At 34.6% G+C, this 60,948-nt stretch overlaps 7 protein-coding genes across 15 annotated transcripts in view; 4 read left to right on the forward strand and 3 right to left on the reverse strand.

The window, feature by feature from the left end:
- Window positions 1-1,680, forward strand: part of LOC107904814 (SWI/SNF complex component SNF12 homolog) — a 2,752-nt gene extending 1,072 nt beyond the window's left edge. Inside the window, exons 2-3 of the mRNA XM_016831304.2 lie at window positions 1-1,039; window positions 1,302-1,680. The exon at window positions 1-1,039 is cut by the window's left edge and continues 529 nt beyond it. Coding sequence (XP_016686793.1) covers window positions 1-1,039; window positions 1,302-1,374 — 1,112 coding nt within the window. The 3' untranslated portion in view covers window positions 1,375-1,680. The remainder of the gene's footprint in view (window positions 1,040-1,301) is intronic.
- Window positions 1,681-1,833: 153 nt separating this feature from the next.
- On the reverse strand, window positions 1,834-5,132 carry LOC107904815 (sulfite oxidase). 7 transcript variants are annotated; one of them, XM_016831307.2, is made up of 12 exons: window positions 4,776-5,132; window positions 4,262-4,377; window positions 4,105-4,167; window positions 3,971-4,007; window positions 3,798-3,879; window positions 3,466-3,584; window positions 3,259-3,354; window positions 3,003-3,113; window positions 2,816-2,917; window positions 2,635-2,682; window positions 2,266-2,481; window positions 1,834-2,150 (listed from the first exon to the last, which is right to left on the reverse strand). In XM_016831307.2, exons 1-12 carry the CDS (start codon window positions 4,848-4,850, stop codon window positions 2,034-2,036), a joined length of 1,182 nt encoding a protein of 393 aa, XP_016686796.1. In that variant the 5' UTR covers window positions 4,851-5,132; the 3' UTR covers window positions 1,834-2,033. The 7 variants fall into 7 exon arrangements, with proteins under 7 accessions (XP_016686796.1, XP_040954004.1, XP_040954005.1 ...); XM_041098070.1 differs by having other exon boundaries at window positions 4,105-4,113; window positions 4,776-5,097; XM_041098071.1 differs by lacking the exon at window positions 4,776-5,132 and adding an exon at window positions 4,651-4,770 and having other exon boundaries at window positions 4,105-4,113.
- Window positions 5,133-14,573: 9,441 nt separating this feature from the next.
- LOC107904816 (uncharacterized) lies at window positions 14,574-16,081 on the forward strand. The gene is made up of 3 exons (XM_016831312.2): window positions 14,574-14,671; window positions 14,760-15,278; window positions 15,394-16,081. The coding sequence occupies exons 1-3, from the start codon at window positions 14,575-14,577 to the stop codon at window positions 15,975-15,977; spliced, it is 1,200 nt and encodes a 399-aa protein (XP_016686801.1). The 5' UTR covers window position 14,574; the 3' UTR covers window positions 15,978-16,081.
- A 15,849-nt stretch (window positions 16,082-31,930) lies between these two features.
- On the forward strand, window positions 31,931-33,834 carry LOC107904817 (uncharacterized). The gene is made up of 3 exons (XM_016831313.2): window positions 31,931-32,245; window positions 32,334-32,852; window positions 32,954-33,834. The coding sequence occupies exons 1-3, from the start codon at window positions 32,149-32,151 to the stop codon at window positions 33,526-33,528; spliced, it is 1,191 nt and encodes a 396-aa protein (XP_016686802.2). The 5' UTR covers window positions 31,931-32,148; the 3' UTR covers window positions 33,529-33,834.
- Window positions 33,802-36,900, reverse strand: LOC107904818 (protease HtpX). Of its 3 annotated transcripts, none has more exons than XM_016831315.2 (9): window positions 36,548-36,900; window positions 36,415-36,472; window positions 36,047-36,114; window positions 35,768-35,947; window positions 35,421-35,517; window positions 34,829-34,938; window positions 34,604-34,737; window positions 34,354-34,537; window positions 33,802-34,106 (listed from the first exon to the last, which is right to left on the reverse strand). In XM_016831315.2, exons 1-8 carry the CDS (start codon window positions 36,788-36,790, stop codon window positions 34,402-34,404), a joined length of 1,026 nt encoding a protein of 341 aa, XP_016686804.1. In that variant the 5' UTR covers window positions 36,791-36,900; the 3' UTR covers window positions 33,802-34,106; window positions 34,354-34,401. The 3 variants fall into 3 exon arrangements, 2 of the variants coding, with proteins under 2 accessions (XP_016686804.1, XP_016686803.1); XM_016831314.2 differs by having other exon boundaries at window positions 36,047-36,117; window positions 36,548-36,891; XR_005916464.1 differs by lacking the exon at window positions 33,802-34,106 and having other exon boundaries at window positions 34,524-34,537; window positions 34,604-34,739; window positions 36,047-36,117; window positions 36,548-36,894.
- A 144-nt stretch (window positions 36,901-37,044) lies between these two features.
- On the forward strand, window positions 37,045-39,508 carry LOC107904821 (transcription and mRNA export factor ENY2). Its single transcript, XM_016831317.2, has 5 exons — window positions 37,045-37,161; window positions 37,243-37,330; window positions 37,419-37,513; window positions 38,849-38,925; window positions 39,005-39,508. Coding segments are annotated over exons 1-5 (336 nt in total). The 5' UTR covers window positions 37,045-37,159; the 3' UTR covers window positions 39,079-39,508.
- A 224-nt stretch (window positions 39,509-39,732) lies between these two features.
- On the reverse strand, window positions 39,733-42,405 carry LOC107904820 (B2 protein). Its single transcript, XM_016831316.2, has 6 exons — window positions 42,166-42,405; window positions 41,051-41,638; window positions 40,851-40,951; window positions 40,434-40,517; window positions 40,222-40,332; window positions 39,733-40,095 (listed from the first exon to the last, which is right to left on the reverse strand). Exons 2-6 carry the CDS (start codon window positions 41,625-41,627, stop codon window positions 40,051-40,053), a joined length of 918 nt encoding a protein of 305 aa, XP_016686805.1. The 5' UTR covers window positions 41,628-41,638; window positions 42,166-42,405; the 3' UTR covers window positions 39,733-40,050.
- Window positions 42,406-60,948: the final 18,543 nt, after the last annotated feature.

Consider the following 60,948-nt stretch of genomic DNA (forward strand, 5'->3'; position numbering starts at 1 on the left):
TGTATACCCAGCTTCTTGAGTTTGAGGCACGTGTTGATGCTGCATTAGCTAGGAAAAAAGTTGACATCCAGGAAGCACTTAAGAACCCACCTTGTGTTCAGAAAACTCTTCGAATATATGTTTTCAACACTTTTGCTAATCAGATTAAGACAATTCCGCAGAAGCCTAATGCAGAGCCTCCTACGTGGACCCTTAAGATTATTGGGAGAATCCTGGAAGATGGAGTAGATCCAGATCAACCTGGATTTGTTCAAAGAACAAATCTCTTATACCCGAAGTTTTCATCTTTCTTCAAGAGAGTGACAATTTCATTGGACCAAAGACTATATCCAGATAATCATATCATTATATGGGAGCATGCTCGATCACCGACACCTAATGAAGGTTTTGAGGTGAAGAGAAAAGGGGATAAGGAGTTCACTGTGAACATACGGTTGGAAATGAATTATGTACCTGAGAAATTTAAGCTTTCTTCTGCTTTAATGGAAGTCCTTGGTATTGAAGTTGATACGCGCCCCAGAATTATTGCTGCAATTTGGCATTATGTGAAGGCTAGAAAACTTCAGAGCCCAAATGATCCGACTTCCTTTAATTGTGACGCACAACTTCATAAAGTTTTTGGGGAAGAAAAAGTAAAATTTACCATGGTTCCACTGAAGATATCACAGCATTTGTCTCCACCACCACCCATACATTTGGAGCATAAGGTCAAGCTTTCGGGGAATAGTCCTGTTGGGAATGTATGCTATGATGTGTTAGTTGATTTGCCCTTTCCCATACAGAGGGAATTGTCAGCTCTTTTGTCAAATGCAGAGAAGAGCAAAGAGATCGAGACTTGTGATGAAGCAATATGTGCTGCCATAAGGAAAATTCATGAGCACCGTAGAAGGCGTGCCTTCTTTCTAGGTTTCAGTCAATCACCAGTGGAGTTTATTAATGCTTTAATTGAGTCTCAGAGCCTGGATGTGAAACTGGTAGCCGGGGAAGCTAGTCGAAGTTCTGAAAAAGAGCGACGATCAGATTTTTTTAACCAACCATGGTAAGCTCATTTTTCTGTTTATTCTTGTTTAAGATTTAATTGTAAAATATTTGACTGAATTTTTAGTATTTGAGACAAATTTGTTTGCTGCAGTCTGAGTAGCTCAATCTTTTGTATATATTATACATGCTTCGATTGGGTTACATTCACATGGTTTCTCTGAATTAATTTTGTTTAGAAAACCTTTTGATAGCAATGATGGTGGTAATACTTTTGTGAAGGATGAAGATTAATCAAGCTTCTGTTTCGGTGATTCTAACAGGGTTGAAGATGCTGTTATCCGTTATTTGAATCGCAAGCCAGCTGCTGGAAGTGATGCACCAGGAAGCATATGAATCATAATTTTGAAACTTAAGTTGGTGCCTGGTACATTCTTTCATTGATCCGTTCCATTTAATCGAAATAGATGTGCACTGTTGTTGGATGACTATTGAGAGGGATGTAGGAAAGGAAGTAGATTGTTTAGTCATAATTATCATCAAACTTCATTAAAAAAAAGGGGGTAGATTTTAGCAAGATAGTAGTTTTTATTTTGTTCAAAATTGTAATTTATATATGGTAGATTCATGGTTGCTTTCTTGGTTTGACTTTAATGTTTCTTCTTGGTTTATGAATGTAGATTGACCATCGGAAATGCTCAATTTTTGTTATATCTGATTGATTACTCAAGAACAATGTTTCTTTTAATCAAATTTACACTTTGATGCAAATATTTTACTTAGGCATAAGTCAACAATATTGGTTCTGACCACAGCATGAAATTAGCAACACCAGAGGACAATCATAGTCGCATATTACGCGTAATATGAAATCATGCAATATATAAAAGGAACTGTGTTGCAAAGCTTTCAACAACTCTATCTTGTTCCCTCAAAGAACTCACTAAATTAAAGCCAGAGGATACTGTTTTGAACGAAACAAAATGGTAAAAGAGAGTTTGGTTCACATTTCAGGTTGCTAGCCAAGTTATTTAACTGTTCCATTCAGGTTCGTTTTACATGTTTGAGTGGCCAATGCGGACATGAACTCTGTGCCATGAAGTGTTAAGAATCCCTCTTAGGTTCCAAATATCTTGCACCTTTTCAGGTTGCACGTTTGCAGCTGAATCTACCTGTAAACATCAGTGAAAAACTGGTATCAATACAACGAAGGGCAACAGGATGCGACAGTTGCAACCATTGGCTAAAAGACTGAAAATGATTCAGAAAGAGGGATAGGCGGTGTACCGCTTTGGCAATAATCTCAGTGCTCTGTGGGATATCAACTGTGAGCTCAAAAAGCACCCATGCCCATTTGTCATTGCTTATACCATCTGCTATGTAAGGGGTACCAGTTTTCTGAAACCTAGTGGCTTCCCTCCATGTTTTTCCGCCATCAATAGATACATCTACGCGTTCAATTCCACGGCAACCTCCTGATACTGCATATCCACTAATTCTTACCTGCATAACAAGGAAGTTGCTTTTATCAAATTTATCCGAATCAAAATACTCAAGTCTCGCATACAAGTCAACTAAACTTCATGATAAGTGCAATTATAACTGTATTTACATACAGACGACCTTTATAAAGCTATGAATGCAAAGAGAACGAACCTTTCCTGGTTTTATCGACTGCGCATCTTCCAAAGAACAAATCACGGACTGTCAGCCAGCAAAGAAACCAATATTAGAACCAGGGAACTAAATGCAGGTTTGTCGTTGGAAAACTTGAAGCAAATAAACATACAATTTAACATGTAAGAGTAAACTAATCTAAGCAAAATCTAGTAAACACCTGAACTGGGAAATCCATTTGTGGCTTCCTGGTATTCCAACTGATGTTACCCCAATCCACCGATGGTGGAAACATCTTGTAGTCCTTTTGCATGAAAAATCCCTACAAGGTTGTAAATGGAAACTGATCAGAGGGCAATGCGGAAACGATAAATCAAGTTTAACACGAAGCAGAAACATCCTTCAACCTGGCATTCTTCTGCTATTATATTGATAGAATCCAGCCACTTGACGGAACGAGCACCTATAACACCTGGTACAATTACTCTCAACGGGTAACCATGATCCCTGTTGAGAGGCTTTGGCAAAGATAGCAAGATAATAGTTCATTTTTTATATTTTTATAAAAGATGCAACCATTTTAGCATACTTGTTGAGTTCAGTTTGAGTTCTGGTTTTCCCGAGTGTGGGAAAGAATATGATCATAAGAGAGAAGTTGCTTACTTCTCCATTCATCTCATAAGCAAGTAAAACATCTGCTTCAGGGTTTGTGGCCTGACTAAGTGGAATCGATGCCTTGTATGGACCTCCGTTTTCCTCCTACATTTTTTTAAAGAGAAAAATACAAAGTGATGTTCTCGTATCGACAGAAACTGCCATTGAATTGCAGAAAAAAGTTGACAATGAATTCCAAGAGGCCAAAGTTACCACCTCACACTTATCAATGCTCACAAATTCAATGTGTTTTCCTCCACTCTGAGTGCTACTTGTCAACTTCGGAACCCCAATAAGTTCAAGAATATCAGCCAATTTGGCACCACCCCAGACAGCTGAAAGGTCATAAGGACGATAAAAGACCGACTATAATCGAGCATCTATGAAATAACATGAAGTGTGATTATGACTACCAAAATCACAGAACATACAAGAAAACATTCATAGATTTTGGGATAATCTGTATATGCATTTCTCTAGCACAAGCACATACAAATGAAATATAAGATCGACTAACTCATTGCGAGTTCGAGATAGATAAAACACACCGTTTCCAATAGCTGAAACATTCCAGCCAACTCCTTTCACTTTTCTGGTAATGCTCATGGCAGTCCTCCTATTACCTGCACACTGAATAAAAATATTAAAGCCAAATCAGTGAAATAAATGCAACCATCACAGTGCTACATAGACCAACAACAATCTGGGGAGCAAATGGTACCTGTAAAGTGGCAGTGACGTTGTATTTTGGTAGCATCCTGTTAGTGATCAAAATAGTTTCATTTTATTGTTTGAAAATCTGACCTAGTGAATACACAGCATTGATGCAATCAGCAAGCTATCGGTATCACTCACCTGATATCTCTGAAATAAAGCTTTTTCGGAGTTTCAATTAAACCGTTTATATCGACACAATATCTGCTTTTCGAAAACGAATGCTTAAACTTAGTAATAATCCCCAACACAAGTAACCAAACAAGCGGTAGCATGGAGCAAGGGAAAAGTACATAACCTCTCTATGTCATCAACTAGAGGGATTGGTCCATGATTTCTCTTGAAAAACAACTCCACCGGAGTCACATAAGAGGAAACTAAAGCCGAACGCGGTGGCTCAGCATTAAAAGGCTCCTGCACCAAAGATGCCAATGGTTTACTGGAAGAAACTCCAATCAATGAATAACATAACCTACAAAATCATGTTTTCATGTAGCAATGGGAATATAAACAAACATTATAAACATATGATTGGACGTATTCACAAACAATTAAAACTCTGTTCATGAATAATAAACAAGAAACATATTTATTAGATATAAAATAATGCAGCATTTATAATATAAATAAATGAATTGAACATGTCTTATATGTATTCGAGTTTATAGCCTCAAAATCTTCACACACCTTGATAGAAGAAAAAAACAAGATTGATTATATGATTGGATCCTAACATCCCAAGTAAAAATGGAAAATGAAATTGAATGATGTAATGGAAGGAGTGAATTGAACAGCACAAAAGAAAAACTAGCCTTGGCGTTGATATGAAGACAAGGATGGCGGGACGGTTCTTGTGAATAATCAGAAGGACCACTTAATCCAGGCATTTTCACTACCTATGAAGAAGACTTTCTCTCAAAGTGCTTGCTGGCTTTTTATAGTGTAGTTTCCAAAAATGCTTTGGTGATGACGACCAATCATCCACCGGCAATCATCATCAAGTTGGACCCACTTCAACAATGAAGATATAATCTTTGAGCTTTGATTAATAATAAAAAAAAAGGATCAAACCTATACGAATTGTGGTCTTGCTCATGGAATCCATAGAAAGGAAGGAACGCCCCCTGTTTTTGTGAATGCAAATCTTTTGGTTCTTATTATCAACAAGTTGGTTAAAAGACAAGAGATTGTTTTCCATGTTTAAATATGTTGATCATAAATGTGACGATTACAATTGGCAATTATAAGGGAAAAAAGAGGCGTGGGGAATCTTGATACTTCATTCTGGGTAGAAACCACTCTCATTTCATCCATTTTGCATAGATTCAAGATGTGATACGTTGCATATATTTTAATTAACTTATGATATTTTTACTTTTGTTTTGATTTTTCAAATGCTTTAAATTGTTGGATGGGATTTATTTTTTAATTTCTATCTTATACATACTAGTGATTGATCGAAGTAGGCCTATTCATGGGTTAAGTTATTCGTCCAGACTCGAAGGTCCATCCGGTATTTGGGAGGGTTTGAATAAAAATATTAGTCTCGAAAAATAGAGTTGGGCAAAAAAATTAAGCCCATTTAAAATAAGGGTCGGGCTTGAACTTGAACATCTAAAGCTTGAGCTCGGCTTGGCCGTTTTAAGTTTATAATACTTTATATTATTATGTTATTTTTATATATTATGTAATTTAGGACACATTAACAAAAACCTATATTAAATATATAATACTACTTTAATGTAAATTAAAAAATGTTGACTAAATAAAAATTTCCAATAAATAAAAAATATATAAAATTGTTAAATATTAAAATAATATAATATAAATATTTTTTTATAATAAAAAAATAATAAAGATGGGCCTAAAATAAGCTTGGATTAGTGCTTTACAAATATGAGCGGTTTGGGACAAAATTTTGAGAGCTAAATTTTGAGCCGGACTAGACTTGAACAAGTATAAAATATGTTAATATCATACTTAGACTCGACCCGGCTCATTTAAGAAAAAAGAATAAGTGAAAATTATAAATCTGCATAGCATGCTTATGTGTGTTAAATTTATCTTAGATAACTAAAAAAGGTGTTAAGTCACCATTTTGTTAAGAGTTAACACATGACTGACTAAAAAAAAGTAATCTAAAAAAATTAGTGACCAAAATGTCTAACTACATAGACCCTTATTTCAATACAACTGTTTTCCATTTGCATTCCCTTTTTCTTTAGCCAAGTCGACCTTCTTTACTTCGACTGGCGCATGATCTTATTGTTGGAATATTTTCAAATATTTATAGTATCCCAATAACTATAAATGAATGGGTGTAATTAATCAAAAGATAAAACTTTTGGTCATTGGTCAAAAGTTATATCATTTGATTTTTTAAAAAAGAATTATAACTATTCAAAAAATATTATTTGAATAGTTACAAAATTAAATGAATAATTATTATTATTTATTTATTCATAAAGACACCTATTGAAAGATGTCTCTATGAAGAGACATGAAAATTCCTATAAATAGGAATAGGATTTCATTTGGAAATCATATCAACAAATTCTAATATTATTTCTTCTCTTCCTTCATTTTCTAATATTATTAGATTATTCTATAAAGTATTGCTGCAGAAATCCTTTGTAGAAATTGAGTTTTTGTTATACATTACTCAGTGCATAGTGGACTATTCTCGTCAGTGCAAAACGCAAATAGTCATTGGCTTCATTGTATCCTCGAGGTTAATTTGCTTGGAACTCGTTTGCACACTGAAGATAAGTGGGGGCGAATATAACCTTAAAGATAGTGGCTTGATACACGCCTTGGAGCCTGTCCTATTTCTTCTTTTTCTTTTCGAGTTCCGATCGTGTGTTCGAGTTTTTTTCTTATCGGAGTTTTTGTATTAACAATTTTAAGGTTATATTTCATGATGACTACCACAACACATGAAAGTGGAACACTAAGGGAGTTGGCTTCCAACTTTGTTAAACTTGATCGTTTTGATGGTGGCAATTTTCGACGATGGCAGAAAAAGATGCACTTTTTGTTATCAACTTTGAAGATTGCTTATGTTTTGGATACTCCAAGACCTGAAGAGAATGAAAATGAATCTGTTGCTGCAACCCGAGAAAGACAAAAATGGGACAATGCTGATTACATGTGCATGGGCCACATATTGAATGGTTTATCTGATGGTTTGTTCGACACCTACCAAAACGACGTCACCGCTAAAGAATTATGGGACAAATTGGAGGCAAGATACATGACCGAAGATGTTACAAGTAAGAAATTTCTTGTCAGTCGTTTCAATAATTATCAAATGGTTGATGGTCGTTCTGTTATGGAACAATTTCGTGATATTGAAAAGATGCTGAATCAATTTAAGCAATATGATATGAAAATGGATGAAATGATTGTGGTATCCTCCATAATAGACAAACTTCCTTCATCTTGGAAAGACTTTAAAAGAAGTCTAAAATATAAGAAAGAGGAAATATCTCTTGAGGCTTTGGCAAATCATCTTCGTATTGAAGAAGAGTATCGAAAACAAGATCAGAACCTAAATTCTGAAAATGCCAAAGTACATGTTACGGAGGAAGTACAGACTACTAAACCATTCAAGAGAAAGTTCAATCAGACTGATAGAGCACCTAAGTTCAAAAAGAAACAAAAGGGCTCATGCTATCATTGTGGAAAGCCGGGACATTTCAAGAATGAATGTCAATTTTAAAGAAGAAATCATCTTCTAAGGCTGATAATAACGAAAAGTTCGTTGCAATGATATCTGAAATTAATATGGCACAAGATGATAATACATGGTGGATTGATACCGGAGCAACCAAACATATGTGCAAAGATAAAAGCATGTTCACAAAGTTCACACAATGTGAAAATGACAATGTCTTGTACATGGGAAATTCTTCCACCGCAACAATTAAAGGCAAAGGGTCTGTTGAACTACATTTCACTTCTGGAAAGGTTTTAACCTTAAATGATGTATATTATGTACCAGAAGTTAGGAAAAATTTAGTGTCTGGAAGTCTGTTGAATAAGTTTGGTTTCAAACTTGTTTTTGAGGCAGATAAGTTTATTTTGTCTAAGGGAGGAATTTTTGTGGGAAAAGGGTATATGTATGAAAGCATGTTCAAACTTAATATTATTAATAAGAATAAAAATACTATTTCTGCTTATATGGTTGAATCATTTTGTTTGTGGCATTATAGATTAGGTCATTTGAATTATAGAAAATTGAATGACATGTATAAATTAGATTTAATTCCTGTTTTTAATAATAATATTGAAAAATGCAATACCTGTATGTTGACTAAAATTACAAGAAATCCTTTCCCTAAGGTTAAAAGGAAAACAAAATTGCTTGATTTGATACATAGTGATTTATGTGACTTGCATAATACTCCTACATTAGGTGGAAAGAAATATTTTGTTACTTTTATTGATGATTGTTCTAGATATTGTTATGTATATTTATTGCATTCAAAAGATGAAGCGCTTGATAAATTTAAAGTTTATAAATCTGAAGTTGAACTTCAGTGTGAATCATTTATCAAGTGCTTAAGATCGGATAGAGGTGGAGAATACTATAATCCAAGTTATTTTGAACTCACTGGAATTGTCCATCAAGTTTCAGCCCCTTACACACCACAACAAAATGGTGTAGCTGAAAGGAAAAATAGAGTCTTGATTGAAATGGTAAATTCAATGTTATCATATTCAGGTCTTGGACAGGGTTTTTGGGGAGAAGCTATTCTAACAGCTTGTCATATATTGAATAGAGTTCCTAATAAGGAAACTAAAATAACCCCCTATGAACAATGGAAGAAAAGGAAACCAAACCTTAATTATTTAAAGGTTTGGGGTTGTAGAGCTATTGTAAAAGTTCCAACACCTAAACGTAAAAAGTTAGGTGAAAGAGGAATTGAATGCATATTTATAGGTTATGCACATAATAGCAAGGCATATAGGTTCATAGTAATTGAACCAAATGATTCAATTTCAAATAATACGGTTATTGAATCAAGAGATGCTATTTTTGATGAAAATAGATTTAATTCTATATCAAGACAATTACAACCACAACAATTGATTCATTCTTCAAATGAGAATGAGATTCCATTGAAACAAATTGATAATAATGATGAATCTTGTCAAGAATTAAGAAGAAGTAAGAGGATTAAAAAGGTCAAAGATTTTGGACCAGATTTCATTATGTTTCTTGTAGAAGGAAAAGGTGAAAGTATATGCAATAAGATACCTTATTGTTATAATACCGAATCTGATCCTATTACATTTGAAGAAGCAGTGAAATCTCAAGACTCTGCTTTTTGGAAAGAAGCAATAAATGATGAAATGGATTCAATAATGGGAAATCAAACTTGGATCTTAGTTGATCTTCCACCAGGTTCCAAACCAATAGGTTGTAAATGGATCTTCAAAAAGAAAATGAAGGTCGATGGAACCATTGATAAATTTAAAGCAAGGTTGGTAGCAAAAGGTTTTACACAAAGACAAGGTATTGATTACTTTGATACCTATGCTCCAATAGCAAGAATTGCTACAATTAGACTATTAATATCACTTACCTCTATATATAATTTGGTTGTTCACCAAATGGATGTTAAAACTGCATTTTTAAATGGTGAATTGGAAGAGGAAGTGTACATGGAGCAACCGGAAGGATTTGTTGTTCCAGGACAAGAGCATAAGGTATGTAAGCTTGTTAAATCTTTATATGGGCTTAAACAAGCACCAAAATAATGGCACCAAAAGTTTGACAAGGTTGTTTTAGCTAATGGCTATAAAATAAATGAATCCTATAAGTGCATATATAGTAAATTTGATAATGGAAAGGGTGTTATAATTTGCTTATATGTAGATGACATGCTCATTTTTGGCACGGATTTGGAACAAATAGAAAACACAAAGAAATTCTTGTCAAACAACTTTGCTATGAAGGATATGGGTGTAGCAGATGTTATTCTTAGGATTAAAATAACCCGAGATGAAAGCACTATAGCTTTATCACAATCACATTACATTGAAAATGTGCTTAAAAAGTTTGATCTTTTCAACTGTATACCAGCATCTACACCCATGGATCTTCAATTAAAATTAGTATCTAATGCTGGTAGGAAAATTGATCAATTGAAATATGCAAGTCTAATTGGTTGTCTTATGTACATAATGACTTGTACAAGACCAGATATTGCATATGCTATTGGAAAATTGAGTAGATACACAAGTAATCCAAGTAGTTTGCATTGGCAAGCTTTAAATAGAGTACTTAGGTACTTAAAGAAAACTATTAACTATGGATTGTGTTATAATGGATATCCTCCAGTTTTAGAAGGGTATTCGGATGCTAGTTGGATTACAAGTTTGGAAGATCATGCATCTACTAGTGGGTGGATCTTCATTCTTGGTGGAGGAGTCATTTCTTGGGGTTCCAAGAAACAAAAATGTATTACTGATTCCACTATGGCAGCAGAATTTATTGCATTAGCCGCTGCATCTAAAGAAGCAGAATGGTTAAGAAATTTGCTTTATGATGTACCTTTATGGCTTAAGCCAATTTCACCTATTTCTATCCGTTGTGATAGTGAGGCTACTCTAGCAAAGGCATATAGCCAAGTATATAATGGAAAGTCTAGACACATTGGATTAAGACATAGTTATGTCCGACAATTAATCTCTGATGGAGTGATCACTATTAATTATGTGAGGTCAAGTGAAAATTTGGCAGATCCTTTGACAAAAAGTCTTGCTAGAGATGCAGTAAAAAGGACCTCAAAAGGGATGGGACTCAAGCCTATTAATTAGAGTCACCCATGATGGAAACTCGACTCAACGCTTGGTATAACGTCAAGTCTTGAGTTCAATGAGACAAAGTACATCATTAGTATGTGACTGTTAGCACTATAAATAAATCCATCCTAAGATTAAAGTGTTAGGTACCCGTAATGATAAGGGAAGGATGAGTAATGTACTCTTAATGGACCCATAACATAAATATGTTAGAGTGTTATAATTACGGGAACACTTTTGATGGGATCTACCTATGTGAGTGGAAGTGTGGCCGCTTCTAGGAGCTTAAGGGCTTGGCTCTGACAGCACTCATGAAAAGAGGACATAGACACATGGCTATAATAGTGTCCCTAGATACTATGCATTGACTGATGTTGAAATCATTGTGTGAGATGTGTTCAGTTAATCAAATGGAATAGTTGGTTCAAAGCTTAGTCTACCATACAATTTCGATTAACTTTAACATGTTTTCACTAAGTGAAGGTTCAATCGTAAGACACCTTTATTTATGCAAATTGATTTCCAAGAATATCAAAATCTAAATATTTTGAAAATGGGGGGAGATTGTTGGAATATTTTCAAATATTTATAGTATCCCAATAACTATAAATGAATGGGTGTAATTAATCAAAAGATAAAACTTTTGGTCATTGGTCAAAAGTTATATCATTTGATTTTTTAAAAAAGAATTATAACTATTCAAAAAATATTATTTGAATAGTTACAAAATTAAATGAATAATTATTATTATTTATTTATTCATAAAGACACCTATTGAAAGATGTCTCTATGAAGAGACATGAAAATTCCTATAAATATGAATAGGATTTCATTTGGAAATCACATCAACAAATTCTAATATTATTTCTTCTCTTCCTTCATTTTCTAATATTATTAGATTATTCTATAAAGTATTGCTGCAGAAATCCTTTGTAGAAATTGAGTTTTTGTTATACATTACTCAGTGCATAGTGGACTATTCTCGTCAGTGCAAAACGCAAATAGTCATTGGCTTCATTGTATCCTCGAGATTAATTTGCTTGGAACTCGTTTGCACACTGAAGATAAGTGGGGGCGAATATAACCTTAAAGATAGTGGCTTGATACACGCCTTGGAGCCTGTCCTATTTCTTCTTTTTCTTTTCGAGTTCCGATCGTGTGTTCGAGTTTTTTCCTTACCGGAGTTTTTGTATTAACACTTATATAGCTGGTCGAGTCTGGTTGGTTGTGCATTTGCCATTTGCCAACACATACCTCAAAAGCTTGTGTCTTACGTCTTACGCCTGAGATTTATTCTTGGACTGTTCATTCATCATTCAGCTCCTTAACTTCCAATGTTGTCGTATGGGAAACGTCTAATATACTCTCGCAGCGTCTCTTCCTGATAATGGGTAATTGACATTAGGCTTGCCGAGGTTCTTGAGGTGACTTTGCAGCTAAATGCGCCATGCAATTTTTGCTCAACTAGTCAAAATTCACGATTGATCCTGGTGCCAGCAAATACCAACATTGTCTAGCAGGACCTTTGAGTGTAGTTGGGAAGATACAACAGTGGATGGGATCAAGAACATTCTTGAGATTGTGAAAAGCTTTGAAATGGTTCAAATGGTCAGCATGATCAATAAAGCCATCATAAACTTCTGATGGTAGTTTGACATTAGTCGGCACCGGGATTTGTCGAATAACAAGGGATAGCGAGTTATGAGTATTGTCCAACCACTCAAAGTCATTTCTAGTTGGCTATTTCAAATTCTTCAACTCCTACTTCAATGCCACAACCTAGTCTGAAAGATCAATTGCATTATGTTGGTAACATTTTCTTCTACACTCTGACAAAGGATGAAACGCGCTTTGGGTTGATTACTTGTATGGAGGCTCTATGGTTGAAGCCAAGCTTTCATCAGGACGTGTAATGGTTCTTTATTGGTCCTTGTGGATCTGAAGAAGTTGTTCTAGTTGCCTTTGTGTTCTGTCTAGAGCCTTTTATTGTGCTTTGAATGCATTAGACAAGAACTGAAACTGTGACGTGCACCGGGAATGAGGATCGGGCTGCTGTGAACCAAAGGGTGTAGCACTAGTCGTTGAAGACTGCAAAAATATCCGCCGTAGGCTGTTGATGTCCAGCGATCTGGATGTGACTAATAGAGTGCTCAATCTGGGGATCACATGATTAGTTGTAGCTTAAGAAGGTCGTTCAACATTAGTCTGCGCATTAGTCATGATTGGCGAATGGATTTGGTGATGAGGATTGGCGGTTATGGTGCTATATTCGTTGCTAGGTCATATCTAACTAGTGAAGAAGATCGTCGGAATTCTTGAGCAGACGTATGTGGCGAGGGATGTGTGGCTGAGGTCATTCTGGCATTTCCAATAATTGTTAGCTTGGGAGGAGGATTGGTAGTCAAGATAATCACGAGTGATTGAAAAACAACTGAAAAAAAAATTGTCTGAAGTGATGACCTCAACTCAAGTTTTTTTGTGTATTGGTGTTGGTTTGGCTAAGTTGTTTAGCAAGAGAATCGATGGCTTCTGTTCAGGTTCCTACAATACCAATTGTTTGTCAATTTTTGAGGACTAGGTTGAGATGATGGTAAGCTATGGCAATAAGCAAAAAGGAGAACAAGTTAAATGGGTATGGGAGTTTTATCTCTACAGCACCTTCCAATACTTAAGTCATCATGGTTATAAGTAATAGAGAGTGTGCTTTATTGAAAATTTGCAATTCGGGCAAGTAATGTTGAGCTGGAAATGGATAGCCTAGCCGCGCGAGTCTGATTATGCTTATAGCGCCTTAGCAAGGGCCATTAGGAGGCTGCTGCAACTGGAATGGGAAGTAACAGTGGCTGGTCCAGAAATACAATTTATGAGGCAGGGGTGAATTTAAAAAAAAATGGAGTTAAAATTAAATTATATATTTTTATGATAATTTTTTTTATTTTAATAGTCTATATTTTTATAATTTTTAGAGGATTAAATAAAATTTTTATTATTTTAGGGAGTCAAAGTCTAATTTTACTATTACTAATTTAAAATTTTATAAATTATAAAAGAGCTAAATGAAAAAAAATTCATTTTAGGGAGTCCTGACTTCTACCCCTGGAAGTAAGAGTTCGGCATCTTTACAGGGAGGGTAACAGGGCGCTGGCGAGTATTGCTTTCTCAAGACTGATGGGAATTCACGTTTTCTCGAGGCCACAGGATGAGGTTCTCCCTATGCTCCATGCAGATCTTAACGGTGTTAGTACTTTAAGAATAGTTATGTATTAACTGTTTGTAGTCTCATCTTTTACTATAAAAAATTCGATATACTAATCGATAAAGACGTCATACACTAAAAATCGCTGTACAGTCCATAACATTAATTCTCAGACCAAGAGAGAAGAGCAAGTTATTGCAATTTTGATTTACTTGGAAAAATACCCCAATTTTTCATTTACAAAGGGTCACTACAATGTAGTTTTCCTCATAAATTTAGAAAATAAATAACTATCAATTATAAATACCAATTGCCATGGGATCCATTGACTTTGAACTTGCTCTCATGGAGGACCCCATCCATGAAAGAAGGGTTCTATCGTGCATAGAATTTGACTATCTTTGTCTTTAAAATATCAGCAATGTTAGAAAATATAACATGCCACAATTCCTTTTTATGTTTGACTTTCTTAAATGTGAACAGGCCAGCTCGACGTCGACTAATGACTACATGGATCCACCATTGCAGCAACTCGTAGGACTTTTAATTTGATAATCAATTAAACTCCAAGTCAACTCCTTCACATATATATACTCAGCTTAATGACTTCCTCTTCTTCTATCTCAATCCAAAACATGCAGCACCCTCTATTGCTTTCCATTTTCTTCCTCTTTTTCTTCCTTGGATTTGCATCTGCAGGTAAACAAAGCTCCATTTTCTTTATTTTTCCCCTTCTTTGGCTTTGCATATAATTGTTACACGTGTAAGACATTCACTTTATTCACAGATTATCTTCAGAATTCCGACTTTGAGTCGCCACCAAAGAACTTGACCGGAAACAGCAGTGTCCCGTTTGTGTTGCTGAATGAAAACAACACGATCCCAGGATGGACATTCCAAGGGACAGTTCAGTATGTAACAGCTGGTCGAATCATGGCGTTGCCAGATAATGGACATGCCATACAATTGGGTCAAGATGCCAAAATCAACCAGACTTTCCAAGCCAACGGCGATTACATGGAATATATACTTACATTTACTTTAGCTCCAGGTGGTCAGAATTGTTCAGCCAATGCTAATATAACAGTGTCAGGACCAGACAACCAGGGGATCTTCTCTTTCAAGCAGAATTACGGGAAGCAAGCATGGCAGAGCTATGGCCTGTACCTAGGCCTTAGCGGTCAGGACGAAACTGTTAACCTCCTCTTTGAAAGCCAATCAGTTGAATCTGATGATAACTCCACATGTTGGCCGGTCATCGACTCATTACTTGTCAAAGCAGTAGAAAATCTGGTTCAAGGCAAAGGTACTAACAATTGCTCGTAATATTCAGATGGAATCCGGAATATGATAGCCAGGGTATGTCGAAGATTTTTTCCAATATCTTCCCTAACAGCTTTGTATATTTTTATTGGACACAGATAACCTGCTGCTGAATGGAGGATTCGAATTTGGCCCAGATTTCTTAAGCAACTCCACCGAAGGGATTCTACTTGATTCCGCATCAAGTCCAGTTCAATCGCCATTAAGTCAATGGGCTGTGGTTGGGACAATCAAATATATAGACTCCGAGCACTTTTTTGTGCCCCATGGCAATGCTGCAGTGGAGATTGTATCAGGTGTTTCAGCTGGCATACATACTGAAGTAACACTTGCAAAAGGTTCTGCATATAATCTGGAGTTCATACTAGGAGATGCTAACAATGCCTGTGAAGGAGATTTTATCGTAGAAGTTCGAGCCGGATCAGTAGCTCAGAATTTTACAATAAGAAGTAATGGGACAGGATCAGCAGAGAAATCTTCAATCAAGTTCGAGGTAGATCCAAATGCTACAACTCCAATAAGTTTTTCAAGCTTCACAACAAGTCAGACAAAAGACGGTATTTTTTGCGGTCCAGTGGTTGACGATGTAGTCTTGCTCTCGCTCTCTTCCAATAGCCTGAGAATCGTAATCAACCCCAACATTTTGATTTCTCTGTTATTGCTCATAGTGATTCTATGGTAATGCGCTCTAGTATATGCAATTCTTCAGCTACGTAGTTGAGCAAGGCTTTTTTGTTGACATCAAAATTCTGTTTATTCAAGTGGATTAGAAACCCTTTGATTTTTTGGAAGTGATTTATATTTGGATTTTTATCTTATAGATTAGAACATTAAAGTAAATGGGGTTGGAATGGATTGAAGAGTAATTATTGGTGCAAACGCACCATTTGAAGATTAAGTGAATACTATAAATCCGCATGCATATTTTGGTCAGCTAAAAAGGTGTCACTGTACTATTTCATTAACAATTAACTGACGAGTGACTAAAAAAATAATTTTAAAAACCGTTCAAAACGAAAACTTATCCGTACCCAACAATATAGTTTACCCTTACTTCATTAGAAATCTTTTCCATTATATTCCCTTTTCCTTTAGCCAATTCGACCTCCTCTGCTTCGACTTGCGCATACCCTTCTCGTATACTTGGTAGAGTCTACTTGGTTGTGCATCTGTCAGCGCATACCTCAAGGGCCTCTATCTTACGCATGAGATAAACACTTGGATCGCCCATTCATTGTTCAGCTCCTTAACTTCCAACGTTGTTGTATGAAAACATCAGATATACTCCTGTAGCATCTCTTCCTGATTTTGGGTAATCAACATCAAGCTTTGCTAAGGTTCTTAAGGTGTCTTTGTAGCTGTCGAAATGCACCACGAAATTTTTGCTCAACTGGTCAAAATTCATGATCAATCCTAGTGCCAGCGAATAGCACCATTGTCTAGTAGGTCCTTTGAGTGTAGTTGGGAAGATAAGACACTGGATGGATCATGAACATTCCTGAGATAATGAAAAGCCTTGAAATGGTTCAAATGGTCCAGAGGATTGATGGAGCCATCATAAACTTCTGGCGATAGTTTGACTTTAGTAGGCACTGAGAGTTGTCGAATAACAAGGGATAATGGGTTATGAGCACGCTAACCACTAAAAGTCATTCTGAGTTGGCTATTTTATATTCTTTAACTCCTACTTCAAGGCTACGGCCGGCTCTACAAGATCTACTGCCTTGGGTTGGTAACTTTTTGTTTTACGCTTTGATGGAGGTTGAAGCGCGCTTTGGCTTGATTACTTGTATGGGGGCTCTATGGCTAAAGTCGAGCTTTCATCAGGCACAACAGGTTTTGAAGGACATGTAGTGGTTCTTTGTTGGTCTTTGTGGATTTTAAGGAACTGTTCTAGTTGTCTTTGTGTTCTGTCTAGAGCCTTTTGCTGTGCTTCGAATGCATTAGACAAGAATCAAAATTGTGACGTGCACTGGGAATGAGGATTGGGCTGCTGTGAACCCAAGGGTATAGCATTAGCCATTGACGATTATGAAAATATTTGCTATAGGTTGTTGACGTCCGGCGGTCTGGATGTGACTAATAGAGTGTTTAATCTAGGGTGTTGACACCTTTTTTTTTATAAAACGGGGTCGACTTAGATTTTAAAAATGAAAACGAATATAGGAGTCGCCACCAATCTTTTTTTGATAAGGTGTGATCGGGCCACCTTGAAAAGTGGTTGTTTTTAATAAACAATTTAATTTTATTAAAACAATAATTTTGGTCCACAAAATTTAGAAAAATAGGTTCGGGAGTCAGTTACGTACGAGGAAGGATTAGCACCCTCGTAACGCCCAAAATTGGTACCTACTTGATTAATTAATGTCTTAATGTAGAAGATTGAAAACTTTAAAGAGATTTAAACTACGATCCTTAAAAAAACTCGAATGACATGGATTGAGATTTAAGAGGATATTTGGCTATTTAGTCAAATGAGAAATTGAAACCCAGCATGTTAGGGCACGTTTTCTCGAATTTCCAAACGCAAAATATTGCCTTACTTTGAATTTTTAATAGGATATTTGGCTATTTGGTTGAACGAAAAAATCGAAACCCAGCACATTAGGGCACATTTTCTCGAATTTCCAAAATTAAAATATTGTCCTACTTTGAAATTTTAGAAGGATATTTGGCTATTTGGTCGAACGAGAAATTGAAACCCAGCACATTAGGACACGTTTTCTCGAATTTCCAAACGCAAAATATTGTCTTATTTAGAAAAAAAAAATTCTTTTTGAAGTATGATGTTAATATGCATAATGGAACAATAAATATGATAATGTAAACAAAAATAATATGAGAAAAAACAAAAAATAATAAAGAACAAATCAATCATGTATATACAATAACAAGTAAAAAAAACTAAAACATTTAAAAAAATTATGGACATATAAATAAATAAATGAACATCAAGTAAAACAATAATAAAAATAAAGAAAATAGATAAAAAAATTATAAAATATATAAAAATATATATGTACATATAAGAAAAATATATATGTATGTGAATTATAAAAATAAAAAATAAAAAATAAATATAAAATATACATATTTTAAAATGTAATATATATATAAGTGTGTATATAAATTTATGAAACATAGAAAATATATAAAAGTATGTGTATATATATATTTATAAAAATTAAAAAATATGTTCGTACATGTATATATAATTAGATCTGAAATTAAAAAGTATAAATGGGCAACCAATAATAATACTAATAACAATAATAATAATCATAATAAAACCTAATTTGCTTACAAAATAACTAAAATAATAAAACAAGCAGGCTAAATCGAATTAAGGAACAAAATTCGGGGTTGAAACGCAAATAAACAAAAAAAGGGATCCCCAGGGACCAAAACATAACATGCCCAAAGAACGGAGGGCTGATTGAGCGAATATTCCTATCGCTATGCGTAGCGTTTTGGCGCGGGCTAAAATGAAAAGCGCAGAAAATTATGTGGCCAAATTAAAAACAAAAAGGACCCCATTGCACGACGGCGCGAAAGCAAAGGGATCTTACACGCAAATGTCCCAAAAGTCCAAAATGCGCGATCTTCACGGTCGGGTCGGGTCGGGTCGCGCTTGGGTGCCCTATACGGCGTCGTTTTGAAGCCACTGGAGCAAGCCTCAAACGACGTCGTTTCGCGTCTGTTATAAAAGCAAACATTTTTTTTAAAGATCATTCTTCCATTCTGTTTTAACAAAAACAAAAAGGAAAACTCTCATTCTCTCAACTCTCTCTTTCCCCGGTCAAGCTCCGGCCAAGTGCTCTGGCACACCTCCGCCATAGCTCTACCGCAAGCGGCGGCTGGAGGTGCAAAATCGATCCTTTTTAGTCCCTTTTTGAGTCTGGTGGCCTCTAGAGCATGAATCCAGCATCGAATCTCGTGAAAGGTGAGCCCAAACCCGAAAAAACAAGGAGAAACCGTTCGACTTCTCCTATTCCGGCACGGTGCAAGTGAGTCTTTCTTTTCCCTTTTCTTTTGTTTTTATTTTACTTATAAATGTTTTAAAGAATACTTGTAAAAAATAAAAAATAAAAAAATAAATGAAAGAAAAAGAGAACGAAGAGGAAACAACACGGCTCCACCTTTTGAAGTTTCTGCTTTTCTTTTTTTATTTTCCATGTTTGTCAAAAAAAGAACCCTTTTTACAGAGACGATACTCGGCTTTTATAACCAATTTTACAGGTTATTTTAGTTTTCTTTTTCTTTTTCTCTGTTTGCTACTATTCTTTGCCTGTTTTTCTTTTTTGTAGGGAGTCAGAGGCAAGTGCGGATGGGACGTAAGATGGTGGCAGCAAGAGGGTCAGAAGGTGCGGCGGTGGCAGAGCAAGTGGCGCGGACCTAGGTGCAGCGCCTAGGGTTTTTTGTTTCCTGCTAGGTTTTTTTTGGGTTTTGGGCTGAGGTATTGGTTTTTTAGGTTTGGGCCACACCAGGCCTAGCATGTAATTGGGGTTTGGGTTTGGTTCATTTTGTGCGGGGCTTGGGTTTGGGTTTAGATTAGGTTTGTGGTGTATTGGGTTTTTGGGCCCCAAGTAAATTTGGGCTTGTAAAGCTGTCTCTCTTTACTCGTTGTCGTGTAACGAGAACAGAGCAAAGACCAAGAAAGACCAAATTTGCTCGGTCTCACGAAGTCTTGACTTCTTTGAGTGATTCTCTTCTTCAAGTAGCTTCATTCTAGTCTACCGTGTCTTGTTTCTTCTATCCACTCCACTGCACTTCAGAGAGATCTGACTTGTAGCTTCAATCCTCTTTGCAGCAACTTTAGGGGGACGAGATTAGTGGTTTTAGTCTGCTCCACTACAACATCAGGGAGATAAGACTTATCATGGTGGATGTAATCCAACTTACTACAACTTCAGAGGTATAGGATTTATCGTTTTAATCCGCTCCACTACAACTTCAGGGAGACAAGATTAATAGCTTCAATCAGCTCCACTGCAACTTCAGGGAGATAAGATTGGTATCTTCAACCTGCTCCACTACAACTTTAGGGAGATAAGGCTTATCTTCAGTCTGCTCCACTTCAACTCTAGGGAGATAAGACTTATTATGGTGCGATCTGCTCTACTGCAACTTCAGAGAGATAAGATTCATCATTTTAATCCGCTCCATTGCAACTTCAGTGAGATAGGATTAATAGCTTCAATTTGCTCCACTATAACTTCAGGGAGATAAGACTAGATGCGATCTGCTCTACTGCAACTTCAGAGAGATAATATCTGTAGTTTTAACCCGCTCCACTGTAACTTTTGTAGAGATAGGATTGGCTTCTTCTGTCTGCTCCACTGCAACTTCAAGGAGATAAGATTGGATGCGATCTGCTCTACTGCAACTTCAGAGAGATAAGATCTGTGATTTTAATCTGTTTTACTACAATCTCAGGGAGATAGGATTTGTGGCTTAAATATGTTTCCCTACTACCTTGGAAAGATAAGATTCGTCGTCTTCGATCTGCTCCACTACTGCTTAGGGAGATAGGATCTGCAATCTTCAACCTACTCCACTGCTGCTCAGGGGGATAGGACTAATGGCTTAAATTAGCTTCCCTACTACCTTGAGAAGATAAGATTCATCGTCTTCGATCTACTCCACTACTGCTTAGGGAGATAGGATCTACAATCTTCGACCTACTCCACTGCTGCTCAGAGAGATAAGGCTGGTGGCTTAAATCTGTTTCCCTACTACATTGGGAAGATAAGACCCACCGTCTTCGATTTGCTCCACTACTGCTTAGGGAGACAAGATCTACAATCTTCGACCTACTCCACTGCTGCTCAAGAAGATAAGGCTGATAGCTTAAATCTGCTTCCCTACTACCTTGGGAAGATAAGATTCACCGTCTTCAATCTGCTCCACTACTGCTTAGGGAGACAGGATTAGGGGTGAGCATTCGATCGAATCGAATCGAATCGAATCGAAAATTTTCGAGTTAATCGAGTTTTCGAATCTCATTTTATCATCCTAACTTTATTTGAAGTTTTCTCGAATCGAGTCGAGTGAGATGGAATTCGAATCGAATATATTTGTTCGAGTTAAATTTAAAAAAATAATTTTGGGTCCTTGTAACCATTGTTACCCATCGTAATAAAATTTGTCCACATTAATCAAATTTTTATTAACTTTCATCACTTCATAATTTATTTATTAATTTTTTATATATTGGTTAGCTTCTTTGCTTGCTTAGTTGTTTCAATTATCTTCAGATTCTTGTCACTATGTATTTTAGAATTAAAAAATATATTAAATGTAAAAATATGATTTTTAATAAAAGTTATTTTAAAAATAAAATGTGAAATTAATACCAATATAAATTTTAACACGAATATTTTATGGTATAATTAATAATTCAATTTTAATATAAATATTCAATATGACTAAAAAATTCAATAATATAAATAATATAAAATGTGAAATTTAATTTAATAATATAAATAGTAGATATAAATAAAATTATTACTGTTTATGTTTAGTAATTTTTTTTGGATAATTTTGATTTTTTATTTGAGAGTAAAGGGTGAGAAGTAAAATTTTAGGGGAAAAATAAGAAGTTTTGGGGAATAAAAGTTTGAGGGAAAGTAAATAAGGGGAGTAAAATTTTGGAGGGAAAATATTAAAAAAAATTGGAGGGGGGATGGTTTGGGATAAATGGGAGGTGGGATGGGAAGGGAATAAATGTTTTAGGGAAAAAGTGGGAGGGAGTAAAAATTTGGGGGGAAAATAAAAGGTTTTGAGGGTTTTTGGGAGTAAAATTTTGAGAAAAAATAAATGGGAGAGTAAAATTTTGGTGGGAAATGGATTTTGGGTAGATTGGGGGGTTGGGAGGGGAGGGGAGTAAAAGTTTTGGGGGAAAGTGGGAAGGAGTAAAAGTTTAGAGGGACAAGTAAAAAGTTTTGGGAGTTTGGGGTAAAAATGTAAAATATTATAGTTTGATATTCGAATTATTCGAGTTATTCGAATTCGAAAACTCAACTCGATTCGAACTCGAAATTCGAAAAAAAAATTCGAGTTGATTCGAATAACTCGATTAACTCGAATAACTCGATTCGTTTAACTCGAAATTCGAATTTTTTTTCGATTTTTTCGAGTCGAATCGAGTTTTGCTCACCCCTAGACAGGATCTACAATCTTCAACCTACTCCACTGCGTCGTACCAAATGTTTATGTACAATTGTAAAATTTTCTTCTCCGAGAAAACCTCTTCTTATCACTCGGTGATCATTGCTTGTTTGTTCGTTGCAGCTTTGTCACCAACACGACATCTTGTCATTTTGTTCAATCCAAGTTTGGACAGTAAAATCTGAAAGGATAGTCTTAATTTAGACTTTTCCTTCTTAGACATTTCAACCTTTTAACTTGGTGTGTTCTAAACAATAGTCATGTTTCAGGTTCCTATATTATTTAGAAACTTCTAGAGTAATATGTAAAACTCCTTTTGCTTGAATATTCTGTCCATTAATAGTTATTTCAATGAAAAATATTATCACAATGGACAAGATAAAATTTTATTGAGAATAAAGCTCGAAATGAATAAATTAACCAAAATAGCAAATTTTGCTAAGACGAACTGAATAAGATGAAAAAGATTATCACAATGGACAACATGAAATTTTATTAAGAGCAAAGCTCGAAATGAATAAATTAATCAAAATAGCAAATTTTGCTAAGACGAACTGAATAAGATGAAAAAGATTATCACAATGGACAAGATGGAATTTTATTGAGAGCAAAGCTCGAAATGAATAAATTAATCAAAATAGAAAATTTTGCTAAGATCCGAAATGAATAAGATGAAAACAAGTACCCAGATATCGTAGCATGAGCTTCTCCGCACAAACTTCTTGAGGACCCTTTTGAACTTGATATGTGTTTTGAGGATTCAGAATGCTTTGTTGATCCCCAAGATGTAACATCCTTCCTTCTTGCTAATTCAGGTATAGTAAGACTACCGCATGCCCCACATTCGATCAAAATTTTGAATTGCCCTTTTTCTTGGGTTTTTAATTCAAAACCCCATTTTGTCTCAATGCGCCCTTTGCAAGTTTTCACCTTAGCCTCTCCTTTTCCTTTTTCTTTTCTCTTTTTTGTTTTTCTTTTCTTTTTTTCGTCTTTTTTTAAAGTATTTCTTATTTGAATCAAAATTCACAAGATTAGGCGGGTTCTTACCATCCATCTTGGTCAATATCGATGTTTTTCCTAATAATGCCTCCCACATATGGCCTTCCTAATTTGACGTCTACTTTCTTCTGAAGTCCTTTTTGTACGGGAATGATTTTCTTCAATACCAGGTCCCTCTTATGGAATTCTCTAGGGCGAACTCTTTTTGTGAGCTCGCACCCTTTGCTTTTCGCACATTTGACCATGACGGATAACTTTAAATATTCCTCTTCAATTGAGATTAGATCCACAAAAACTCAAAGAGAAAAATTTCGACTTCAATGGGTAAAAACTGCAATAAGCCAAAGAGAAATATGTTGCCCCAATAGAGGTTTTTTTTTTGTCTCCACTACACTGTTTACTTTGGGGTGACATAATGTTAATCTAGAACAGACTGCAAATTTTTGATAGTGTCCTGTTGTTCAAATTTAGTGCATTGTCAGATATAATTCTTTTTGGCATTCTATACCGACGTATGATTTTTTTCAAAAATTTGCTAACTGTCGACTTTATGACATTGGCATATGAAGCGGCTTCTACCCACGAAGATAAATCGATGACCGTCAAAATTTTTTAGCGAGATCGACCCAATGCCCTTCATGCCCCACATAGGGAGAAGTCATGCATTCCATTGATTCTTTGTAAGGTAGGATATGTTTCTTATCTTGTTCTACCATCTTTAACAAATCAGGAGATAAGCTACAGTCTTGGTCATCTTCAAAGTCCTGAGGTTCCTCTAGAAACATATCTTGCTCAAAAGGAGGTTCTGAGTCAATAGCAGTGTCGCTCATACCATTGATATCTGGATACCTATTATAAGGACGAAGGCAGATCCAAAGAATAAAAGAAATTAAGAATATTTATATGTACAGTATGATTATGAATGAAATGGAAACAATGAAAGAATGTTTGCTTGAAGTGAGAAACAAAGATGCATTTTTATTGAAATAAGGATTCTGGACATAAGCTAATTTCACAAAAGGATTCTTATTGCTCCTAGGCTTAGAGCAATAAGCCTGTTTTAGACATTACTCTAAATTAGGTCTAAAAAATTTAAGGATCTCTTCCACAGTCCCATTGTTTAAACACTCCTAGGTGTGTAAGGGTAAATGCCTGATAAATTTTTTCTCTGATTCCCTCATTGGATATGGCATTAGCGTTCAAATTTCCAAACATTCCTTCCGAGCCTTTGACTTCTTCAAAGAATTGCAACTCTTTATTATCCATTAAGCTCTGCACCAAAGCTTTGAATTCAGCGTACTCTTAAATTTCATGACCTTCTTCAGCGTGGAACTCACAGTAGCTCATCGTCCCTTTTGGCCTCTTCTTCGAATTCTGAGTGATTAATCTCACGTCTATCATTTGTTACAAAACCCATTTCAGTGAGTTTTTTACTTCTGCAATATTGGTTTTGATTTTCTTTCCTCCACTCTCAATTATCGCGTTTACCTCCGGGTCTGGATGTCTGGGTAACGGATTTCCTTCCACTTTAGGTCTTGAGGGATCGTCAAACTTTACGATGCCCATCTTAATGTACCTTTCAACTAACTTTTTAAATGTGGTGCAGTTTTCAATTGAATGTCCTGTTATTCCCGTGTGGTATTCGCATTGTGCATTCGCATCATACCATTTCGGGAATAGAGATTGCATGGGTTTCACATAGAACGGGGATACTACATGTGCATCAAACAAATTCTGATACAACTCTCTATATGTCATCTGGATGGGTGTGAACTGGAGCTTTTTTATGTTTGGCCTCGAGTTGAATTCTTGCCTTGAGGCACTTTAATAGCCAGTGGTTACGACCCTCGACTGGTCTATAATGATCGATTTGAAATACCCTTTACTATGCATGCTCAGGTTATTCACTTCATTTTCCCTGTTATTTAGTGTTGATCTTTTGACTCTTAATCCCATATCTATCTTCCCACTCCTTATTGCGTTTTTGATCATTTCGCCAGATATTACTATATCTGAAAAGCTCATGGTAGCGCTTCCCAGCATATGGTTAATGAATGGGGCTTTCAGAGTATTGATGAAAAGCATCATGATTTCCTTCTCTAAAAGAGGTGGCTGGACTTGTGTCGTTACTTTCCTCCATCTTTAGGCGTATTGGCTGAAGCTCTCACTTTGCTTCTTTTCCATATTTTGCAATGTAATTCTGTCAAGTGTCATGTCTGTTACATGGTTGTATTGCTTCATGAAAGCCTGTGCCAAGTCCTTCTATGAGTGTATTTCGGCACGGCTTAAATGGTTGTACCATTTGGCAGCCGACCCTATAAGACTATCTTGGAAGCAATGAATTAACAATTTATCGTTATTAGCGTAGCCTGTCATTCTTCGGCAAAACATCGTGATGTGAGCTTTAGGACAACTAGTCCCATTATACTTTTCAAATTCTGGAGTCTTGAATTTTGGCGGGAGTATTAAATCTGGGACCAAACTCAGATCCCTAGCGTCAACCCCGTGAAGATAATCAATATTTTCCATTGCTCAGAGTTTTTCCTCCAACTAGTTGTACCGATCTTCGAACTGTTTTGGCAGCTCTACTATTTCTTTTTCCATTTTTTTCCATTTCATCTAGATCAGGAACTACAGGATTGGTTGGATTGTCCCCTGGATTGGAACCTGAGCCTATTTGGTAATTCACCAGAGCCAAGGCGCCTGGCTGATATTGTTGGGGTCTGATAGTAACGGGTGCCCCTTGTGGATATGCCTCCGGTTGCGTCTGGGTATTAGTCGGGGTGAAACCCAGTGGATATGTAGGGTCTTCATGATCATCCCCAAGATTGATTACAGGGCCCATCCCTTTATCATGCCTTCTTGCCATTAGTTGCGTCAATTGACTTATCGTACTTCTTTGAGATTCTTCTATTTGTTCCCTTATATCTTGTTGAATTTTAGTCAATCGTTCTTCCATCTGGTCTTGCATATCTTTTTGAAGCTGTTCCAGCCTTTCCAATCTTTGGTCTATTACTTTGGTTTTGGTGCGGGTACCATAGCGATATTTAGTGGATGAATTCTCACTAGTTTCTAGGGTAATTGTGACAATTTTGATTAATCAGGATCCTTTTGTGAAATTTAATGCATGCAATGAAATGTAATGCAAATGCATGGAATAAATGCAAAAGAAAAGAGAGGCATTGATTCTGAATTCAATTCCATTAAAACAACTTTTCTAGAAGACAAATTTCTTTACATAAAACGGATTACATATGTGGCTTTGCCCTCATATTCTAGGCGAAAACATTAATCTTTTTCTTCATTTCTGGATGCTAGGATCAAACCTTGTGAATTTCCCAAAATCTGTCTCTACTATCTCTTTTTTGTTAGATCCAAGCCACGACCCATTGCTCACCCCGCGATGCTCTTTAGTTTCCTTTGAGACATGGCAACTCTCGAATAATCTTTGTCGGTTTGAATCCTCAGGCAGCGAAGCATAGTTGTATATTCCTCCACGAATTTCCAGCCTTCTCTCGTTGTGTTTAATCAGTCCATATTCAGGCAGTCACATTATATTCCACTTTATCAAGAAATTCATTTTCCATGACAAGCTTTTCTATTTAGCAATCAAATTTGAATCAACACCTCTTTTCAATGATGAAAATGCAAAGCAATCATAATCAAAACAAAGGAAAATAGGTTAGTACAAAATAAAAGCAAGCAAGAAAGAAATAAATAGAGCACCTATTCGGGTGACCACTAGGGGTTTGGCGTAGTTCTACCTAGGGTAAGTTCCTAAGGTTCACTATATGTGGTTTGGCTTCTAGGGCAAGGTACTCGAACTAGCAGATTCCTCGATCCTCACCTATTATAGGCTTATACGGACCAAGTTTGGTTCAGGGGAATACATTTCCCGATGGCTGCATGAAGATGAAAATCTCACGAAGACATAAGTACAGATGTATCCCGGAAGCGATCCACTATCCTGCACGGAGGTGAAAACCTTTCGAAGGAGTAGCTTCTCATTCCTACTTAAAAGGGTGTGTGACCCACGGTCATGTAATGCAATGTGCATAAAGATACCAAAATTTAAACCAACACAACAATTATAAACCACAACGATAAAAATTGTAATAAACATGAATGAAATACAATGAAAGGATCGTATATTTAAATCAAGTTTTCAATTTTCAACAAAAAGACAAAAAGTAATCAACTCGTGGCTCGACTCACTTATGTTGGGTCCCCAATGGAGTCGCCAAGCTGTTGACATCTTTTTTTTGATAAAACGGGGTCGACTTGGATTTTAAAAATGAAAACGAATATGGGAGTCGCCACCAATCTTTTTTTGATAAGGTGTGATATGACCACCTTGAAAAGTGGTTTTTTTAATAAACAATTTAATTTTATTAAAACAACGATTTTGGTACACAAAATTCAGAAAAATGGGTTTGGAAGTCAGTTGCGTACGAGGAAGGATTAGCACCCTCGTAACGCCCAAAATTGGTACCTACTTGATTAATTAATGTCTTAATGTAGAAGATTGAAAACTTTAAAGAGATTTAAAGTACGATCCTTAAAAAAACTCGAATAACATGGATTGAGATTTAAGAGGATATTTGGTTATTTGGTCAAACGAGAAATCGAAACCCAACACGTTAGGGCATGTTTTCTCGAATTTCCAGACGCAAAATATTGCCTTACTTTGAAATTTTAATAGGATATTTGGCTATTTGGTTGAACGAAAAAATCGAAACCCAACACATTAGGGCACGTTTTCTCGAATTTCTAAACGCAAAATATTGCTTTATTTTTAAATTTTAGAAGGATATTTGGCTATTTGGTCGAACGAGAAATTGAAACCCAGCACATTAGGACACGTTTTCTCGAATTTTCAAACTCAAAATATTGTCTTACTTTGAAATTTTAGAAGGATATTTGGCTATTTGGTCGAACGAGAAATCGAAACCCAGTAAAAAAATAATATGAGCAAAAAACGAAAAATAATAAAGAACAAATCAATCATGTATATACAATAACAAGTAAAAAAAAAACTAAAACATAAAAAAAATTATGGACATATAAATAAATAAATAAATAAATAAATGAACATAAAGTAAAACAATAATAAAAATAAAGAAAATAGATAAAAAATTATAAAATATATAAAAATATATATATGTACATATAAGAAAAATATATATGTATGTGAATTACAAAAATAAAAAATAATATATATAATTATGAAACATAAAAAAATATATAAAAGTATGTGTATATATATTTATAAAAATTAAAAAAATATGTTCGTACATGTATATATAATTAGATCTGAAATTAAAAACTATAAATGGGCAACCAATAATAATAACAATAATAATAACCATAATAAAACCTAATTTGCTTACAAAATAACTAAAATAATAAAACAAACAGGCTAAATAGAATTAAGGAACAGAATTCGGGGTTGAAACGTAAATAAACAAAAAAAAGGGATCCCCAGGGACCAAAACATAACATGCCCAAAGAACGGAGGGTTGATTGAGCAAATATTCCTATCGTTATGTGCAGCGTTTTGGTGCGGGCTAAAATGAAATGCGCAGAAAATTACGTGGCCAAATTTTTTTTTAAAAAAGGACCCCATTGCACGACGACGCGAAAGCTAAGGGACCTTATGCGTAAATGTTCCAAAAGCCCAAAATGTGTGGATCCTCACGGTCGAGTAGGGTCGAGTCGCGCTTGGGTGCCCTATACGGCGTCATTTTGAGGCCACTAGGCAGGCCTCAAACGACGCCGTTTCGCGTCTGTTATAAAAGCAAACATTTTTTTTAAAGATCATTCTTCCATTCTGTTTTAACAAAAAGAAAAAGAAAAAGAAAAACTCTCATTCTCTCAACTCTCTCTTTCCCTGGTCAAGCTCCGGCCAAGTGCTCCGGCGCACCTCCGCCGTAGTTCCGCTGCAAGCGGCGCCGGAGGTGCAAAATCGAGCCTTTCTGGTCCCTTTTTGAGTCCGGTGGCCTCTAGAGCATGGATCCAACGTCGAATCTCGTGAAAGGTGAGCCCAAACCCGGAAAAATAAGGAGAAACCGTTTGGCTTCTCCTCTTCCGGCAAGGCGTAAGTGATTCTTTCTTTTCCCTTTTCTTTTACTTATAAATGTTTTAAAATATGCTTGTAAAAAATAAAAAAAATAAATGAAAGAAAAAAGAGAACGAAGAGGAAACAACACGGCTCCACATTTTGAAGTTTCTGCTTTTCTTTTTTTATTTTCTACTCTTATCAAAAAAAAGAACCCTTTTTACAGAGACGATACTCGGCTTTTATAGCCAATTTTACAGGTTATTTTAGTTTTCTTTTTCTTTTTCTCTGTTTGCTTCTATTCTTTGCGTGTTTTTCTTCTTTGTAGGGAGTCAGAGGCAGGTGCGGATAGGACGTGAGGCTGTGGCAGCAAGAGGGTCAGAAGGTGCGACGGTGGCAGAGCAAGTGGCGCGGACCTAGGTGCAGCGCCTAGGGTTTTTTTGTTTCCTGCTAGGTTTTTTTGTTTTGGGTTTTGGGCTGAGGTATTGGGTTTTTTTGGTTTGGGCCACACCAGGCTTAGCATGTAATTGGGGTTTGGGTTTGGTTCATTTGGTGCGGGCCTGGGTTTGAGTTTAGATTAGGTTTGTGGTGTATTGGGTTTTTGGGCCCCGGGCAAATTTGGGCTTGTACATAGGGATCACATGATTATTTGCAAATGAAGATGGTTGTCCAACATTGATCTACACATTAGTCACGATTGATGAATTGGTTTGGTGATGAGGACGGTTATGGTACTATATCCATGGCTAGGTCGTATTTAACTAGTGAAATGCAAGGGATGTGTGCCTGAGGTCATTCTAGCATTTCCAATGATTGTTAGCTTGGGAGGAGGATTGGTAGTCACGATAATCATGAGTGATTGAAAAAAAATTGCCTGAAGTGATGACCTTTGACTCATTGACTAATTAACTCGTCTTGGGGTAAAGACTTCTTTCGCTTACATTTTCTTCCACTTAACTATTGTACATAGGAAATGAGATTCTATTTTTTTGTTTAATTTACTGCGAATTTATAAACTGCTTTCTTTCACTCATATATAACTATCTAATTTAGTTTATCAACTCAACCTATTTTCTAGAAAGAAAAAAATAGGTAAAATAAAAGTTTCTATTTTAACGAATCGCACGTAGAGATATTGATAAAACACATAGAGTTAATGGTATTTCACAACTAATCGATTGAGCAGCAGACCACCTAAAAAGGAATATTTATTATTTGATCCGTATCCTGACATAAGAAGTCTAACGGGAGCAATACTTGAAATGGCTATCCATAAAAAAAATACCGATATTGAGATCGGCAAGGCTTTGTGTACTGGTGTTGGTTTGGATAAGTTGTTTAGTAAGAGAATCCATGGCTGTTGTTCAGGTTCCCACAGATGGTGCCAATTGTTTATGTCAATTTTTGAGGGTTAGGCAGAGATGATGGTTAGTAAGCTGCGACAATCAGCAAAAAGGGGAACAGGTCAAAAGGGTATAAAAAATTTGTCGTTGAAGCACTCTCCAATACTCAAGTCAGTATGATTATAAGCAAGAGAGAGTGTGAAATAAGGTTTGGGATAAAAGGGTGTTGTGTACCTTATTGGTGGTGTGCATGAGCCTTTATAAGCTTTGTGCTCTCTGTTCAAGATTGCCTGGGTAGATGCCCTAAGTTTAACAGTTTTGCGTGTAAGCTTTCTTTGCAAATTCAGGATTACTAGATCCCTTATTCATTTCGTGCCTACAACTTGAGCTAAAGAAAATCTTCAAGAAAATAAAAAGGAGAGAATGCTTCGTGAAAGAGCACTTGTGCTTTGTTAGGGAAAGTCCTTTAAAGCTTTTGAGGCTTGTCTCATTATGTGTGTGTGTCACTAGTCTTAGGTGGGATTTTGTTATTTAGACTAGTTTGCTCATTAATTTGAGTTGTTTGTATTTGTTTGGATCTAAACCCGAGCTTACATTTTTAGGTTTGAACTTGTAAAATATTAGGTAATAACAGGACATATTCCAAATTTAGATATCTAATACTATCAAAATCTTCGCTTTCGAAACGAAGAATATCTTATCATGACTGCAATTCAGTTTCCTTGCATAAACACTGGTACCATTCATGCGAACCTGCTCTAGATATGACCATTCTTCATAAAAGCACAATCTACAAGCATTGACTGGCAACATATAAAAATATCATCTTCCCCTCATTAGATGCCTTTTTCGGAAAAAGTAAAATAAAATAAAATCGTGAGAATGATCTTTACCTTCAAAATAAACAATACCTCATCACCAACAGAGTCCAACAATCCTTACCCAAACATCTTTTAGGCAACAACTCCAAAATGTACAATACCTCATCGAGAATGAATACCAATCGCCGTGGGATCCATTGACTTTGAACTTGCTCTCATGGAGGACCCCATCCATGAAAGAAGGGTTCTATCGTGCATAGAATTTGACTATCTTTGTCTTTAAAATATCAGCAATGTTAGAATATATAACATGCCACAATTCCTTTTTATGTTTGACTTTCTTAAATGTGAACAGGCCACTAATGACTACATGGATCCACCATTGCAGCAACTCGTAGGACTTTTAATTTGATAATCAATTAAACTCCAAGTCAACTCCTTCACATATATATACTCAGCTTAATGACTTCCTCTTCTTCTATCTCAATCCAAAACATGCAGCACCCTCTATTGTTTTCCATTTTCTTCCTCTTTTTCTTCCTTGGATTTGCATCTGCAGGTAAACAAAGCTCCATTTTCTTTATTTTTCCCCTTCTTTGGCTTTGCATATAATTGTTACACGTGTAAGACATTCACTTTATTCACAGATTATCTTCAGAATTCCGACTTTGAGTCGCCACCAAAGAACTTGACCGGAAACAGCAGTGTCCCGTTTGTGTTGCTGAATGAAAACAACACGATCCCAGGATGGACATTCCAAGGGACAGTTCAGTATGTAACAGCTGGTCGAATCATGGCGTTGCCAGATAATGGACATGCCATACAATTGGGTCAAGATGCCAAAATCAACCAGACTTTCCAAGCCAACGGCGATTACATGGAATATATACTTACATTTACTTTAGCTCCAGGTGGTCAGAATTGTTCAGCCAATGCTAATATAATAGTTTCAGGACCAGACAATCAGGGGATCTTCTCTTTCAAGCAGCATTATGGGAAGCAAGCATGGCAGAGCTATGGCCAGTACCTAGGTCTTAGCGGTCAGGATGAAACAGTTAACCTCGTCTTTGAAAGCCAAGCAGTTGAATCTGATGATAACTCCACATGTTGGCCGGTCATCGACTCATTACTTGTCAAAGCAGTAGAAAAACTGGTTCAAAGCAAAGGTACTAACAATTGCTCCTAACATTCAGATGGAATCTGGAATATGTTGAAGATTTTTTCCATTATCCTCCCTAACAGCTTTGCATATTTTTGTTGGACACAGATAACCTGTTGCTGAATGGAGGATTCGAATTTGGCCCGGAATTCTTAAGCAACTCCACTCAGGGGATTCTACTTGATTCTGCATTAAGTCCAGTTCAATCACCGTTAAGACAATGGGCTGTGGTTGGGACAATCAAATATATAAGCTCCAAGCACTTCTTTGTGCCCCATGGCAATGCTGCAGTGGAGATTGTATCAGGTATTTCAGCTGGCATACATACCGAAGTAACACTTGCAGAAGGTTCTGCATATAATCTGGAGTTCACACTAGGAGATGCTAACAATGCCTGTGAAGGAGATTTTATCGTAGAAGTTCAAGCCGGATCAGTAGCTCAGAATTTTACGATAAGAAGTAATGGGACAGGATCAGCAGAGAAATCTTTGATCAAGTTCAAGGCAGGTTCAAGAGCTACTCCAATCATTTTTTCAAGCTTCACAAGAAGTCAGACAAAAGATGGTATCTTTTGCGGTCCTGTGGTTGACAATGTAGTCTTGCTCTCCTCCAATGGCCTGATAATCATAATCAATCCGAACATTTTGATTTCTCTGTTATTGCTCATAGTGATTCTATGGTAATGAGCTCTAGCATATGCAATTCTTTAGCTACTTAGTTGAGCAAGCCTTTTCTGTTGACATCAAAATTCTGTTTCACGAAGTGAATTAGAAACCCTTTGGTGAACTTGCACCAATCTGTAGTGGAAGCAAAGAACCTCAATCCCTGAATGGAGTAACAGTTGTTTCTGCGGAAAATTATATGCCAATGCCATATCTATTAAGTTGGGAACAGTGGAAAATTCAGGGCACACTGTAGAAAATATTAATCAAGCAAGCATTGTATTTACTACAGGATTTAAAAGAAAAAAAAATGCTATATTTGCTTTATCCTTTTGGATAACGATATACAGTATTCTGTTCTTTTGAGTATGAAGCATATGTTAAAACGATCTCTATCATAGTTACAAAGATGAACTATATATAATTCTCTTACCGTAAATTTAGACTCTAACTAATTGTGGTTCTTTACAGACAAATGTTTTACCACAGCTAGAGATGCTCTGGGCAAAAGCTTCCTCCATTTTCTGTGTTCTTTCTGTCTGGCAAAGCATCTTCTATAAACATAAAGGGAACCAAATCTTGCTAGGCAAAGTCAAAATCTGGAAAAACATCCAAAAGAAAATTCTGATTTAATATAAGAAAAAGCATAAGTTGCAATTTGTATGTGTTTATTACTATAGGTCATGTATTAAAATGAAACAAATGCAAGGTAATAGCAATAAAAAAACTGTGAATGGTGAGTTGCAGGCTCTTTGTTATTCAGGAAAAAATAGACTGTACTGTAAAACATAGGAAAGAAAAAGATATGCGGGTAAAATATTCTGAAAATAACCATGCAACACATACCTATTAAAGCTATTTTCAACTTTGACTTTCTCAAGGTCCAGACCAGAGCTAAACTTTTTCTACAACGTTCATCTGAGTTGCACGTTTAAGAAGGCTTCTGTATTCATTACTTCTTGACCACTCATCAATCTCACGTGCACGTAGAACAGGCAGAGGATGTGAAAGTTGCCGCGTTTGAGCATTTCTGGACATCATTAGTTAATTAGACACAACGAAAAGGAAAATTCTAGGCCAATTTTTAATGCTTTACCTTATATAGTACCCAACTGGGCTCGAAGAAGCTTTATCATAAGAGCGAGCTTGCTCTAAAAATGCATCCACATTTAGCTGATCAGCCATTGATGGGCAGCCACCAGCTAATTTCATCAAAACAGAGATGACAACCTCTTGTAGGTGCACCACAAAGAAAATCAGATAATGAAATCTCAACTATATAATTGCAGATTGTGTTGGCTCAGAGAATGATATTTCATACCTTGGGATCTTGTGCAACGAGAAGGGCTGCACGATCACAAGTAAGCTCTGCTGCCCTAACCCAACGGAATAACTGTTCCTCTAAAGTCTGAGCTAGAAAGGCACCAAGTCCTGTGAAAAACAAAGGCATTCAAAGCCATGTTGTATATTATCTGCAGTAGAACACTATTACAGATATATGCCACAGACTCATAGCCAAAAGCTTGAGTTGTTTAGGGAAAAAATAAATCTTTTGGAGGATAATGTGCCACCAAAGTTTTATACACTACAATAGGAGATCAAAAACGTTAATCCTAGTTCCGTAAGGACAATCATCCTCAAGATTCTCTTGTTCTTCTCCTCAGTGAACAGCACAGGATACATACCAGCCAAGTTGTTTTCTCAATCGTATAATGTACTCCACAACAACATATGAAGCCCTCCTCGAAAGGTCAAGTGCAACAGACTAAACCAAAGAATCACTTATCCTAAAAGTCCATAAGCTCCTTTGCCTTGTCTGAGATGTTTTCTCGAGTATAATGTGCTCTAGCTAAACTAAAATTGTATCACATTAGCTAAGTTGCCACAACTGATGGAAAGAACTAAAATCATACCAGGAACACTATAAGCTCCAAGAGTGAGAAGATTTGCAAAGGTAAGCCACACACCATGATCACATTTGAGATGACCCAACTCATGAGCCAAAACAGCCTATTTCAAAGTTGAAAAGAACTAAATTAATGGTACTTTATCTTTTAAAACACAGCACTACTACGGAAAATAAAGCACATCTAATCTGATTTAGACATTTATAATCACATATATGAATATGGAAACATTTTGTAATGGAAAACTAGTGTCTTAGAGGATTCAAGCAGCAGTCAATACACTAAAAGGGAAAACCAAAATGGACAGCGAGTTTAAGTCATTTAGTAAAAGAGAATGAGAAAGGAGTGAAGACCTGCAATTCGTTTCGCGTCAGAAGCTCCACAAGACTAGTATGAATGACAACAAATGGTTTTTTACCACTTATAGCTAGTGTATAAGCATTTGGAACAGGGCTTTGCCGAACATAGAGATCAGGAGATTCAATATTCAATATTCCCGCAGCTTCAATCATCATTTTATGAAGTTCAGGAAGCTGATACAAGAAATTAAAAGACAATAATTTGAAACAATTTGCGTTGGATACAACCGATCAAAACAACTTTAAACAACAATCTTCTAAACATCAAATAACCTGATCTTTCGAAACAAGGACTGAAGTCCCTATATTCTCAAGAAGCATGATTTGCTCTGTGACAGTTCCTGCTACAAAGCATTAAGGGAAAAAAAGCTACTTTAACATTCAACATTTACCATAAATTATAATAAGGATTTGTTTTGCTCTTTAATTAAAAAAATTCCTTTCACTTGTTTTTCTGCTTCCAAAATCCAAATTAGAAAGACACAGTTTCGAAGAACAAAATAAATGGCTTACATGAATTTTCTTTTACATCTTACAATTTCCTCCTTGTCAATGAAATTTAGTTCTGTATTTACTGTCTAATCTTGAATTTTCTAAAAACTATTCAAAACTATCAAATCCTAATTAGTAAAAGCAATTACCTAGTAAAGCTCTTCCTAGTTCGTTAAGCCCTGGAATCGCTTTCAAGATCAGCGTATTCTGCAACCAAAAGTAAATAAATAAATAATTGATTAAAATAAATTCTCAAATTAAATTTGCAACATAAATCCCCACCTGTTTATCGAGCGGATGCCGGAAATCATCAGCGTCGAGGTCCCGAAACACAAGAGGAGAAGCTCTGGAGTAAACCGAAACCCTAATTCTTCCATTTCTCCTCTTCACCGGTCGGAATCCGACAGTTAACGGAGCGGCGGATCTGGATCCCGTCAGAGCTCCCAAGCTGAAACGGAGCGAAGACGTAAAAGAACAAGGCTTTTGAGAAGTGAAACAGAGAGAAGAGAGAACCAAAGAAGCCATTGATTAGACGGAAAACACGCCAACACCAAGTGTTTAGTGTTTACGGAAGAGATTAAAATTCTTCGGATATTTTTCGTTGTATTAATGAATTTTCAAAGATATTTTTTGTAGTTTTATGGTAACCGCTTGGCGCCACTTCTTTGTCTTCCGCCCGTTGGCGTATTAGGTTTTTTCGTAGTTTCGAACTAACCCCAGGGACACATATGGTAAAACACTTCCATCATCTCTGTCCTCCAAAACGTTGTCGTTTCACATGGCGGTCCACCAAGGGGAGAAAATAAAAATCCCGTCTTTTTCCCCTCATATTCTCGTTCTTGAGCTGTTTCCAAGATTAACTTTTTTTCTTCAATTTCATTTGTCGTCAAAATCATGTAGAACTCTTAATTTTATTTAAATCTAAGTAAAAACTATATAATCAAAATTGAATCTTTAAATTTTTTTTTTCATAACAGGAAACATTCAGTAAATCGACCACCAACCCCAGATGCTGCAGAAGATCAAGGGAAAGAACCCCCCCTTCAAGAAATTATTAACGTCAAGGTGTTTTTTTTATTCTTCTTTTTAATTATTGAAAAAAGTTGGGTATTCTTTTTTAGTTTATTTACTGTGATTTGATTGAATTTTGCAGTTGATTGAGAGTGGGGAAAAAGAGAGATTAATGGAGTTGTTAAGAGAAAGGCTTATAGACTGTGGTTGGAAGGATGAGATGAAAGCTCTTTGCAGGTTTTCTACTTTTTACTGTTCCTTTTGTTTCAAGTTATTGTTTGAAGTGTTTGAAAGGGTTAGCAACTTTGCATTGTTAGTATCTGAAAGTGGAGACAATGTTGAAGATTACTCATAGATGAGGGAATCAGGATTAGAATTAGAGTACTTAGAATTCAGTAGTTTAATGTTAAGCATTGGTAGTATTAAGGCAATTCGATTGCTTTGAATACTTAAAATTAAGTAGTTTAATGTTGAGCATTGGTAGTTAAGTCAAATAGAGTACTTTGAACTAATTAGTTCATCTCATGTAACATTACTTAACAAACACTTCCCTCTTTTGCCAACCATCGGTTCTGAGCAAGTTATTAATCTATGTTACTGGATTCTTCATTTTTCTTGAAGTATCCGTATCAGACACTTATGCTTGACACACGGATATGGGGACCTACAAGGAACCAAGTCTGAGTAACAGATATTAATCCATGAGAATAACTTTGTTGTGGGTTCTAAGGTTCTTTTTCTGTTGATTCCTACTCTGTATAGACACAATTTGCAGGACCATGTCTAAAATGTGAGAGATATGCTGCATTTCTGGATATTGACTGAATGAAAGATAATAGTGTTTTCTATTGACCTTTATTAGTAAATTGGTCCGTAAACTATACCTCAATTCCCAAATTGGAATTTATAAGTTCTTTTTTGTCAAAAGCGGTAGCAAAATTATCATTTCATCTCATTTTACCTTAAAAAGTGTACAGCGACCAATAAGAACATCTATATGTCACGTTCTTATTGGCTGGTATTGTTTTTTAGGGTAAACTAGACAACATTGATAGTGTATGCCAAAAGAAAAAAAAAAAACAAAAACTTGGAGTACCAATCTGAGATTTGGGGTATGATTTAAGGGCCAAATTGTTAATGAAGCCTTTCTATTACGATAATGAATGAAAGATGCTTAAGGCATATAAATGATGCATGGGATTGTATCTAGCTCTAGCTATATGGTATGGTGTGGTGCTTTTGGAGATTGACAAAGCATCTTTGTATTGAACTATTCTTGATAGTTATGAGAAGCTTTGTAACTCTTTTGTCAACATTTACTTCTTCAACATCTATTATTATTTTTTCTTCTCAACGATAGACAAAAAGAGAAATGAAGTGCTATTTCACAAAATAGATAATTGTACCACTAGAGGCTTTTTCCCCTAAAAGATGAGTTATTTATCCAACGAACTATTTGTTCCTTTACGTATTTAAGTTGATTCTGATGTATTTAATTTCTTGTGTACCTCAGTCTTTGTGTACAATCTTGATTATTCTTCATGAAACCTATTTCACGTTGATGAACGGCAGGGCACATGTTAAGAAGAAAGGAAGAAATAATGTCACTGTAGATGACCTCGTGCATTTGATCACCCCAAAAGGCAGAGGTAAGAATCTAATTTCTTTTTTCCTTTATTTTATCGTGATATGTATATGCATGGTATGGTTAAATCCTAGCTTATGCAGCTTCCGTTCCTGACTCCGTAAAGGCTGAGCTATTGCAAAGAATTCGCACGTTTCTCATGTCTGCTGCTCTTTGATCATCAGCATACTTTGGTCATAGCAAAGTGGTGGGAAATCAATAGAGCTGTTCATACTTGCTAAATGGATTTCAATGGAAGCCTTGTTTTGTTTAAGGTGATGTTATTTACTTGAAATAGAAGAATACCATTTGGTCAAACGAATTATCAGTGTTTGCAGGCACAGCAAGTTGGATGGAATTTCATTTATCCAATCTTGCTGCGAGGGAATCAGCAAGTTATAGACGTTTCCAGTTGTCTACTATTGTATTTATTCCCTGTTTGCTGTCAGCTCCTGGGTTTAGATGAAGCATTGGAGCAAAAAAACTCTGCTTTTAGTCCTCTGATTGAAGCCAAGTTTGTTCATCTTCCTTGGGAAGGTTGACCTTATGGATGATAAACTATTATGGCATGTTTCAATGAATTCTTGGTAAAATATGTTGTTTCTTAAGGTGTTTGGTTTGAGTCTCCTAATCTGTTGTTAACAAGAGCATTTACAGTGGAAACGTACATGAGGGTTTCTTGATATCATGGTTATTTTTGCCCAGCTAGAACTCATCTTTCTTTAAGTACAAAGGTTGATTAGCACGCTTTTGGGTGATATATCAATAATATGAAAATGGAAAATCTTTCGTGAATTTTCAGATAACATAGCAACACAAGGAAGAGAGGAGATAGTTATAAAGCACAAATGACCTTCATTTCTTGAGGACTTCTAATATTACACAGTCATCATTCTCTTTCACATCTTGCAAGTCTAATTTTATAGGGTTTTAATTCATAAGATATAATAATGTAAAAAGGTTTTACAAAGCTAACAAGATACTAATGCATTTATTCAGCTGGCAAATGTCATTTCCTACTACTTTTTTTCAAAGATGATTTCACCAACTGGACTTACAGCCATAGCTTGTGCTCCATTAAAAATCTTTGAGAAGCAGGCAGCTGAATTGCATAACCCTTGCTACATTTGCACTCAGCTAACATTTTTGCTTATGGAGAGCCAGCTTGTTCACAGAGGTCTAGTAGGTCCAAAGTCTGCAAAAGTCCAATTTGAAACTCATGAGCTTCGACTAAAAGAATTTGATTATTAGGAAAGTTTACATGAAATATATGTGGGAATGGAAGCAAATGTTGCGGAAAACTTGTAATTGTTTGTCATACCTCAGGAATCGAGAGCTCAAGACGAAACTTGGGACCATCATAGTGGTGCAAGACTGGCCGAAAAGCATCCTCTTCCAATGCTTTGCAGAGTTTCCTAATACGGATTCTCACCTGTTTATTAGGGGATAAGGGAAAAAAAGGGTAGAGTTAGTGCAATCTTCCATGAAAATTAACAATAGAGATCCTAAAAACCATAAAAACCCAAGCTTTACCTGAGCAGGAAATCTTGACTCGCCTTTACACTTTTTGTCTTCCCAAGCAGTCGGATCAATGTTAGAACCCCCAAAACTTGCCGCCTGTGCATATAAAAGAAACCATAAACAGCATACGAGAGGGGAAGAAAAGATTTAAAATGATCATCACATCTATTTCTTCAAGCAATCTCATCTCACCATTAAAAAGTATCACTGCTAAATCTTACCATCACATTAAATCACAAGAAAGACATAACATAATCATAACTTGCTGCGCAATGAATTTTAATCTAGTAAAACCAAGGCAAATGCAGACATTCAGAGAGAACTCTAATGGGTAAAATGAATTACTAACGCCGCCTAATCAACCAAGAGCTCCAAGCATTATAGAGTAAATGAAAGGAATGCTAGAAAAGAATGAAGTGGGGAACAAACCTCAAAAATACCATGCAATTGATGAGTAGTGTAGTTATAGAGAAATAGAGGCAAGCCAGGTGTAATTGCCCGAACAGAGTCCCTGTATCTTGGTGGTAAACCTATTAAATGAAATAACAGCATGTAAGAATTCTACCTGCTAATGTTGATAATAGAAGTTAATGAACTGAAAATAACATCAATGAGAATACAAGTCTTACCAAATAGCTGGCGCTTTAAATCTTCCTGCATCGTATCATTGTTACAAACAAAGATGTACCCTCCAAGCACCTCATTTCTCGGGAGTGTCTCAGTTGCAGGCAAAGTCTTGAATCTTTTGTCAACGGCGTTGTTTGCATTACTGTTCTCATTGCCATTGTTGTTATTCTTGGTGCTGCTGTTATTGTTGACATCTTTGTTGCTCTGATTGTTGCTCATATATTTGTTGCCAGTCAGGTTTCCAAGGCTAATACTGTTATTTTTCTGGTAAACAGCATTCATATTGTACATACCATTTTGGAAGGAACTTTTGCTTACATTATCCCCAACCTTAGAGTCCAAGTTCAACACATTAAAGTTAAGGTTCTCAAGCTTGCTGTCTTCCTGGAACCCGAATTTATCCCTTGTCCTCATTTCAGCTGGACCCTTGGAAAGATCTAGATTGTTCATGCGTTCACCCTTTGTCCTCGTCTGTTCAGCCAGTTTCGATGCAGCCATCAACCATTTGTGATCCTCTGCGACTTTTGATAGTCCCCGAAGATCATCTCCCAACTGCCAAAAGTTATTCGTTCTCTCCATCTTGCAAATCCCTTATAAGAGAACACAACACAGATTGTAAAGAACTGTTAAATTACAGAAGAAAAGACAGAAATAGATCAAAAACTAAGCAAACACAAAAGAAGCAAAGATACAGCATTTTAATTTTTCTTTTTCATTTTCAACTTTTACCTAAGCTAACAAACACTTTCAAAAGAACTAAATCAAGCAAGGTGCTTCAATTTCTACCCAATAACATATAAAACCTCAAGAACTGAACCATCACTTGAACTAAAGAGAGAAATATCAACACAACAACAACAACAAAAAACCTAGAAAGTTAACATTTTCTCAAAACTTAAAAAGTCAACTGCACTTGACTCAAAAAGCAACCGACATTTTTCCAAATCCAAACTCAATACAAAAAAATTAAACCAAAATCAGAAAACCCACATATATAATCAACTTAAAAACAAGACTCACACAATCAAAATCAAAATCAAAATCATAAAAAAATAAGAATAATAAAAAATAATGTTCAGATTTAACAAAGAAGTAAACAAAGAGAAGCGGACTTTACCAACTGAGAAGAGTAAAGCTTCTTTAGGCTTAGCAAAGGTTGATTCAAAGGATATAGAAGCCAAATTAAAGGATTGTTGGAATAGACAGACAAAGCAAGAGCACTTTATCTTTTTCTCAATGCTTGGATTACTGCTCTCGACTGTGGTGGATTTTTTTTTTATAGGTTGATGTGACGATAATGCCCTTTGCAAATCTAGTATTTTACGGCTTTTTTGCCAAGTTTGGTTTTTCTTTTTTTTTTCAAACCAAAGAAACAAAAATTTGTGTGGTGTCAGTGTTCCGAAATCTAGGAAGTGCGCTGCGGGTTGAGTTCTCTTTCTTCTACGCGCCTCACTGGTCGCGTCTAAAACATTTTTTTGATTAGTTGAATTTTTTTATACCGGGTCAGATTCAAATAATAAAAATATATATTTTTATTTTAAATTTAATTATAAAATATAAATATAAATATTTATTTTTATTAATATTTCCAATAATAAAATGGGTTTGGGTTGGTTCAGAGTAACTTGAAAGTTAGTTTAGTTTTGAAAATATTTTTGAAATTGGATAATTGTTGGACCCGATCCATGAATATCTATTTAAACTAGGGGCTAGCAGAGGCCCGGCTCCTAAAATAAAATTCTTTTTATTTGGTTCCTTTAATATTTTTAAAATTTTAAATTAGTAAAAGTAAAATTGTACTTTGGCCTATTTAAAAATATAAAAATTTGATTTAATCCTTCAAAATTATATAGATATAATCTATTAAACTGGTGAAATTGCATTTTTCTATTGTAAAAATTACAATTTAATTTCGGCCCCCCAAATAATTTTCTGGTTTCGACTTTCACCCCTGAATATAAAGTCATCAAAACTTATTTAGAGTAGTAATCATAACTCTTGTCAAGCACTTATATATCACAAATTCAAAGTGTTGATAAAAAAATTCTAATATAAAGTTTTTAGCTAAGGGTTTGTTTGATAAACTAAAATTTAAGTACTGAAAAACTAAGTACTAAATTTTATAAGTGTTGATTTATATTAAAAATTATTTGGTAAATTATTAAATATGAGTACGAAATATAATTTTATTGTTTGATAAAAGTAAATAATTATTTTTAAAAGGTTTTTTTTAATTCTAAAGCGTGTTTGATAAACTGAAAATTTAAGTATTAAACTTTTACTGTTAAATTTTATAAGTGTTGAATTTATATTAGAAAATTATAATTTAGATTATTTTAGATAGTTTGAATGAAAGATAAATATGATAATTTGCATATCTCTTTTTTTTTTAAAAAGAATAATTTATTTTAATTTTTTAATAAAATAAAATCAATATAATATTTTGTATAATAAATGATAAGTAGCTACCTAACTACTTATTTTATTCAACACTTTTTTATTGAAAATTTTATATTAAATTAAAATTAAAATGATTATCAAACAATTTAAAATAATAATTAATGTTGAAATTTTTTATTTTCACTAAAATGAAAAATTTTAATAGTTTATCAAGCACACCCTAAATTGAAGTTACAAATTATTTAGACCGTCTTTTATAAAAACATTGTTATAAGAAAATTATGTTTTAAAATAATTTATACAAAATCTTAAAAATAGACTATTAAAAATAAATTACTAAGATTTTTAACGTAAAACCTCAAAATTCTAATTTTAAATATATCTTCACTATCATTTTTATTTTCCTTTTTATCTTTTTTTTTTAAATTTTAGCATATTAAATTAAGAGGACTACCTTTGGATTTCTTGAACCACTTGTATATTTAAATTCACATTTATAATAAATTTTCTTAGTGGTAGTCTTAAATATATTGTTTAAGAAAATTGATATTCTATTTGAAATATTTATTTCAAATTTATTAAATAAAATATTATATAATATAGTTTCTTAATATATATATATCAAAGCTTTCGTGAGAATTTTTTTTTTAGTTTATTCTATCGAAAAATAATTTTCCTCATGCTTCTACTCACCATATTTGCCTAAATTTTTAATTTGCTTTAAAATATCAGAAAATCATATGCGACACTTTTAATTAGAAAATGTGACATTGTTGTTATAGAAAAAGGGAAAAATATATATATTTATTAGTAACTATTTTTTATCATTGCTCGTCGATATGTTTATATTTAATAATTTTTTATTTTATATAATTAATTTAAGTAACCATTATTAAAATAATTAATATATATATATATATAAAATGTTCTGATAAAAATTCAAATCGTATCTAAAATAATTTAAAAAAATTAACAAGGAATGTTGCATGATGTTTAAAGTATGCACATGTTGCAAATCTATGCTTTTTACTTTCAGCATTTTTTTTTCTTTTTTTTAAAGGATTTAATTTTTATTATTTTAATCTTTACAAAACCGATATATATATAAATTAGTGTTAGTTGAATGAATGAAAAAGGCGAAGAGGGTGAATTAGTGAATTTTTTTTTTTAAATGAAAAGATATAGAAAATTTGACATTGAAATTTATAGAGATTTAGCCTGATTTCTCTATATCCTCTTCCTTGGCTTCATTTGTTAACGAGTTCTCAATTCACTGACTTGAATTGCCACTTTTCAGTAATAGGGTATAACCCTTATAGCTCTTTATCTTTTACAAGGTTAAGATAGAACTTTTAATTCCTTTTATGATTTTTCTACCTAAACAACTTGAATAATCTCTTTAATTAAAGGAGAATTACTGCAAATTGAATATCAAATCTCTAATAAGTGATTATTTGTAAAATTGAAGTTCTTAATGATACCAAAAGAAATTTGCACAAATATTTCAACTTAACCCTCTAGAGAACTCTTGGTGGCCCAGAAAACTTAACCTTGTTTCTTTTAGTATGTTTTCCCTTCCCTTTAGAGGAAGAAGTTATTGCTAAGTTTGCTTTTGCTTTTCAGACTGAACCATCATTCAACCTCAATTCATAGGATTATAATTCCTTCACGAGTTGTGTAAGCGTTAGATTCTAGCTTTCAATGTTATATGCGGCCCAAAATCCTACAAAGTCCTTGGACAAGCTTTTGAACACTATCTTTATTTGCGTATATTCTGGTCCAGATTGGTCTCATTATCCGCAGCCTCGAAAAAGTATCTCATAAGAGTGATCATATGACCTTTAACCAGAGTGTCGGGTTTTTGCTGGGCATTCATCAAACTAGTTATAGTTGACTATCGAGCCAAGGCAGCTTGGCCTCTAAACATGTCCTCTAGTTTATCTAAAATCACTTTGGCAGTCTTACAACTCTCCAGTTGCTTATAAAGGGTGTTGGTCACGCTTGCCAATATATAACAATGAGCTATCTCATCAAACTCCTTTCAGCATTTTCTAACTTCAGATTGTGTAGCCGAAGGGCATTTAGTATAAATGACTGATTTTAGTTTCTCATAACTCAGGACAATCATGAGTTTCATTTTCCATTCCTTATAGTTATTTTCATTCAATTTGTTCTCAGCGAGTATATTTAATAAGGGAGTAGGTGTCATTTTCGAATTGAAAATAAAATATTCATTCATTAATATCTTTGTATTAAACAAATATTTTGAAAACATTTTGCAACTTATGGTATGCATTAAGATTATGCATGCGTCTTACATTAAACGTTGAAAATATTTGCAAGTCATTGTAACAATAATTTCTACACCTAATGAATTAAGTTCTCGTGGGGCAATCTTAATCAACTAGTAAGAATATGGATTTCCATCCAATTAATACATTAACCTATTTCCTTAGGCATTCAGACGTACTAAGAATCGTTTAACGTTTGACCATCATTCTAACTTAAGTAGAGCGTCGTGGGAAGTTACTTAATTAGAAGATCTTGAGTGTATAACCATCAACTCAACACCTATCACATCTTGTACCAAAAATGAGTCACCGTGGGACAATTTCACATAGTGACATGTTGTGACTAGTTGTCTTCTTTGAAAAAAAAACTTCTTATTATATCGCATGGTAATACCTACAACAGGGTTGGCCAACTATCATACGATTACAAGATAAATCTCCTTAGCGAGATCCACATGGCAATCCTATCATGGCGTAGTTAAATTGTTATGACATCACAAGAGACCATTGATGGAGGCTATAGGTATTGTTTAGAGACCTTCTCCTACTCAATCTATTAAAAACATGTAAGGTTTTTAATATCCGATTTCAATCATGAATGATCAATAAATGCATGACAAGTACATGTGACATTCTTTCCCTAAACTATATGACATGCTTATCATACATATGCATGAACATACATTTGTAGTCAAATAAATATTATCATGTTACCATAAATAAAAGCATAAAATTTAAATGACCCTTAGCAACCAAAGTTTTCTTGATTTCATCCTAGAAAAATAACAAAAATTACAAAAGTCACATCAAAGCATACTTTGGGTCTCATATTTTGCCACCACAGACTTTCATTGTCGTACCAGTTCATGTTGTCATCGTTTTTTCACAGTCGTTGGGCCGCCATCGAACCACCACTGTCGGCCAATATTGTCAACCATCACCGTTAGACCACCAACAGCCTCCGCTGTCGGACCACCATTGGTCTTTCGCCAGTTTTGTTGGGTCGAATTTGCATCGTCTCGATCAGCCTAGATGTGTCTCGATTCTCTAGGTTCTATCGAAAATATTGGTTACATAAATCTTATGTCCATTTTTTGCTAACATAAATTATTCTAAAATAATAAAATAAATAAATCATGCGTAAAGATGATAATCCACAATCTAATTACATATACCCAAAAATTAATAATAATTACAATCAATTTTCTAAGAATCACAACTTTGACAAAATTACTTTATCATATATAATAATAAAATAATAGCATGCATTCATTCACATACATTTCCCTAAACATGATTATAATTACAAGCATGCCACATCTTATCAAAATTAATCACACATGAATATGAGAGAAAATTTCAGTATCGGCTTATACTATAAACATAGAACAACTTGACTTTTTGATACCAATTGTTGGAAAAGATCTGGTTCAAAGACAATTTTTTTGCACAACAAAAAATTAAAAATTTTGAAAATCGAGTCGGTTTGTGATATTTATAGAAATAAACTTTACTCAAAATCACACCTATGCTTTCAGCTAGACGGATCCTTACTGTTCCCAACTTTCAATCGAACGGTCATCTTTGTTATTCTTATACCAATAACTGCTTCGAGTGTGAGCTCGAACAAATTCAAATCAAACACAAAATTAAAAATTATTTACTTTACTTTCAAGGGGAAAGTAAATCTCTCTTCAATAGGAACTAGTAAAATTGTTATTCTAGAAAATATAGTTTATACATAGAAAATAAATTCTCACTATTTTTGGGCAAAATAGCAATATCTCAGAGTTGTGTGTTTAACCCAACCGGTGTAATCTATTTATAAGAAGAAGAAGTGAAACCCTTATTGAACTAGGAGAGAGAGGGTTGACAACCCTAGTTAGGTATACTAGGGTTTGCTGCCCATATATTAACATGAGGGGCTTTTGGGCCTCTCTCATATTGAGTCTAATTATAAGTGCTTCCTGAACTTTTGACCAAACACTTTATAATTCAATCCAACCGAGTACATGTTTTTCTATTTTCCAAAATAAATGTCATAAATAAATTTTAATTAATTAATTAATTTAAAAATTAAATAATTTTCTCAACCCAATTCTAATTCTGTTAAAATCATGACAACTTTACCGTAAAAAAATCTATAATAAAATATATCTAATATTTCTACATTCAACGAATTCACAAAGACCAATTAATTTAATTCTATTTTTGAACTTCAATTAATTAATTAATTAATTAATAATTCGAAAAACCATAAATTAATTTTACAGGTCATTTTCATTTTCATTTATTAGGGTGACATCTTCTTAAAGATCCCAGTGGGATCCTTTTAAATCAAGGATTTGAAATAAAAAGAGAGAAAGAAACACCAATTCACTATTGATCATACCATGTAGGATTTACATTGAGAAACGTGAGTTTATTTTTTAATCAATTCAACTGATTTTAACACTAAGAAGGAGAGAAACTAATTTTCAGGTCACTAGTACAAATTTCTAGTTTCTAACGTAACTTGATCAAACAACTGTAGTACTCTCATTTTTATCTTTTTACCACAACCGTTGAATTAAAAAGCATCTTATGAGATCCCATTATAATCAGATCTCATATTAAACATTACCATTTATTAGACCTGAAAAGTATGTGGTTTGTTTATAATAATTAAAATATTTTTATATAAATATTTATATATTTTCATAAATTAAATATAAATAATTTTTATTACTTAAATAATAAAAGTAACGGAAACAAATAATTTGAAACTAAAACATGGTATTTTAAACACAGATTAAGCTTAATAGGATAATTTACCATGAAGGAAAACGATCTACGATGATATCCATCTCTTATAGAACACCCAAACAAGATCTCTTCTACTCATCTCCACTGTTGAAAAACCATCTGACAATACTCCTACCTTCTCAAAATGGTTAAGTAATGTTTCCTACATCAATAAACACGTGAATATACGCGAGTATATATATATATATGTAATTGCTGGATGATATATGATAAAAGAAAGCAGACTGAGAACCTGTAAATAATTTGCCCAGGCCACTATGGACATTTTGCTATCAATGCCTATATCAAAGGATCTAACCACCAATTCTTGCTGGAAAACAAGACCTTCCTCCTGGACCATTCTTCCACATAATATGTCATGTATCGTGTCAGGGTTAGCCTTCCTATTTCCTATTGTGTAACTAACACTACTGCACTTTGGATCTTTCACACCCATATAAAGGCTTTTGTTGTTTCTTCCAAAACGCAGTTTAGGTATATTACAGGCCAATGAAGATGTGAGCATGGAGATTGTAGGTTAAACTTTACAGGCCATATGCCTGTGTATCCAGTAAGATAATGCCTGCAACTCTGCCTAAATTTACCATTAATTGAACTAACCTCAAAGCAAGCAACTAATTGAAGTATCAAAATTGGCAGCAAGAATTGAAGCAATTCGAGCGGCAGCACCGGAAGGAATAAGCGGTGAAACAAGCAGCTGCAACAGCAAATGGCAATAAAAGTAAGGTAGCAGAGGACTTATGAATTTTTGTTTGCTCTTCTTATTCTTGTTCTTGGTGTAAACTAAACTCCAACCGTTTACAGCTAAAATTTCTAGAATTCAGAACTAAGTTAAAACTAGAGTTTCAATATATACATACAAGACCATCAAGAACTGCTAAGATTCTCCTTAACCAAATTAAAAGAACAGTGTGGGATAGATTAATTGGTCGTAAATGCCTCTGCTCAAACTGGGACCTATGAAAACTCTGGTTATAGGGTACTCATTGCTCTTTAGCACTATTTTCAAAATCTGATCAGATAAGTTGGATTGAAACTCGATCCGTTTAAAATAAGGGATTAGATCAGTTATTGATTTGGTACGAATTGGATGAATGGACAATAATATCGATTGGACTGATAGATGAGCAGGCTTTCTCTATTTTTAAAATAATTTTTAATTTCTATGATATTTAAATTAATTTATTTAATTGAATTAGATAAATTAGTCGAGTTCTAAAACCTTCCTGTTTAGTTGAACTATGTAGCAAAATTTTATGTTTTTTGAGAAAAATAAAATGCATACTTAATAAAAGGGAGCCTACAAATCCTGAGTAATATCCTTGGAAACTCATATGAATATGTCATGAACCTCTATGTTTTTCGACCATTTAGTGATCTTCTCAAAAACCCCATGCAAAGTTGCATTTTTAGAATAGTTAAATCCATCAAACATACTTGTGGTCTGTTCCATTTCTCAATAGAGAAGGAACATTTTCCTTAATAATCTTTATATAATGACACCACGAATTTTTTATTTCTCAAAGGTGTTAATTGTATTGTAATCCAAGGACCACCCTACTAAACACTTTTCCAACCATCGTAAGTTCTCAGTATCTATCAGTCCCTCCACCATATATTCTTGGTTTCTTACAACCTCCTTCGGTTAAACCATAACTATCTTTGTAGCATTGGAGTTACAAACAACTCAGGGCCAAAACATCTCACCAAATCATTAGTATTATTCAAAAGGTTCGTTGTTTTCCTTCGATACCTTTGCTTCGATCTATTATCAATGAAACGAATCCCGTTCAAAATTTCCATCACATTACTCGCTTGTACAAAATTTGCAAATCGGACAAATGCAAATTGGGAGCCATTCTTCGATGTCTTTTCATATGAATATTTGAATTTTTGGATTAATTGAAGTAGGTGTTTTCTTAATCAATTTTTAATCTAATCAAATACAAAAAGAAATAGAATAGTATGAAATTTTTAACGAGAAAAATATTTCTTTAAAAAAGAAAAAGGATATATTAATCCTATACCTAATAGTAAGAGACAAAAAGCATGTGCAAGTGTCATAGGGCTAGAACTTTCGTCTCGCAATTCGTGTAGTCTTAGGTAATTTTTTGGTTTTAAATTCGCCTAAGTCAGCCTATGTAACACCCCTTACCCTACTTGATAAGTCAACCTATGTAACACCCCTTACTCTACTTGATCGTTGGGTCTGAGCTACGAAACGCTACATACATTGTCGAAGCAACCACAGTCAATCGGACAACGTAAGATCATTTATTCATGTAAGCAAGAGTTAATCACATTCAAAATTATGTTAAACGATCGATTCTGAATCTTAATCGAGCTGACAAAAGCTCTTTTTCCAATCCGAGCACAAAACAAGACCAAATTGCAAAAGTTTAAAAGTTCAGGGTCAACATCGTGACATTATCTCTTCCACTTCGTCACATTGCCAAAATAGTATGTCATGTCACGACTTCAAGCCACTCGACGTTGCGATTTCACTTACAATTGGCCAACATTGTGACAAGGTAGGTTGGTCGTTGGGCATAGACCTTATTTTTTATAAAAATGAACCATTTGATACCTATTTCAATATTTCCAACAACAATCATTCAATATGTTCACAAATCATCACATTTACTTAATTCAAAGCTTACCGAATTATGCTAAACAAGCTCAAATGTTCAAGTTCAACATCTTAACAACACAATCAACACTTATTCATCAATTAAACTTAAACATTTCAATGTCATTACAACCTAACAATCAAGTCATATAATTATCAAACCTTACCTATGCCAATCCTTTTTGAAACATGCTATATCACCTTAACTTCATACATTTATGGTCATTTTACACATTAATGGCTTGTACGCCTTAAACATGAAACATATCAACCATTACATATCTCAAGCACATCAATCAAAATATACCATTTCAACTAAACATTAATTTAACTAATTCACTTGCCATGGTCAACATTCAAAGTCATCATCAAATGTTATATTCATCACCAATCTTCAACTCATCAAGACTTTTATACATTAAGATACATAACAAGACACTTATATACATCAAAATTTCTACTTAAATTTATATATGGATCTTAACAATTTGCAAAGTTTATATTCGTTTTCTTTAGTTGTATATTTGGTGAATTACACCATATAGATTTTTTTCTAGATAGTTGTTCAACATTGTTTTGACATCCATTTGTCAAATCTAGTAATCAAGAACCACCGTAATAGATTAAAAAAATGTGGACTAACTTATGCATCACTACTACAGAGAAAATTTCCTCGTAATTGGTACCTTCTTTTAGATGTGTAACTCTTTGTGACAACTCTAGTCTTATAGGTCTCAACCTTTCCTTTCACATATTTGTAATACCCTTCACTGATCTTGATGTACAGTACAAATGAAGGTGCCATCAAAGCGCATACTTATCAGAATATCAAAGTTATTTAAAATTTCAAAACTTGAAATTTTTTATAAAATCATAAAGTCAAGTTTTGAGTTGATTTGGAGACTTTAGAATCAATTCAAAATAATTTATAAGTGATTCAAAAGTGATCGAAAGTACTTGGGACTCAAAACGAACCTCAAAGAGTCAAAACGACCCAAAACAGTATAAAGGGCAAACTAAAGCAAGGGTACAAGTACCTTTGGAGAAGTACAGAGAAGTATTAATACAACTCCTTGGCATTGTAGCTTTTTACTACAGGACCTTATATCACTTTAAAGAACCCTAAAGCTAAAAATAAATTCAAAAATGCTATCATCTCCAAACACTACCAAAAGATATCTTAAAATTTCAAATTATTATAACTTAAATTCTAAACTCATTTAAACTCAAAATACAATTCATAAACACATTCAATGTAAGCAACGAAACAAAAGCTTACAAATGAATCCCAAAAGAGTTTGAAATAAACTTCACAAGTTCAATTCTAATGTCTTTGTGTATAGATTCAAAACCAATTACAATCAACCTTGAGCTCATATGTAAACAGTTCAACTTACATGTTAATAGTTGAAATTTAATTAACTAATTATGAAGTTCAACATACAAAAAAAAATTCAAATCTAATTACCAAACTATGAAATTCAACATTAATTACCGTATGAAATTATCGTATTCAACTTAAATGTTAATGATATGTTAATTGCTATAATAACATTCACATTACAAAGTCTAAACATATAATTTTTAAGGTGAATTTGAATGGATTGTGTGTTCACTGAAATTAAGTGTAAAAACAATAATAACAGTGAAATTAAATATTATAGCAATACTAAAAATAAACTAAACACACCACACCTAACTACCCATCCAAACCCACCCTTAGACTATTAAAAATCAAACATATGTTCACTTTAAAACCAAATTCACTAACACAATTTTACATAAAAATTTTGATTTATCTTATTCTTCAAATTGAAAAAAAAAACTCAAGTAGTAAACTTATTGGGTTGAAGTGAATTCATCTATGTTGAATATCAAGAATTTACTTTATGGTCGTGAAGCATGTATGGTAGATATTTCACGTCAATTTACTAAAAAATGAAAATTTAATAAAAGTTTGTATAATTTCCTCATAAATTTAAAATTATTTGGATTAGACATTGAGCAATAAATAAATATTATAAAGCAGAAAAACTAGTCAAGCTCGATAATTATCTCCAATTGTAATTTTAATGTATTTATTTGTAATAAGCAATTTCTTCTAACTATAGCAACTAGGCAACCATGATTACTTTACCCTTTCTTTCTCGTTTCAACAACATTCAAGAACGTTAAATCAAATTAGAATGAGAAAAGACAAAAATAGATTAGTTTGTATTGGAAAAAAATAGAACAAATAAGGATCTGTAATTAGTGCTTAATAAGAGCACTGAGAATGAAAATGACTTTAAAATTTTGAATTTCAAAACTAACATAATCTCAAATAGCATGTTAATGAGTTCCTTGTGATGCCCTTTGGACTCACGAATGCCCCAGCTACATTCTGCACCCTAATGAATAAGGTACTTCAACCTTTTCTTGGTCGTTTTGTGGTTGTTTACCTTGATGATATTGTGGTGTATAGCAAGTCTCTCGAGTGTTAGTACAAAACTCCGGTAAGGAAAAAACTCGAACACACGATCGGAACTCGAAAAGAAAAAGAAGAAATAGGACAGGCTCCAAGGCGTGTATCAAGCCACTATCTTTAAGGTTATATTCGCCCCCACTTATCTTCAGTGTGCAAACGAGTTCCAAGCAAATTAACCTCGAGGATACAATGAAGCCAATGACTATTTGCGTTTTGCACTGACGAGAATAGTCCACTATGCACTGAGTAATGTATAACAAAAACTCAATTTCTACAAAGGATTTCTGCAGCAATACTTTATAGAATAATCTAATAATATTAGAAAATGAAGGAAGAGAAGAAATAATATTAGAATTTGTTGATATGATTTCCAAATGAAATCCCATTCCTATTTATAGGAATTTTCATGTCTCTTCATAGAGACATCTTTCAATAGGTGTCTTTATGAATAAATAAATAATAATAATTATTCATTTAATTTTGTAACTATTCAAATAATATTTTTTGAATAGTTATAATTCTTTTTTAAAAAATCAAATGATATAACTTTTGACCAATGACCAAAAGTTTTATCTTTTGATTAATTACACCCATTCATTTATAGTTATTGGGATACTATAAATATTTGAAAATATTCCCCCATTTTCAAAATATTTAGATTTTGATATTCTTGGAAATCAATTTGCATAAATAAAGGTGTCTTACGATTGAACCTTCACTTAGTGAAAACATGTTAAAGTTAATCGAAATTGTATGGTAGACTAAGCTTTGAACCAACTATTCCATTTGATTAACTGAACACATCTCACACAATGATTTCAACATCAGTCAATGCATAGTATCTAGGGACACTATTATAGCCATGTGTCTATGTCCTCTTTTCATGAGTGCTGTCAGAGCCAAGCCCTTAAGCTCCTAGAAGCGGCCACACTTCCACTCACATAAGTAGATCCCATCAAAAGTGTTCCCGTAATTATAACACTCTAACATATTTATGTTATGGGTCCATTAAGAGTACATTACTCATCCTTCCCTTATCATTACGGGTACCTAGCACTTTAATCTTAGGATGGATTTATTTATAGTGCTAACAGTCACATACTAATGATGTACTTTGTCTCATTGAACTCAAGACTTGACGTTATACCAAGCGTTGAGTCGAGTTTCCATCATGGGTGACTCTAATTAATAGGCTTGAGTCCCATCCCTTTTGAGGTCATTTTTACTGCATCTCTAGCAAGACTTTTTGTCAAAGGATCTGCCAAATTTTCACTTGACCTCACATAATTAATAGTGGTCACTCCATCAGAGATTAATTGTCGGACATAACTATGTCTTAATCCAATGTGTCTAGACTTTCCATTATATACTTGGCTATATGCCTTTGCTAGAGTAGCCTCACTATCACAACGGATAGAAATAGGTGAAATTGGCTTAAGCCATAAAGGTACATCATAAAGCAAATTTCTTAACCATTCTGCTTCTTTAGATGCAGCGGCTAATGCAATAAATTCTGCTGCCATGGTGGAATCAGTAATACATGTTTGTTTCTTGGAACCCCAAGAAATGACTCCTCCACCAAGAATGAAGATCCACCCACTAGTAGATGCATGATCTTCCAAACTTGTAATCCAACTAGCATCCGAATACCCTTCTAAAACTGGAGGATATCCATTATAACACAATCCATAGTTAATAGTTTTCTTTAAGTACCTAAGTACTCTATTTAAAGCTTGTCAATGCAAACTACTTGGATTACTTGTGTATCTACTCAATTTTCCAATAGCATATGCAATATCTGGTCTTGTACAAGTCATTATGTACATAAGACAACCAATTAGACTTGCATATTTCAATTGATCAATTTTCCTACCAGCATTAGATACTAATTTTAATTGAGGATCCATGGGTGTAGATGCTGGTATACAGTTGAAAAGATCAAACTTTTTAAGCACATTTTCAATGTAATGTGATTGTGATAAAGCTATAGTGCTTTCATCTCGGGTTATTTTAATCCCAAGAATAACATCTGCTACACCCATATCCTTCATAGCAAAGTTGTTTGACAAGAATTTCTTTGTGTTTTCTATTTGTTCCAAATCCGTGCCAAAAATGAGCATGTCATCTACATATAAGCAAATTATAACACCCTTTCCATTATCAAATTTACTATATATACACTTATCGGATTCATTTATTTTATAGCCATTAGCTAAAACAACTTTGTCAAACTTTTGGTGCCATTGTTTTGGTGCTTGTTTAAGCCCATATAAAGATTTAACAAGCTTACATACCTTATGCTCTTGTCCTGGAACAACAAATCCTTCCGGTTGCTCCATGTACACTTCCTCTTCCAATTCACCATTTAAAAATGCAGTTTTAACATCCATTTGGTGAACAACCAAATTATATATAGAGGTAAGTGATATTAATAGTCTAATTGTAGCAATTCTTGCTACTGGAGCATAGGTATCAAAGTAATCAATACATTGTCTTTGTGTAAAACCTTTTGCTACCAACCTTGCTTTAAATTTATCAATAGTTCCATCGACCTTCATTTTCTTTTTGAAGATCCATTTACAACCTATTGGTTTGGAACCTGGTGGAAGATCAACTAAGATCCAAGTTTGATTTCCCATTATTGAATCCATTTCATCATTTATTGCTTCTTTCCAAAAAGCAGAGTCTTGAGATTTCACTGCTTCTTCAAATGTAATAGGATCAGATTCGGTATTTAATAATAAGGTATCTTATTGCATATACTTTCACCTTTTCCTTCTACAAGAAACATAATGAGATCTGGTCCAAAATCTTTGACCTTTTTAATCCTCTTACTTCTTCTTAATTCTTGACAAGATTCATCATTATTATCAATTTGTTTCAATGGAATCTCATTCTCATTTGAAGAATGAATCAATTGTTGTGGTTGTAATTGTCTTGATATAGAATTAAATTTATTTTCATCAAAAATAGCATCTCTTGATTCAATAACTGTATTAATTGAAATTGAATCATTTGGTTCAATTACTATGAACCTATATGCCTTGCTATTATGTGCATAACCTATAAATATGCATTCAATTCCTCTTTCACCTAACTTTTTACGTTTAGGTGTTGGAACTTTTACAATAGCTCTACAACCCCAAACCTTTAAATAATTAAGGTTTGGTTTCCTTTTCTTCCATTGTTCATAGGGGGTTATTTTAGTTTCCTTATTAGGAACTCTATTCAATATATGACAAGCTGTTAGAACAGCTTCTCCCCAAGAACCCTGTCCAAGACCTGAATATGATAACATTGAATTTACCATTTCAATCAAGACTCTATTTTTCCTTTCAGCTACACTATTTTGTTGTGGTGTGTAAGGGGCTGAAACTTGATGGACAATTCCAGTGAGTTCAAAATAACTTGGATTATAGTATTCTCCACCTCTATCCGATCTTAAGCACTTGATAAATGATTCACACTGAAGTTCAACTTCAGATTTATAAACTTTAAATTTATCAAGCGCTTCATCTTTTGAATGCAATAAATATACATAACAATATCTAGAACAATCATCAATAAAAGTAACAAAATATTTCTTTCCACTTAATGTAGGAGTATTATGCAAGTCACATAAATCACTATGTATCAAATCAAGCAATTTTGTTTTCCTTTTAACCTTAGGGAAAGGATTTCTTGTAATTTTAGTCAACATACAAGTATTGCATTTTTCAATATTATTATTAAAAACAGTAATTAAATCTAATTTATACATGTCATTCAATTTTCTATAATTCAAATGACCTAATCTATAATGCCACAAACAAAATGATTCAACCATATAAGCAGAAATAGTATTTTTATTCTTATTAATAATATTAAGTTTGAACATGCTTTCATACATATACCCTTTTCCCACAAAAATTCCTCCCTTAGACAAAATAAACTTATCTGCCTCAAAAACAAGTTTGAAACCAAACTTATTCAACAGACTTCCAGACACTAAATTTTTCCTAACTTCTGGTACATAATATACATCATTTAAGGTTAAAACCTTTCCAGAAGTGAATTGTAGTTCAACAGACCCTTTGCCTTTAATTGTTGCGGTGGAAGAATTTCCCATGTACAAAACATTGTCATTTTCACATTGTGTGAACTTTGTGAACATGCTTTTGTCTTTGCACACATGTTTGGTTGCTCCGGTATCAATCCACCATGTATTATCATCTTGTGCCATATTAATTTCAGATATCATTGCAACGAACTTTTCGTTATTATCAGCCTTAGAAGATGATTTCTTCTTTAAAAATCGAAATTCATTCTTGAAATGTCCCGGCTTTCCACAATGATAGCATGAGCCCTTTTGTTTCTTTTTGAACTTAGGTGCTCTATCAGCCTGATTGAACTTTCTTTTGAATGGTTTAGTAGTCTGTACTTCCTCCGTAACATGTACTTTGGCATTTTCAGAATTTAGGTTCTGATCTTGTTTTCGATACTCTTCTTCAATATGAAGATGATTTGCCAAAGCCTCAAGAGATATTTCCTCTTTCTTATGTTTTAGACTTCTTTTAAAGTCTTTCCAAGATGGAGGAAGTTTGTCTATTATAGAGGATACCACAATCATTTCATCCATTTTCATATCATATTGCTTAAATTGATTCAGCATCTTTTCAATATCACGAAATTGTTCCATAACAGAACGACCATCAACCATTTGATAATTATTGAAACGACTGACAAGAAATTTCTTACTTGTAACATCTTCGGTCATGTATCTTGCCTCCAATTTGTCCCATAATTCTTTAGCGGTGACGTCGTTTTGGTAGGTGTCGAACAAACCATCAGATAAACCATTCAATATGTGGCCCATGCACATGTAATCAGCATTGTCCCATTTTTGTCTTTCTCGGGTTGCAGCAATAGATTCGTTTTCATTCTCTTCAGGTCTTGGAGTATCCAAAACATAAGCAATCTTCAAAGTTGATAACAAAAAGTGCATCTTTTTCTGCCATCGTCGAAAATTGCCACCATCAAAACGATCAAGTTTAACAAAGTTGGAAGCCAACTCCCTTAGTGTTCCACTTTCATGTGTTGTGGTAGTCATCATGAATTATAACCTTAAAATTGTTAGTACAAAACTCCGGTAAGGAAAAAACTCGAACACACGATCGGAACTCGAAAAGAAAAAGAAGAAATAGGACAGGCTCCAAGGCGTGTACCAAGCCACTATCTTTAAGGTTATATTCGCCCCCACTTATCTTCAGTGTGCAAACGAGTTCCAAGCAAATTAACCTCGAGGATACAATGAAGCCAATGACTATTTGCGTTTTGCACTGACGAGAATAGTCCACTATGCACTGAGTAATGTATAACAAAAACTCAATTTCTACAAAGGATTTCTGCAGCAATACTTTATAGAATAATCTAATAATATTAGAAAATGAAGGAAGAGAAGAAATAATATTAGAATTTGTTGATATGATTTCCAAATGAAATCCCATTCCTATTTATAGGAATTTTCATGTCTCTTCATAGAGACATCTTTCAATAGGTGTCTTTATGAATAAATAAATAATAATAATTCATTTAATTTTGTAACTATTCAAATAATATTTTTTGAATAGTTATAATTCTTTTTTAAAAAATCAAATGATATAACTTTTGACCAATGACCAAAAGTTTTATCTTTTGATTAATTACACCCATTCATTTATAGTTATTGGGATACTATAAATATTTGAAAATATTCCAACATCGAGGAGCACGTGGGACACTTGAGGGAGGTGTTCCAAACTTTGAGGGAAAATGAGTTGTTCGTTAATGAGGAGAAGTGCTCATTTGCCCAACAAGAGGTGTCATTCCTAGGACACATTGTGGGAGGGGGTAAGATCCGAATGGATAGGAGCAGGGTTCGAGCCATTTCCGAGTGAGAGCCTCCAACCAAGGTGACGGAGTTGAGATCCTTCCTTGGGTTGGCAAATTACTATCGACGCTTTATCAAAGGCTACTCTAGAATTACCACACCCTTGATGGACATGTTAAAAAAAGGGAAGGTATGGGATTGGAATCCGGAATGTGAGAGGGCCTTTGATCAATTGAAACAAGAAATGACAAGGGAACCCATGCTTGCCTTGCCAGATTTTTCGAAGCCTTATGAGGTACGCACAGATGCATCAGATTATGCTATCGGGGGAGTACTGATGCAAGATGGACATCCAATTACTTTCGAGAGTCGAAAGCTTAATGAGACGGAGCGAAGATATACGGTTCAAGAGAAGGAGATGACTGCGGTGGTGCACTGCTTGCGCACATGGAGACATTATTTATTGGGTTCCAGGTTCGTGATCCTTACCGATAATGTTGCCAATAGTTATTTTCTAACCTAGAAAAAGTTGTCTCCCAAACAGGCTCGTTGGCAAGTTTTTATAGCTGAGTTTGACTCACAATGGAGTATAAGCCAGAGAGTGCCAACATTGTGGCTGACGCACTTAGCTGAAAGATGGAGTTTGTAGCAATTAGCCAATCTGATGGTTCCTTATTGGAGCGCATTCGAGAAGGATTGTCCCATGATCCCACAGCCAAAAATTTGACTGAGCTGGCCAAGGAGGGAAAAACGAGAAGATTTTGGCTTAATGGAGAGCTGCTATACACCCATGGGCATCGCCTCTATGTGCATTATTATGGGAAGCTACGTAAGGAAGTCATGAAAGAGTGTCATGACTCGAGAGGGGTGGGCTACCCAGGGATGCACCATACTTTGACCCTTTTGGAGGAACGTTACTATTGGCCTCACATAGGTGATGATGTGGAAACTTATGTGAAAACTTGTCTAGTTTGCCAACATGACAAGGTCGAGTTAAAGACCCCAGTCGGTCTGCTTCAACCATTGCCCATTCCGGAAAGACCATGGGAGAGCTTATCCATGGATTTTATTGTTGGTTTGCCTAAGTCTGATGGGTTTGCGAGTATTCTTGTTGTGGTGGACAGGTTTTTGAAGTACGCGACGTTCATTCCAGCCACCAATTAATGCCCTGCTGAGGAGACAGCTCGTTTATTCCTTAGAGATGTGGTGAAATAGTGGGAAGTGCCACAGTCTATTGTCAGTGATCGAGATGGGCGATTTACAAGTCGGTTCTGGACGGAGTTGTTCAAGTCAATGGGTTCAGATTTGAACATTTCCACGAGTATGCATCCGCAAACTGATGGGCAAACTGAACGAGTAAATGCATTGTTGGAGAAATATCTACGACACTATGTGAGTGCCACACAAAGGGATTGGCCAAAGTTATTGGATGTGGCTCAGTTCTCATATAACTTACAGCG

This window comes from Gossypium hirsutum, chromosome D07 (genome assembly GCF_007990345.1).
Source record: "Gossypium hirsutum isolate 1008001.06 chromosome D07, Gossypium_hirsutum_v2.1, whole genome shotgun sequence".
Lineage (NCBI taxonomy): Eukaryota > Viridiplantae > Streptophyta > Magnoliopsida > Malvales > Malvaceae > Gossypium > Gossypium hirsutum.

Bases quoted from the DNA above. Each gene is read 5' to 3' on its own strand.
- LOC107904816 (XM_016831312.2), top strand. From the start codon at position 14,575: ATGACTTCCTCTTCTTCTATCTCAATCCAAAACATGCAGCACCCTCTA. The intron at 14,672-14,759 runs GTAAACAAAGCT...CTTTATTCACAG, and splicing joins CCTTGGATTTGCATCTGCAG to ATTATCTTCAGAATTCCGAC. The intron at 15,279-15,393 runs GTACTAACAATT...TATTGGACACAG, and splicing joins AAATCTGGTTCAAGGCAAAG to ATAACCTGCTGCTGAATGGA.
- LOC107904821 (XM_016831317.2), top strand. The intron at 37,514-38,848 runs GTTTTCTACTTT...GATGAACGGCAG, and splicing joins GAGATGAAAGCTCTTTGCAG to GGCACATGTTAAGAAGAAAG. The intron at 38,926-39,004 runs GTAAGAATCTAA...TAGCTTATGCAG, and splicing joins GATCACCCCAAAAGGCAGAG to CTTCCGTTCCTGACTCCGTA.
- LOC107904815 (XM_016831307.2), bottom strand. From the start codon at position 4,850: ATGCCTGGATTAAGTGGTCCTTCTGATTATTCACAAGAACCGTCCCGC. The intron at 3,880-3,970 runs GTACCATTTGCT...ATTTTTATTCAG, and splicing joins ACGTCACTGCCACTTTACAG to TGTGCAGGTAATAGGAGGAC. The intron at 3,355-3,465 runs GTGGTAACTTTG...AAAAAAATGTAG, and splicing joins TGAGCATTGATAAGTGTGAG to GAGGAAAACGGAGGTCCATA.
- LOC107904820 (XM_016831316.2), bottom strand. From the start codon at position 41,627: ATGGAGAGAACGAATAACTTTTGGCAGTTGGGAGATGATCTTCGGGGA. The intron at 40,952-41,050 runs GTAAGACTTGTA...TTCATTTAATAG, and splicing joins TTTAAAGCGCCAGCTATTTG to GTTTACCACCAAGATACAGG. The intron at 40,096-40,221 runs GTATGACAAACA...GGACTTTTGCAG, and splicing joins TTGAGCTCTCGATTCCTGAG to ACTTTGGACCTACTAGACCT.
- LOC107904818 (XM_016831314.2), bottom strand. From the start codon at position 36,790: ATGGCTTCTTTGGTTCTCTCTTCTCTCTGTTTCACTTCTCAAAAGCCT. The intron at 36,473-36,547 runs GTGGGGATTTAT...TTTTGGTTGCAG, and splicing joins GGCATCCGCTCGATAAACAG to AATACGCTGATCTTGAAAGC. The intron at 34,538-34,603 runs GTAAAGCATTAA...AATGATGTCCAG, and splicing joins CCAGTTGGGTACTATATAAG to AAATGCTCAAACGCGGCAAC.
- LOC107904817 (XM_016831313.2), top strand. From the start codon at position 32,149: ATGACTTCCTCTTCTTCTATCTCAATCCAAAACATGCAGCACCCTCTA. The intron at 32,246-32,333 runs GTAAACAAAGCT...CTTTATTCACAG, and splicing joins CCTTGGATTTGCATCTGCAG to ATTATCTTCAGAATTCCGAC. The intron at 32,853-32,953 runs GTACTAACAATT...TGTTGGACACAG, and splicing joins AAAACTGGTTCAAAGCAAAG to ATAACCTGTTGCTGAATGGA.